Below are 72089 nucleotides of genomic sequence, written 5' to 3' on the forward strand. Positions count from 1 at the left end.
GGCGCAAAATAAATTCTGAAAGAATGGGCTAACCAGGACTCACTGTTTATGAGACAGTTGATATGAGACAACCTCTGATCGAATGCATGCATATTATTTACTGCACCCCAGAAAGCTTTACTTTTTTTGGTCTGGGCAGTGGGCCTATGTCTCCCATTGCTATGTTAAAATGTCATTACACCTATGACTTAATGCCAACTTGTACCATTCCTGCAAAGTGATAATCAAAACCCTGTCTCTAGGCTTCCTAAATAAGGCGTTACTTAGTGGACGATTTGCTCTAGAACATTCCTTATTAAACCAACGTGGGTCTGGGGTGTTTTCTCAAGAGGCTTATAGAGCAGATTTCCAATGGCATTACACATGGCCTCATATGAACCAACCACATGCCCTTCATCAGCCTCAACAGATAAACAAGTGAGGGCTAAATCCATGTTCTCCTTAATCACTGATCCATGAATGATGTAGGATCCGCCACCTTCTAGCAGCATCTTAGATTATCACTAGATGGGTATAGATCTTTAAGGGTGGTCACAATCTTGAACCCTTTCCGGGAAGGAACAGCCAGCTCCAATTCAACCGAGTGTGATCCCTAAAATTAGTATTAATCATTTTGCTGTGCGATAGGAATTGTATAAGGTAATGGGAAACAAAAATATAATCAATTACAGAATAACACTCCCTACCGCTAAAAGTAGGGAAAGCAACATGATTATTCCGTACCCAATCCATTATATTTGGCATATCGGCTGCAGCTAAAAAAAACTTGCAATTCCCTACCCCTTATATCCCCGGAGTCTGCCCCTTCTGCTATTGTGCAGATCTGTGCTCTGGCAATTTAGTACTAAAATATCCTCCAATGCAAATATATATGTAACGCCCCTTTTTGATGCGTTCTCCAAGAATAGCATCTGTTACCACTTATGCCAAAACTACACGTGGCTTAACAACGCAGTCAATACCACAACTGTATCATTACCATGAGTTCCATTAGAACGCAAGTCATTACAACGACTTGCTTTAGGGAAGTGCTGGTCTTTGGAATAGATTAAATTACTATTCCAACTCCAGTCGCTGTATCAGTAGGGAGGATGTTGGACTTAAAATCCAACACCAGTCCAACACCGCAGTCTCTAAAGCAAGTCGTTATAATGACTTTGTTTGTAATGGAACTCGTGGTAACGTTGCAGTCGTGGTACTGACTGTGTTGTAAAGGCTCTACGATGTAATCCCTGGGTTGTAATAGATGTCTCCCGTTCTCCACAAGGGAAGCAATTTAATCAAAAAGCCATGGGAATCTTTGGTTCAGGATGTTCAGAAATCATTATTATAAAAGTTTATTATATGGAAGGGAGAGTCAACCCTGAATAAAATGTCCTGAAAATCATTCCCTGGGACATGAAGGGCCTCTGTATTACCATCCAATAACTTGTTGATCCAAATGGATAGACCTCTTGATGCTCTACCAGCACAAAAAGGAGTAGTTGGTAAGTTAAAACAGAGAAAACACTCATAGTCTATAGAATCTATTGCCCAGGTCTCCTACAACAATACTATATCATAGGAACTAATTAGCAGTTGCCATTCTGGTACCACCAGCTTATTTCGAAGCCCTGCAACATTCCAGCTCATTATCCTCAGAGGTTGCGGAGCATCTAATATTTTATTTTTTGTAGTTGTAACATTTACTGGTCTTGAAATTCCTATGCTAATAGAAAAAGTCTCCATTACTAGAGGGGCCATGACTATTTAAGAGCCAATTAGCTGCACATCAGTTTCCAAATTCCCATGGTGACTTACAATTGGGGACCCAAAATCATTTGATCTATCTTATCCAGTACGCCCCAATAATCCCTTCTGTCAATCAACATCATTACAATCCTGCAAGGGAGCATATCTGTTGGAACATATAATCCCCAGAAGTGGCTGGTTAAGAGGAGTATGCGAAACAAAATGATTCCTCACATTGGCATGTTTATAAAAAACGCAATTGTATAAGAATTTAACATTGCATCCCCTAGATCAACATTTAGCAGTCTCCGCACAACACAGGGGTGCCTGAAATTTTCAATCATGCGGTAACCTGGGATATTCTTATGGCCATGCCCCAACCAACCCACCTGCCAGGCCATTATAATGTCTTGACCCTCAATGTCAGTTAAGCGCTTGCTCACCTTTATCCAATGTGTGACCTTATTCTGGGCCTGTTCCCAAGATTCAGTTTGAGACTTCTTCAAGGGAGGTAGGCCCGCCAGTATCACAACATTCGGGCACCACTCAGGGGGTACTATTAGAATGGTAGTGTTATTGTTTACAGTTTCCATACTGGACTTCTCTCGTATGATAGATCCATCACAAAGAGAGGGAAGCTCAGGAGGAGGGGGTCGATGGAACGAACATAAGATATCACAACCCCTGTCATGCCAATTTACAGAAATAGTCCACACCCTCTCCCTGATTACCATGTCAGGCCACTGAACAGCTCGGCTAACAGGATTTGCGGACATAACTGTGTTGGGCTGACCTTGATTCCCTTCAGTGGGTTTATATAACACGGTGGTTCAGGTATTCCCTGGCAGGGTACATCCATGTTTGAAACAAGTTGAACAGGGAAGCAGTTTTGCTTTTAAAAGCCCCTCAATTACTGTCAGCTGCTCTGATATAGGTGCCAAACTCTGATCCAATACCGCCTTCGTTAAAGCATGCATAATGTCAGCATTAAGAGGGTCTGCTACACCCTTCCATTTCCTACTATTGTCTTCCCAGGTTGCATTTTACCAGGCGGGGCACAAGAAGCTGCCTTTTTAGGTCGAGCGTAAGCGTACAACCTCTTGTATACTTTAGTATACATATATCTCTGTGGGCCAGATGCCATTCCTTGCTTTTCATTTGTTTATTTCAAGGTCCTTTGAAAATCCTTGCTTACTAGTGGACAGTCCTGCCTCTTTGTCCCTCCTTTTTCCTCCAAGGAGCAAGGACTTAATACAATATCATTATGCTTTGTTCTGTTGATCTGCGGGTGGGGGAACTATTTTATTATGTGTTCTACGTAGTGTTACACTGTGGCTGCTCAGACCCGTAGCTGCTTACCTTTTATTGTAGCAATCACTAACCCTGGGCGTAGTTCGCGGAGCCGCACTCCGCGGAGCTACGCGAAGACGCACTTGCACTCCGCGACCTTCGCGTAGCTCCGCGGACATGCGTAGTTGGTTGCTAGACCCGTTCGCGCGCCGTTTTTCGTCTTCGGGAGCGCGGTGCGTGTGTTCGGGGCGCTGCCTGCATGCTCGAGATAGCTAGCGCGCTAAGTTACCCAAGAGGTTTGTCCCGCCCGCTTGCGTTCCCTTATTTCCTGTTCCGGGTCACAAGTAACGTGTTCGCGTTGTGTAAGACATGTTCGGGAACTCATCTTCTCGTTCGCACTACAAAAGTGCGTGATCGCGTCAAATATCGCGCGAACCTACCCAGGCGGTCGCGACGGGCGGAGCCATCTTGGATTTCACACTCTGGCTATGGTTTTGGGCCTACTTTAGCATCTACCTCCTATCTGTTCAATCCTGGTCTTTTCACCCACTTTTTCAAACTTTCTTTAGTTATTACCTATCTCTCTCTGTGCCTAGGTTTATATTTTTCATTTTATTTCTACTTTTACAACTTTTTTGCAACTTTTCTCTTGTTCTATATTACTTCCTTCTTTTACCTTGCTTCTTCCTTCCCCTACCTTTTTGTCTTCAACTTTTCTTCTCCCCTCCACCCAGAACCATGGTGAAGGGTGCCAGCAGCATCGGCGGCTCAAAGGGCAAGGCGGCTGTGCCCAAAAAAACCCGGCTGCCTTGCGGCAGAATGCGCCCCGCAGGAGTGACGGCCCGCCAACTTTTTGGGGAGGAGGAGGTGGCTGCCCTGGTCTTTTTTATCCAGCGCCACCTCCCCTTGACCTTGGCAGCAGGCGGCAGGCCCGGCTCCGGCTACCGGCGTATTGAAGAGCGTCTCCGGCGGTGGGCGAAGGTGCGCCGGGCAGTCTTACGCTGTTCCGGTATCCGGCGTACCCACCATCAGCTGTCCCACCGCTGGGCCGACATTTTGGACCGGGAGCAGGACCTGTTGGACCTGCTTGGTGTCGAGGTTGTGGGTCTTGGTGAGTGGCTACCCAAAAAAAAAGTGTGTGTGTATATATATATATATATATATATATATATATATATATATATATATATATATATATATATATATATATATATTTATATTTATATATATATATATATAGTAGTATAAATATTGTTATTGTATCTTTGTAAATATTGGCTGAATAAGTAACGCGATGACTGTTGCTCCTAGTTACATTTCCGATGTATTCCGGTATATCTACTGTAATTGTATGACACTGTTCTTCTTCACTGACTCTTGCGTGTTGTTTCAACTTGGCGCTAGCTGTTGCTGTTTATTGATGTGAGATTTTCTTTATTGTAGAGAACTGAAGTTAGTTAATGCTATTAATAGTGTCTTGTCCTTCCTTTGTCCGTCAGTGAAATAGCGGTGGATGGATAATTGTACGTAGTTTGCATATTGTAGCATTTTTTTCACGGCCTTCTCTTCTGCATGAATCCTCCTCTGGCAATGAATGCTAAAGTTACTTTGTTCTTCTTACCTCAGCCAGGGCCGGCTTTAGGCATGTGCAAGCTGTGCAACTGCACAGGGCCACCAAACTTCAGGGGCCACCGCACCAATATATATCCTTAGTTGAATAATCCTCTGAGGATGGATACATATTTGGGTGGCGGCCCCTGGCAGGGATTTGTTGCCTCCGGCTCTGTTCCACTTCCAAACACCCTGACTCCCCCTCTTCACTGTCCTCCGTCCTCCGCCCGACCTCCTCTTCCGGGGCCCCTACCTACGCTCCCTGCCCAGGAGGACCACCATGAGCCTAGAGCCACCCCTGCCTCAGCCCTCCATAGAACTGATGTAGTTTGTTTAATGAGTGGTAGGCTTGGCAGCAGTAGCATTCAGTCAGTAGCAGAACAAAATATGATGCAACGAACGTACAATTTCGTGTATGCACAAAATTTCTGCATGTCTCCTCCTTGTGATCTATGCATTTTGCTGGCAAAAATGAAAAAGAAATGACTACTCACAGATAATTGATTACCCCATTCTTGAATCTCTTCAATCGGTGGTGTTGTTCAGGTGTTACTGCCTCTGTGTTACTTAGTAATCTGCAATCAGAATGTTTATGGAACATGTGATTTGTTTTCTACAAGTATACAGTCAGTGAATCCTGCAAGGCAGTAGTCATTTGGTAGATCAATGTTTGTTTCTTTTAATGTTCTAGCAGTGGTTTTTGAAATGATGTCTATGTTTCACAGCACTCAATGTTTTTCTCTTTGTTTATTATTTCTTACATGAACCACAGAACCCAGGGGCAAGCAGAATGCTGGGACCGAGTCGGCGGGTGAACCACCACAGGCACAGAGCTCCTCTACTGAGGATCCTGCTGCTGTCCCCAGTAAGTCCAACAGTGCTTTCTTTTGGAACAATGATATTTCCCTAACTTTGTAACAGAGCTTTTTTTTTCAACCGATTAATTACATTTACTTCCTAAAGAAATTTTGACTCTTTAGTAAAGGTATTAATCTTTTCCATAAATATGTGATAAAAAAAATTAGAATAGCTGTAGGCACAGGGTCCACTCCTGTTTTATGTTTTTTCCTCTGTAATGTCTCTGCTTTGGCAATTGACACCAACCAAGTATGCATCCAGATGTTTGTCTAGTATTTTGTAAACGTTAGTATACCACTACTAGTCTTGTGGGTATTCTATCTTCTATGGAGTCATATACATATTACTTAACTGTGTATGCACCAGAAAATTGGATGTTGGTGCTGATAGGCAGGTTGGACCTTACTTACACCTCAGTCACAGAACTCTGAGGAACCCACAATTCACTGAACGACAACCTATATGGGCTCAGTCATTGGTCAATTATTCAATTATCACACTCCTGAACCCCAATACCAAGATGCCCAATGCTTTTATTACACAAACCATAACCTAAGAAACCCCCTTTTGCTCACTCACTCGTGTGAGTCTACAAGACAACAGACACTGAAAATAAACTTCAGAGTCAAAGTGGTACTTCAAAAGCTTTATTTTGTTAGAAGTAAGTAAGTAACATCAATGTTTTTAAGTTGTTCCATAAAATACGTCGAGGGGCCCACCAGAAAAAATCCAGAGTTAAAAAAGGCAGAATAAAGTAATCAACATTTGTACAGCTACTAGTGCACGATAGGGAAATGTGGGAAATGTCGGAGACCCCTCACCATGGAACGTATACTGGTTACATATGCCTCTTTTTGGTAAGCTCTGGAAATGTCTGCTTCGTAGAAGGAAATCTTCTCATCTGCAGAAAATTAATGATTAAAGTGGTGCACGTTAGACAGTGTGAAATACATTTAGGCCAGTTTTATGCAGCCATGCTAAAAAGAAGTTGTAACCTGTAAGCAAACTCTATTCCACAATCCATAGAGAAAACTTAAATACGGGCCCTTTTATTTTCCAACCTCTTCAGGTGTATGCATTGAACAATCATGTTGCCTCAAAGGCGTCTTCTCGTACTGCGCAACAAGCTGCGAGGTAGCATGCGCAGAACTGGATACATTGAAGTACAAATGTTACATAGTTCACTTCAAATTTCCAAGGACTAGAGTAGCAGTACAGATGAGATGAGCTTGGGTACCATACCATAACAATGAATGCTAATATGTGTAGTGACTCTGCTGTACTATGCAATGTGGACTCCCACTGATTACGTACGTTGTACTTAACTGTTTTGAAGAACTCCATTCTTGGTGAACAAGTACAATGGGGGCTGTGCATCCATCTAAAAAGGTGTACTTATTTTTATAGGTGCAGAACCCGTACCATCCACCAGTGCCGACGGGGACAGCGGCGCAGCGTCAGCGATCCCGGCGGGGACAGGAGGACCAGAGGCACCTACACCAGCACCAGCAGCAGTGGGGGGGGAGGCAACAGCGGTGGGCGATGGTAAGTTACATTCAATAGTGATCCGCATTACTTGGTGGGAGGGGAAAACTTCCTCACTGTACTCTACTGGACAATATATGATGTTACCTTTACTTGTCATTACCATGCTTAGCATTACCACTACAGTAATGCAGGTGGCTGATAGCAGTCGGATGCATGGGTTGTTGTTGAAGCATGGAAAGGGGAAAACACAGCTGCCAGCGTGGTTGGGAGACACACCCAATATCGGTGGTTAGTGGATAGTCTCAGCAGCAGCGGTGTTTTGGTCAAACCCAAAGGCAAGGGAAGGAGGGGACGACTGGATGCATGGGTCGTTGCTGGTGAAACACAAACCAAATAAGGTTTGTTGCGCGATATAACGAATGATAGTCTCTACTAGACATGTACTACTAGCTGCCCCCTGTTAATTAATGTGAGTTTGAGACTGTTCACGCCTTCCCGGAATCAGAGTATATAATATAAAACGAGATATGAAAAAGACAGGTGTTCGTTCTAATGTGTGTGACCGTTGAAGTACACCCATGCTACTAGGGCAGGCATAATGCCGTGCCAAAAAGTCCAACAAATTAATTATATAGGCCGTAGAATGTTCAAGATAGATGCAACACAATTTTTTGTACTCAGCTTGCTTGCTAGTGCTACTGTGCCACTATGTGTTGAATCAATGTTGTGTTCTTGATTTGCGGGGATTTTGGATTACAACAATTCTGTTTCTTTCTTTATAGTTACTCCTTCAAAAGCAACAAGGAAGGAGTTGGCAGTCCGGGCCCGGCAGCGGAAACTGCAGGCCATCGTAGAGGCCTACCGCCGGCTGGTGGATCAGGCCGAGGAGGAGGAGGAGGAGGCGGCGGCAGCAGCTGCTGCCTCTTCCAATGCCCCGGCCCCCAAGCCTGCAGGACTACGTCGCCGTGGTCAGGCAGCCGCCCGCCGCCGAATTGTTACATCATCGGCGGCCCCCCCACAACATGCGTGCAAATGTAGGTGCCGGGAATTTCAAGAAAAGGTTCTCCGCCGGGTAGCGAGGCTTGAGGAGGAGCAGAAGAAGCTTGAGGAAGGAATAGAGGAGCGTGTCAAGGTCATGGTGGACAAACACCTGAAAGCCCGCCGGCTTTGAGATGGACCCTGTTGTTTGCCCCTTTTTAAATCCTTTTGTTGGTGGGTGGGATTTGGGTGTTGGGGTTTACATTTAACTTTGAAATTTGGTTGGGGTTAGGGGAGGGTAGGGACAGCTGTGGGGTAAGATTTGATATATATTTGATTTTTCTATCATCATTCTTTATGTTATGTTAAAATAAAAATGAGACAAAGTTATTTTCAAAAGAAAACATTTGAAGTTCATTTGTGTTTGTTGGGGGAGTGGAGGGGGGGCTGTTTCACCAAATAATGTACGTTGTGCAACATCACAACGTTTAATTGGCCATGCAGGTCAGGGGACAGTGCTTTCGAATTAAAAAATATATTGGCCACATCTTTAACATGCAGACAGATAGATGCGGTAAACCCTCACCGAGTTATATTTGTAGTATTAGAAGAACTACCAGTCTGTCTTGCGTTATACCTCACAGCAAACTTATCTTACCTGTGATTGCTGATGATGAAGTGGGCTGCATTTGTTTCCCAAGACAATGGATAAGAATCTGTTGTTCTGAACTTCTGTGATAGTAGTAGTAGACAGACCCTGCCAGTAGCATTTTGAGACAAAAAGAAAGAGGCAGTCATTTTCGTGATAGACAATGTGGGGGTAGTATAAATATTAAGTACAGTACATTACACGACTGACCCAATACAATTTTGCAACTGCTAAACTGAAACAAAACAATGGTTTTGGGGACTGGAAAGTAAGTGCAAGAGAAGATAAGAAGTTCAACTGTAGTTGTAGTACTCAAGTCAACGTCAAACTTTTCTAAATCATAATGCTGTAAACTTAAACACAAACAATGACGCCAATTCATTACGTATTCGTTGTTTGATGGTAATGGTAAATTAATTGGCATTATACACAGAGCTTGAGTTGGGAAGCAGAAGAAGATCCCGGCCATGCCTTGTTGAAATGACACTATTGTTGCTTTCACCACATCTGCCCCAGCAAGCGCGTGATCAAATTGTTGGTGTATATTTAATGTAACAAACATCGCACCTCAATGAAACCACGCAGCCCGGGGGAAGAGGGTTAGGGTTTGTTGAATGGATGGGTACGGGGGTTTTCGGAAAGGTTTGAGAAATAAAAACAGTACGCATGTAGACAACAAAAGCAAAACAATGAAGACGATGATTTATGATGTTGAATTTGATCCACTAGCCAATGAATGTAAGGAATAAACGTAGAAACAGGATACGCTGAATATCATTCTTTGTTTCCCGCCATCCAATTGCTTGATGATGATGATTAGTGGTAATGGTGAGTAGACGCTCATAGTATAATAGCAGTGGGTGAAAAACGTCCAGCCTGTGTGGATTGAAAAAGAAAAGGCAAATACAAAAGAATGTGAATGACCTAAACAAAGTGGATTTGAAATACAGTGAAGATCAAAAAAATAATACAAGCGGAGTAGTCGTAAATAGAGAGGACTTTCAGACTGAGGCGGCTTCGATACAATATGTTATGTATAAGTCTACTAGTTGCACATCATTATTAATCTAGAAGTACAAGAAAAGATAGGAGCCAGCACAGAACAGACCCACGACACAGGGTCGCCAGTAACACAAACTGCATTTACCTAACAATTTGACTGAGCCAGAGAAAGGGGCATAAAAATTAAAAAAGCAACCTAGCGTTTTCAAAATTAATCAACAAAATCAATGCGTCATTCTCAGTCACCAATCATACCACTATTGTACTGTACCACTGCACAGTGCACACACATGAAGTAGCCTGGGTCTACTGTGCTGTGCCTCTTATTTGTATTTACCTTGTATTCCACTCCAAGAAACATCGTACATCAATCAGCGCAGATCCAACTGCCTGACAGCGTGCAATGATATGTGTGGTGTCACCATCATTATCAGGTCTGGCACGTCTAGTCCAACAGCACCAGCAACTCAGTCTACTCTGTAGTGAGTGACTACGAACGATAAATTAAGTCCTGACTGCACCTGTAGTAGTAGGATCACAAGTGCGTAAATAATTTATATTATTAAATAACATGGAAAAATTGCCCATCACGTGAGTCTGAACTTACTAGTATACTTCAATTCCATGCACATTTGCTCAGAGTCAGCTAAACATCCTATGCAATGCATTGCATCATTCATTTAATATACCTGTCTTGCTCTTGTCTTTCACTATCAGATGATTGATCACAGATGCTGCCGGGCCTTTTAAAAATAATGACGAGTCACAACAAGTTGACTTCAGTTGTGGATGCCTGCTCAAGTATTGACACTGAAGAGTCGTCTATGAATGCCTGCAGACAGAGGTGGTAGCCTTAAGAGTAAGACAGTGATGAGTTGCAGATTTCAAATGATATAGAGGATGGCTGTAGTCACGACTGAACGGTTCACTTGTTATGGAGGGACTGTTAGAGGCTACATTATTGTACTATACTCCATCTACATACAACATCCAATGTATGGCTGGCAAAATGGAATTGTATTGACTTGAGTGGGAGGCAAGAAGATGTAGCAAGACTCTGAGGAGTGCTGCAGTCAACAAATGCACAGGCGTGCAACTCCAGTAGGTACATAAAAAGAATCAGTGGTGGGGATGGATTTGGTTGTGGTTTTTGTTTGCAGTTTAGCACCAGAAAGCCATTGTTAATAAGAAAATAACACAAATAAAGGAAGGGAGAAAGTAAAAATTTAAAAGCCTAGTTGTCAGGGAAGAGGAGCTCGTCCTCAAACTCTGTGCGTTCGGACAGAAGTAGGTCATGTAACCCAGTAGTGAGGAGGACTTCGGACTCGCTTTCTTCATCCTGCTCTGATTCACGTACTTTATAGTCTGGTGGTATGAAGCGTTGATTCATTTTTATCATTGTCAGCCTCTCCACGCTTTTGGGGGAGAGACTAGTCCTTTTCGATGTCACAATGGCACCAGCAGCACTGAAAACCCGCTCAGAAGAGACACTGGCTACAGGACAAGCCAGATACTTTATCGCCAGCCTGCTCAGCACTGGCCACTGTCTCCTTCTTTCATACCAATAGACCAATGGGCTTTGCTCCATGAACACCTCTGTTGTGTCATCCAGATAGGCCTGAACCATCCGCTCAGTGTTCATTGGGGCTCGGCTTTGCTGGTCCTCTTTCCCCTTTGCAACAGCAACGGACTTACCCATCCCTTTCTGTAGAAAAAAAGCAGTTATGCTTTTGGTTGTGTCTGCTGAATCAGATCGTGTAGGTGCTGCTTTTGGTACTGTTGGTGCCTGCTGGAAAGCAGACGCACTGCTCTCATGCTGTGAAGAGCTTGCGTCAGGAGTACTTGGACTGGCCTGGGCTGGCACTGGCAGGCCTTTAAGTAACAGCCGTTCACTTTCAAAATCATTAGCTTCCGCAGCTATGGAAGTTTTGTACTTGGCAACATCCTCATCTGAAAAAGGAATTACTGCGCTACTGCTGACAAATAATTTGTACCGTGGATCCAACATTGTTGCAGTTATGTAATGTACACCTGACGCAATCATTTGAAGCCTTGCGTTTAGAGATAAGCGGTTGGCTAAGCCCTTGGCCAAGGTATATGCATCAACTTTTTGTTCATCACCTTCGTATGTTTGAGAGACCTCCTTCACCTGTTGCTCAAGCATGTACAACAATGGGATGGCTTGGCCCATAGTACAGTCCTCCCTGCTAACTGCACGTGTGAAGACCTCAAAGGGTAGTAGCATCTCTGTGATGCATTTAATGAGGTCCCACTGCCACATCTCAATGGTCAGGGCTTTAAGATTAACAGTAGGATCCCCTAATCTTCTTGACATGACACAAGCATTCAGTGGTATGTACTGCTCAAAGAGACGCTCAAGCATGAAATAAGTTGAGTTCCAACGTGTTGGGACCTCCTGGATCAGTGCTTTGACTGGCAATTTATGCTCACGCTGAATGACCCGTAGCAGCTTCCGTCCTTTAAAAGAATGGTTAAAGTGCGTGCATATTCTTCTGCAGATGATCAGTATGTTGCTGACTTTCAGAAAGTCTTGCACGACTAAGTTAATGCAGTGTGCCAAACAGGGTACCCTGAAATAATGTCCTTCTCTCATTGCCTTCACTACATTACTGCCATTGTCGGTGGCAACAAAACCAATCTTAAGGCATCTTGGTTTCAGCCATTCAAAGACCTTGGTGTTAAACTCAGACAAAATGTTTTCAGCAGTATGACTTTTCTCCATAGCAAACATGGCTATAGTTGCATGTCTGCGCGCATCATTAAAAATCCCAGCAACGTCAAGGAGGCCTGAAGTTAACTTGTCTTTAACACCTGCAAAAGAGATCCAGTGTGCGGTGATGCACATGAAATCTGTAGCATCGCAACTGTTCCACATGTCTGTTGTCAGGTGGATACAATGGACAACACTCTGTTGTAAGGCTTTCCCAATCAATTCCAGCACGTCGTGGTGTAGTGCTGGAACAGCAACTCGGGCAAAATAGTAGCAACTGGGAACGTTCCATTTTGGGCAGAGGGTTGCCACTAATTCCAGAAATCCAACAGCCTCAACAAATGAAAATGGGAGAAGGTCCAGTGCCAACATTTTTGCAAGTTTCGCATTGTACAAACGTGCTATTGGGTGGTTCTGCTCGTACTTTCCCTCCTGCCTAAAAATGCTTGGAATGGTACGCTGCTTTGTATTTCTTTCAGTTATGCTAGACGGACCACCTTGCATCGCAGACTTTGCACTCCTTGGTGTCTCCAGCTGACTCTGGTGCCACTGAGAAGTTGCTGATGCGGAGGATGTGGACTTTACCACTCCAGTGCTGGCGACAGGGCTCATTTGTGTACCACTCCTAGATAGAAGGTCATCGTCTCCCTCTTCTTCTACCTCCTGGTCAACCATGAGTGGACCTTGTAGCACTGTATCCCCACCAACACCAGTGCTCACATTTTTTAAGCTTGCAAGGTGGTTCTCCCACCTGATTAAGTGTGTTTTTTTCAAATGGGTCGTTTGGCCTCCAGTACCATAGTTTGTACCAATCTTACCACGACTAACATTGACATGACAAATGGTGCATACAGCAATGTTCTCCTGAACTGGGTGAACCGTAAAGAAGTCCCACACTGGGGAGGTAAACTTTTGTCTCCTGCCATAGGAAGAGGAGGACCCACTCCCAATGCCGGATGGACTGGAGGATTGTTAAATTTCACTATGTGACAGCTCAGTCCTAGTACTGCCACTACCTCCTTCTGTTGAAGTGGCGCTTCTGCTGGATGTCGGATGCTGCCGGGCCTTCGCTGATGAAAAAATGGGAGCTGGTGTTACTTTGGGTGTTGAGTGTGTAGGAGTTATGCGTGCTACCTGCTCATCACTAATCGCAGCATTTCTGGATAGGGTGAAAATGTTGGTCTCTACATCCTCTGCACCAGGAATAACGCTCGTGATGATGACAGTGTCAGACCCGTCTTTATCACCAGCAGTATCCTGCTCACCTACATCGGCCTCCATAAGTTCAAGCCTTGCTGGAAACTTCCTTTTTCCTAGCCTGGTCTTCTTGGGATGTCTCTCCTTTGAATGCTCAGATAGTTGTGGCTGCCAATCCGTATCAAGGTCATCGGAAGGGATGCTTGGCAAAGAACTCGATGCACTAACCCTCCTTTCCCTTGGTTAATTCAAATACAATAGATCACCTCCAGAAGTGGCTTCCTCTTCTTCTTGCTCGGAATGAGGCTCTACTTCCTGAACTGCCCCGACTTCGGGAGGAACAACTACTACTATTGCGTGCGGAGATGGTGGTTGTTGTTCTTGAGGAAGTACTATTGCGGGCTGTGGTTCTTCAACAACTCCAATTGCGGGCGGTGGTTGTGGGTGTTCAACAACTGTTGCGGGCGGTGGTTGTGGTTTTTCAACAACTGTTGCGGGCGGTGGTTGTGGTTGTTCATCAACTGTTGCGGGAAGTGGTTGTGGGTGAACAACTCCTATTGCGGGCGGTGGTTGTGGTTGTTGAACATCTACTGCTGGCGGTGGTTGTTGACACTTCCATCTTGTGTGGATTGTGTACTACTTTGAGACAGCGATAAGTTTAGTTCAGGCTCAGTATCACTGCTCGCAAACATTAGGCTGGCTGCCTCTTCGACCCTCATCATGTGCTTGGCCCTGGGTTGGTGGCTTGCCCCCACTAATGCGGATGTGCTGGTCCCAGCTTGCACCCCAGACACCGCTGCTGCAGGCGTACCTTTTGGGGTCCCAAAAAAGGTTTTGGGGTCCATACCAGACTTAAGTGACACTTCCTTCTTCTGTTCCTTCTTCTCAGCAACTTTCTTCGTGGTGGAGGACCTGGTAGCTTTCTTAGGGCCCATCTTCTTCTGATGTCAGCTCACAGCAGCACAAATTGCAGAGATGTCTGGTCAGATGAGTCACACACCACACGTGGCGTACAACTGAAGGACGTCCGTCTGGCAGTAGAACGGGCGATGGATGAAAAAACAACCAGCACCTCCTCAGTCTTTTTTTGTGCACCTACAAGTAAAGAAGGCAGAACAACATCAGTCAAACAAGCAATAAGGCAACATGAACAATTGAAAGACACACATGCCAATGTATAAAAGACAAAACAGAAGACTAATACTACCAGTCCAGCACCACAGCTCCAAGCCACATGAAGTCCAGAAAGAACCAATAAAGTCAAGCAGGCCTATATATACCAATATGGACAGAAAAAGGAGGATGCCTGCTGCACATGACAGGTTAATGCAAGGAATAAAAATACCCCATGGCTAAGACAGAGGTTGTAAACCTAACACCGCAAAAACACATAAAAACCCCTGCCCAGACAACACATTTTGGAATGCAATGCCATACACACATGCCCTAATGATGTTAATTGCATACACCGAATTAAAACAGCTACATAAAGGCAGCACCCCCGCTAACTACTACCTCTGGGACTCTGGCCTACTGTCAGATCAGACCAAAAGCTGGGAGACCAATGATAAATGCACAAAGGAAGTACCTACAAAATGTCCGCCACCACATGGCCTGATCACCCCCAGCAACATGAAAAGAAAGAGAAAAGAGAAGACAGACAATAAATGCCTATGGGAAAGGGACACAGCTTTGTTTTGCTTCACAAAGTAGCCGCACCGCTGCCCACGTGGTCAGCCCACCCACAAACCAGAAGACAGACACAGGAATTGTTCCAGGCTCCAAAAACTACAACCAAATGACAACTTCAGTTTTTTTGGGTGCACAAGAAACACATGCAACATTTTCGAGAAACTTTTATGCAACTCGGGACATATTGTTCGCGAGAATGCAAAATCGGCGTGTTCGGCAGCGCGAATGGAATAAAAACGTCGTTTTCGCGTTCCCGAGCAAGTACATTGAGCGCGCGAACAAGACAAAAAATGTAATGTCGCGTGTCAAGAGTTGATTAACTTTAATGCACCTATGGCTATGAGTAGTAGTAACTCTGCCCTACTGCCAGAATAGTCAAAAACCTTGGATGCCTATGGCAAAAGCACAAAGGAAGGACACACAAAATGGCCGCCACCATAGGGCCTGGCCACCCACAACAACATGGAAAATTCACAAAGGAAGCATACACAAAATGGCCGCCACCAGAGGGCCTGGCCACCAACAACAACATGGAAAATGTTAATGTATACACAAAATGGCCTCCACCACATGGCCTGGCCACCAACAACAACATGGCAAAATCACAAAGGAAGCATACACAAAATGGCCGCCACCACATGGCCTGGCCACCAACAACAACATGAAAAGAAAGAAAAGACAGACAATAATGCCTATGGCAAAGGGACAATGCTTTGCTTCACAAAATGGACACACCACCACCGCCCAAATTGGTCACCCCACCCATAAACAAGAAATCATTACATAGAGAACAGAAAATGGAAGTGGTCCATGCTCCAAAAAGAGAAAACTACAACCAAATGACAACATAAATGAGGACTTTTTAGCACAAGAAACACATTAAACATTTTCGGCGTGTTCGGCAGCGCGAATGGAAGAAAATGTCGTTTTCGCGTTCCCGAGCAAGTACATTGAGTGCGCGAACAAGACAAAAAATGTAAGGTCACGTTCTCACCCTGTGCGAAGTTACCAAAACTACCCAAGCTGTATTCCTAGGGTTACCTAATGTCAGAAATTGACAGAGTATTTAAACACACCCAAACCCCACACATAAAAATAAGATTTTCTACATCAATCCAAGCCATCCATGATTTTCAAATTAAGGGTACACCACAAAAACAGTTGATTAACTTTCATGACCCTATGAGTAGTACCTCTGGCCTACTGGCAGAGTAGGCCACAAGGTTGGAGGCCTATGGCAAGAGCAAAGTGGCTGGAAACATAAAATGGCCGCCAACACATGGCCAGGCCAACCACAGAAAGTTAATACAATGAACTCAAGCATGCCTACACACTAACTACATGGAGTACTAGGGTCAGCTATTGGCTTAAAAAATAAAAACATTTCAAATTCCACAAACAGAAATTCCACAACAGACATTGCTATTGCATAATGAACATAATCCAATGCCATCCATGATGTTTGTTTACAAACTGGAATAAAAATTTAAACACAGACCACAGAAACATGATTGGACCCATGGGTACCTCTCTATGTAGCCTGGATGAAATGTAAAAAAAAAAATACAAGTTGGGACCTCATAAAAGTACAGGCCTCCATCAATAATTTAGTTCCAGGATTGAATACTGTAGTTAAAAAAAACTCAAATCAAACAAACACAATACTACATCATACTCACTCATACATTACACAAACTTACTTGAAAAAGAGAATTCCAAATCCAAAAGTCCTCAATAAATCCAAGAAAAATCAGTAATGCAGCCAACACACACAGAAAGTGATCCTTCCAGCTCAAAATCCAAAGGAAAGTGAGCACCACGTGGACAAAGCACTGGGAGGAGCCTGGTGGACAGGAACAGGAAGTTGTAAACTCAAGGGCCCTTCCTCCTTCCTCCTTACTCTTCAAAACAAGAGTAGAAACAAAAAGAGGGCTCCTTCCCCCCAAAAAATACAGCCAAAGGTACAACTTTAAGATTTTTTTTCATTTTTTTGCTAACCAAAATGGTAATTCAAGTCACGACTGAAGAAGTGGAAAACACGTTAACATCTATAAAAAGCGGCTCTCCTAAGGATCCCGCCCCACTCTGAATTCTTAAAAAGGTTGCCCCCACGATCATCCCCCCCGTGACCCACCTGATTAACACCTCACTCCAACAGGGAGTTGTACCCCTAAGCTGGAAGGCGGCGGTCGTGAAAGCTCTGTTAAAAAAAACCTCCCTTGACCCCGAAAACCTGGCGAACTATAGGCCCATCTCCCTACTCCCAGGAATCAGCAAGATTGCTGAAAAACTGGTTAATAGAAAACTTTCCCAGTTCCTGGAAGTCAATAACATACTAAAAAGCTCCCAGACGGGCTTTCGCCCAGGGCAGGGCACAGACATCGCCCTCCTAGCAGCGGTTGAGGAGGCCAGAACGCTACTGGACGGAGGAGGATCAGTGGCAGTGATCCTCCTCGACCTAAGCGCGGCCTTCGATACCGTCGACCACCGACTTCTTATTAAAAGACTCAAGGGAGCCGGTGTAGAGGGCCCCGCCTTAGCCTGGCTCACATCTTTCCTGGCTCAACGGACCTACCAAATCTGGGAGAACAACGCCCGCTCCTCCGAAATTCCCCTCCAATGTGGCGTGCCTCAGGGCTCCTCCCTGAGCCCCACATTATTTAATATCTATATGTCCACATTGGAGGAGGTCATCATTCCATTCCGAGTGAGTGTCGTCAGTTACGCTGACGACACACAATTGGTTGTGTCATTATCCCACCCCAAACAACAACCAGCAGACCTATTCAATTGCCTTGCGCAGGTCCATCACTGGATGAACACCTCTGCCCTAAAACTAAATGGGTCAAAAACGGAGGTTCTGCTCCTTGGCCCACCAGGATTCACACTGTCCCCGAACATCTGGCCAGCCTGTCTGGGCCCTCTTCCCGAACCCAGAGAGGAAGTAAAGAGTCTGGGAGTGTGGCTTGATACCGACCTCTCGTTCACTGTGCAGGCAAAGAAAGTGGCCGGGACCTGCTTTGGACTTCTGAAATCATTGAGCAAAGTCCTGCCCCTCCTGCCCACCGACTCCCAAAAGTTGCTTATTCAAGGCCTAATAATCTCGAGGCTTGATTATAGCAACGTGATATACCTAGGCGCCCCAGAGGTGACTCTGAACAAACTTCAGAGAATTCAGAATACCGCGGCCCGGATTCTCACAAATACCCCTGCCAGAGCATCGGCCAAACCGGCCTTAAAACTCCTCCACTGGCTTCCCATAAGAGAGCGGGTCAAATTCAAGGCCCTGTGTCTGGCCTACAAACTACGACGAAATCAAGGCCCCCCTGTTCTCAAGAAATTCATCAAACCTTACAAATCCTCAAGACCCCTCCGCTCTGACACAGAAAATCTCATTGTTGCCCACAAATTCAAGAGAGCCCGGTCTGGAGGAAGGCGTTTCTCAGTCCAGACTGCACGACTTTGGAACACACTTCCCCGAGTCCTCCGCCTCGAACCTCAATACCTCCGCTTTAGGAAACAGCTCAAAACCCACCTCTTTCCACAGTGAATCACTCTTGGCCCTTATCTTGTTCTTTCGTTCCACCCTCCCTGTCCTTTTTCCCTTTTCCCCTTCCCTTGTCCCACTGTACTCAGGAGATAGTATTTTCTAGCGCTGGGATACCTCCGGGTGACTACGCGCTCTACAAAAATAAATAATAATAATAATAATTTATTATGGTTTTAACATGCTCGCGAGTTATTCTGTGCAAGAATGCAGTTTCTGCGTGTTCGGCAACTCGATCTTACCAACAAGCATCCTCCCGCATCCTTATGACGCTATCGCGCATCCAAATGACGTTATCGCGTTCGCACAGTCGCACGGGATTGTGCGAGAGTGTGTAATGGTTCTCAGGCAGGTTCCACAGGAGCGCCAAGGATCCGATGAATATTCCACAGCCTTCCCCTACGGCCTTCCGACTCTATCAAGCACTAGAGTACCGAGAGGCTCGCCAGGGGAAAACAGGGAGACAAAACAAGGAAAGGCGGGGAAAAAATATTCTTTTTGGTTGTAGACTTCTGAGTGGATGGACATGCACCTGGCCTGGACCTCTGATGGGTGTAGGGGCTAAAACCAAAACAGGAATTACTAAACTTCAATATCATACACAAAATAACAACAGTAACCTCTACAAGCTATGTGTACTACATACCAAGAGTAATTATACTGTGCTGGCATATAACTGTGGATACTTGACAGGGGTTTGGTTGAGCTAAGGTGGAGGTACAAACAAGAAACACAATAGTGATTACTCAAGGTGTACTGTGCAATTGTATAACACTGTTCAAGATTATGTTAGTCTTACTTGATGACATGTAGAAGACTCTTAAACCAACATCTGTATCGCAGTAGAGCACCCCAGAATCAGAACATTCACGTAGAACTAACTGTTTGAGATGCAAAACAAACATACATTAAATTCAAGAATGGCCTTAGAGATAATAACATAAGAATAGCGCACTGCGCTGTTACCGTGCTTCTGAGAGATGTGGAGATGTATCTTTAGCGAGTCCACGCAAGTGCAGTACCCACACACAGAGTATGGCCAGGAACTCAGGAGGTAAGGGAAGATGATAGGACCAAGAAGAAAACAAATGGCGGGTAAAGGGAACCACCGGATGGCGGAGACTAAGCCCGGCCGCCGGGTGGAGGGATGAATTAATACGGCTAAATACCTAAAGCATCCACTGCAAGGCAGCGGGGAAAGCAAGCCCGGCTGTAATGCGGAGCAGGTAATGGAAATGAAGGGGAAGCAGCAGCCCGGCCAGACGGCGGAGTATAAACCCGGCCGTCGGGCGGAGCCAAGGGAAAAGAGGAGAGGTCAGCACACTGCCCGGCCAGACGACGGAGCAAGACCCGGCCGTCGGGCGGAGCCAGCAAGACCAAGGGGGACACTGACACTCTGCCCGGCCAGACGACGGAGGAAAACCCGGCCGTCGGGCGGAGCAGTCTGTAAACAAACGAGGCTCAAGGAATAAGTTCCAGAATACGGAACCACAGCCGGAACAAGGAGAACGCCTCAATGCAGAGGAACCGAGGCGAGCCAGTTCACGACAAGAATAACCGGAAATCAGGAAACAGGACAGGAAACGCAGAAACGGGAGCTTGACGCAAGGACGTAAAGCGTCGCTCCAAGGGCTCTAACTGCTTATGTAGGGGTTTCTTAAAGGGACCGCCCGTCTGCGGACCTCGAGGCATGACAGTGTGTTTCCAAACATGGTGGCACACGCGACCAGGAAAAAGCGAACGCAGAGCCAAGGTAAGCCATTGCCGCGCACGCGATAATGTTATTCAGCGCGCGAGAACTACGCTACGCACCGGATCGCGGAGTAATCGACAGCTTCGCGTTCTCCGTAGAACGCGGAGTTGCCGAAACTCCGCAAGCTCCGCGAACGGAGCGTAGTTCTTCGCCCAGGGTTAGCAATCACTCCCAGTTCCTTCCATGTGGCTAGCATCCTTTTGTTTTCTCTCCAAAGGCAGCTCCCAGGCTAGGTTGGAATGCAAGTAATTAAGTATTTTGTGTTTGCTTATTGTTACCATCGGGGCACACGAGCTTTAGCTGTAAACATCGCAAGCTATACTGCGGGTACCGCGATTGCTTAAAAAGTAAAGAAATAGAAAAAATATGTTTTTTTATTTCTTTACTTTTTAAGCAATCTCGGCACCCGCGCTTTAGCTTGCGATGTTTACAGATAAAGCTCAAGTTCCACAAAGGCTTGTGGTGTTTTATTGTAATTTCCAAAAATGTCATGTTACTTGTTTGTGTGACGTTTGCAGTATATGCAGTTCGAAATAAATAGGTGAATAAATAAACAAAAACATATCTCTACAAGGGCAATGGAAATATTTTAAACCTGAAAATATTATGCAGGTGTATGTTTGAAAAAGAGTTCACGCTAAGCAAATCATGTAAGAAACGCATCCATGAACCAATCTTTTACAATGAATAACAAAAATAGATATAATTACTTTTATCCTTTTTATCTAGTAAAAAACAGTGTAATGGTGTGGATTCGATATGGTCTCTTTTTTTCTGCTTTGTTAACGTTTAGTAATTACACCTCGTTGACTAATGCATGCCTGCAACGCTAGTTACTTTGCAATGAGGGCCTAAAAAGAGAGTATTTGATGGAGTCACTGGTGCAGACTAAGGGCCACAATATCAAGCCTGGGCGATAAAATTATCGCCGCTTTATCGGCAGGAAACTGCCGCTAAAGTGGCGATAATGGGCTTGATAATAGGCTCTATGGAATTCCAACCGAAGCTCATGTTAGATGTCCTTCACATCTAACATGGGCTTCGATTGGAATTCCATCGAGTCTATTATCAAGCCCATCATCGCCACTTTAGCGGCAGTTTCCTGCCGATAAAGCGGCGATAATTTTATCGCCCAGGTTTGATAATATGGCCCTGAATTTTCTTGCACATCTGAGCCAATAAGGCGATGTACGTCTTGCTGTGTAGCAATCAAGGCCTGCAAGAGGGCAGTGCACCTCAACAAGGACAACGATTAACTTTCATAAATGTCCACTTCATTGCAGACCTAAAACCACAACTGACCTGGTCAGTGCGTGATTGGGTGTAGACGTGTCCACTGGCGATGTCTGGTTGACCTCTGGGTTGAACCTGCATGTGCTGCCCCTAAAACGGAGGGGGTGGGATGGGAGAGTTGCGGAGCGTGATGCGATAAATCACTGGGAAAAAAGAGTGCAGTGGGACATCGGTCAAAAAGCAGATGAAAAGGTGTTTGCCAGGAGGAGAGCAGCGGAGGCAGAAGTGGACTCGGTCCAGGGAAAGCCAGACAAATCTGTCTAACAGCAGTTTTGCTGAAGTGGAGAATGGTTGTTTTATTGGCATCTTCTGGGAGGGTCCATCGAAATGTCCAATGTATAGAGATTACATCACTCTTGCAGATCTGCGGCTATTCTCCCAGGACTGACCAATCGTCCTCAACTGGCGTAGTTTCACTAAATTATAGCCCATTTCTTCACTAACGTGCCTCTGTATAGTCGACTTTGCCAAGTGGTTCGTCTGCTGTGTACCTTGGCACATGACTGGTCCTCCTGACTGGCTGACATTTAGCGCTATTCGAGTGAGCACTGTTTTTGTTTCGTGCCCCTTTGGGTAATGCAGGAGGTTAGACTGGCAGACTTTGTTTATAGGGTTATAGTACAAAGCCCCTTTAGCATCAGTGGTGTAAGGGCTATATGCCAGCAGACATTTATTTCTTCATCGTTCCAATAACATTAAATAATAAATATATTCCTGTTGTAGACAGTGCTTTAAATAGGCCGGTACTGTTAGTTACTGTGTACTGGCACTTTTTTTTATTTATTTTGAGAGGAAGAGTACTTGCACTTCTCAGGAGAAACGTAATACTTTTAATTGGAGAGTACCAACACTTATCAGAAACAAGCAAGTACTCTGATAAAGAGTGCCTACACTTCTATTTTTCAATTTTAAGCACTGGCTTTAGAGGAATAAAACACATGGACAAGATACCAATAATAATAATAATGCTTTAGTCGGAGGGGGGTGCTAGAAGTACTCTACTATATTGATATCAGTATTTAGAGAGGAGTTGGTGTTTACCTCTCTCTGGGACACAGAGCCATAACAACAAACCTCTTTGGGAGGCAGCAAGAGTGTTAGATGGACGGGTCATGGCGGCCTCGCACCTTTCTTTAGACGCGGGTCGTCTAAAGAAAGGGCGTGGCCACCATTAAAGTGAAAACGCGGCATGTGGCGCTTTTAAACAACATTGGAAACTGTATATTATTTACATTTAATACGTTTGTTTAATGAGCATTGTCTATAACCAATGTTTGAAATATAATTTTACTTTGGTCAAAGAACGTGATATTGTATGATTTTTCGTGATAATTAAAAACAGTAGAGCTGGTCTAACACATTAATTTAGCCAAAAATTAGGAATTGAAACCTTAGGGACTCGGCAGAGCGCCTCACAGACCTGGGTGTTCCCAGGCCTCGACAGTGCTTTCAAAAAACAACCATTTGCAATGCAATAGGTCTTGCATTTGCGAGAGTTTAAGCTATTGGCATTATAAATGACAATGCCTTTTATTTACGTTTTAACCCCTTCGCTGCGGCGGCAATTCCGCCGCAGCACTAGGGGGGAGGGGGACCGCGCGGCGTTCGCATGCTCGTGATGGAATCGCTCCGTCACGAGCCTCGGGTGAGCTGTGCTTGTGATGGAGCGGTTCTGTCACGGCCCCGCCCACTCAATAGAACGCGCCGCGCAGGCGCGTAATCAGCGCCACGCTGGCGCGGCGGCCGGGCAGTGACGGAACCGCTCCGTCACCAGCACAGCCCACCCGAGGCTCGTGATGGAGCGGTTCTGTCACGAGCATGCAAGAGGTTAAAAACCAAACACATAAATAAAAGGCATTTTGTCATTTACAATCCCAATAGCTGAAACTCTCGCAAATGTGAGACCTATTGCATTGCAAATGCTTATTACTTTTTGCCATTGTTCCGGGGAGGAATAATAACTGGAGATACCCTTAGAAGCCATACGTTTGCAGGTGCTTATGCTCAGTTTCCTCTACTGTTCATATCTAGAGGGCTCTTACTTCTGAAATCCTCTCCTGGAGTTGCATCTGAATCCCTGTAAGGAGTGCCAGGTGTATCATTGTTGCTGAATTCTGAAAAATCTATTGACTCAACCAAGCGCAACCCTTGGCCGAGGGAAATCCATCGCTCACTTAGGGCGATTTCCGTACTTACTACTCCAATCACCTTCTCAAGCATGGTATCAATGCTTGCCTGCTTATGGGGCTGCAGGGGGTGCTCGCTTGCTCTACTCTTTCCTTGGGTTTTCTTGAGACACCCCCGTCTCTCAACACCTAAGAAGTGCTGTTAGGGTGCACTGATTGTTTTCCAATTCATATATAGCACATAGTCCGCATGCCTCCTGACCATATGTTTGCCACTGCACCTATGGTATGACTCAGATGCAGGTGAGACTAACTTCTGTTCCAGAAAAGTACTGCATATTCTGGTCAATTGGGAGCACATGCACTCTCAGGTTTAATACCAATTAAGTATGGGGTCAATGTACCTTCAGGATTGGGGTACACATTTTACAGGACGTTTCTCTTTTACCCAATATTTCAGCCCTTATCTGCTGGTGAGCAAGGGCTTCCTCATCCCACCATGGTATGTAATATTTATGTTGCTAACCTATTTTTTCATCAGAACGCATTTAGGGGGGACCATGGTCCTTTTGACTTGGGTCCAAGCATCCATCATAAACCCTTAAGGATCGCTGATCATGCTCAATGTAAAGCTAATGCCTGCAAAAAAAGGTCTTTGTGGGATACAGCCTTGGCGAAGTTTTAATTATGCAGCAGATTCTAAAATGTTGTATAATGTAAAATGTAAAACATTTTCAGAAATTGCATATTACCTAGTTTCATGTTATTTTTTGCTGTGAGACATTGGTTAGCACAGAAAATGTATTGCTCAAGAGAAATTGTCTTTGTCACACCCAAGTTCCTGTGTGTAATTTGCCCTTAAAATAGATGCAAACCATATTTAAGTTAATTTCCCAGGATTGCCTGAAATTTCAAAAAGGAATTAAACAATTTTGCACATCCCCAGGATATTGCAGTTCACATATTCAGAACCCTACCACCTCTCTTGTAAGGATGAGTACCACTGAGTTAATTAATAAGCATTGAATTTTTAAACAGTGCGAAATGTGCTACACTTAGAGTGTAGAGACCAGTTAAAGTGAGTTATTCATTGTCTTTTCCCAAAATGATGTGCACGACATGCTCAGGTGAGTAACCTCGTGTCCCTGGGCATCGCCTTGTCCATTCCTCAGCCGCCTGGCAGGGATTAATCTTAATGCAATGGGATGATTGCTGGTGAAAACTCCAGAACCCCAGGAAGACCCTTCTGGGACTCACATAGCCTGATGAATAGTAAACATACGGAGGCTTGTGCCCCAGGAGAGCCATTTCAATTGCAGATGAGGAGACGGCCAACATTAGCAATGTCAATAGGTACTTAGGGACTGTGGAGAGCAGGCAGCAGGAGGCATTCATCACACTCTGCTCTTCATCAGGAAGTTAAGTAGAGATGAACAGGGCAGAGCAACAGTGCTGGCAGCTGGAGCCCTTCGTGCGTTACCAGGGCGGGCAGTCACTGCGCATGCGCCTTTACTCTGCAGCATGGACAGCATCACTCCACGTTTCCCTCACACTCTAAACTGGAACAACACTAGCAGCAGTGCAAGGAGAGAAGTGCAGGCTACACATGACAAACACACACACCTGCATCCATGCACAGCACACCAGGGGTAGCAGCAGTGCAGGCTCCCATCACAAATTAATGGATACAGCACTGGCAGCAGCAGGAAGATATCCATGCCACTGAAACACACAGCATTGGAGCAGCTGTGAAAACAAGCATTTGCAATGCAATAGGTCTCGCATTAATTACGTTTTAGCTATTGGCATTGCTAAATATTGCAACACCAATTGCAACAAAAGTCTAAAAATTGTAAGCCAATTTTTTTTAAATTTATTTATGATGCAATGGTGGCATGCTGCGCTTTAGATGAATATGTTTAAAAGTAAAGTGCGCCATACTGCGATTGCTACAATAGTTAATTGTGGATGCGTTAACAATTGATGTGTGCACTGATGGCTGGTGGTGTGTGTGCCTGTAGAAATTGTGCACTGATGGCTGGTGGTGTGTGTGCCTGGTGGAAGTGTGCACTGCCGGCTGGTGGTGTGTGTGCCTGGTGGAAGCGTGCACTGATGACTGATGGTGTGTGTGCCTGATGAAAGCGTGCTCTGACTGCTGGTGGTGTGTGCCTGGTGAAAGCGTGCACTGATGGCTGGTGGTGTGTGTGTGCTGGGTGAAAACGTGCACTGACGGCTGGTGGTGTGTGTGTGTGCCTGCTGAAAGCGTGCACTGATGGCTGGTAGTGTGTGGGTGCCTGGTGAAAGCGTGCACTGATGTCTGTTGGTGTGTGCCTGGTGGAAACGTGCATTGACGGCTGGTGGTGTGTGTGTGCCTGGTGAAAGCGTGCACTGATGGCTGGTGAAGTGTGAGTGCCTGGGGAAAGCGTGCACTGACGTCTGTTGGTGTGTGCCTGGTGGAAGTGTGCACTGACGGCTGGTGGTGTCAGTGTCTGGTGAAAGTGTTCACTGACGGTGTGGTTGTGTGTGTGTGTGTGTGGTTGTGTGTGTGGTTGTGTGTGTGTGGTTGTGTGTGTGTGATTGTGAGTCTGTGGTTGTGTGTGTGGTTGTGTGTGTGGTTGTGTGTGGTTGTGTGTGTGGTTGTGTGTGTGTGGTTGTGTGTGTGGTTGTGTGTGGTTGTGTGTGTGGTTGTGTGTGTGTGGTTTTGGTTGTGTGTGTGGTTGTGTGGTTGTGTGTGTTGTGTTTGTGGTTATTTGTGTGGTTGTGTGTGTGTGGTTGTGAGTGTGCTTATATGTGTGCTTGTGGTTGTGTGTGTGTGGTTGGGTGTGGTTGTGTGTGTATGTGGATGTTTGTGTGTGGTTTTGTGTGTGTTTGGTTGTGTGTGTGTGGTTGTGTGTGTTTGTGTGTGTGTGGTTGTGTGTGTGGTTGTGCTTGTGTGTGTGGTTGTGTGTGGTTGTTTGTGTGTGGTTGTATGTGTGGTTGGGTGTGTGGTTGTGTCTGTGGTTGTGTGTGTGTGGTTGTGTGTGTATGTGTGTGTGTATGTGTGTGTGGTTGTGTGTGTGGTTGTGTGTATGTGTGGGTGGGTGTGGTTGTGTGTGTGGTTGTGTATGTGTGGTTGTGTGTGTGTGTGTGGTTGTGTGTGTTTGTGTGTGTGTGGTTGGGTGTGTTTGTGTGTGTGGTTGGATGTGCTTGTGTGTGTGGTTGTAGTTTTGTGTGGTTGGGTGTGTTTGTGTGTGTGGTTGGGTGTGGTTGTGTGTGTGGTTGTGGTTTAATTATGTTTGCGCGCCCCTGCGCCCAACCCCCTCCCCGTAGATGCAAGCCGCCGCAGAGCATGCAGGGCAGTGCAAAATACAAACACACATATGCAGGCACATGAACACAAACATATAAACAAATACAAACACACACCATACAAACACACCTACAACCCCCTCACACACACCGCACCAACCAGCACACACACACACACACCACACCAACCATGGCAGGTGCATAGGCTTCCCTCACAAACAGAGCAGGGACAGCATTGGCAGAAGCAGTGCAATCATCCATGACCCCGATGTCGACAGCTCGGTAAACAGAACCGCTTGCAAATCAGTGTGAGTTACGCACACACACACACTCAGACACACACAGGTTTGTCAGGAGGATGACAAGTTTATCTGGAAAGTATGAAGCATGATGATCAGGACAAGATATGCATATCTACTGCCACACAAAAATACATACATGCACAGGCAATGACTCACATACACACACACTGTGCAGCGCAGGCCGAATCATTGCAGCTTCCCACACACCACATATTTTCAGGGAAAGTTGGTTCTTCCAACACCACAGCAAGATGTTGAGTAATATATATGAAATGCCAGTCCTTTCTTACCATGCACCACCTTGTTTTATCCAGGATTTTACAACAGTACATATCACCCACATTTGCACGTTATTTCCAGAGTATTGGCTGGTAACTTTGATGTTGTCTGTGAACCACTGTGTTGACAAGCTAACTTACATGAACTACAGACAGCAGTGCCAGAGATGCAGGGTAGTGGACACTGCAGCTGATCATGGCATCCTTTTGGCCAGGGTTATCTCTGGTAGGAGGCAGGCATTTGGACATCAATTACAGGGTGCCAGGGATAGCAGCAGCTAGTCCTAGGTAGCTCTTTGGTATTCCTAGCAGGGACATCTTAAAGAATTTGGAGGGGCCCTTTTTGGAACAGCTTTGAATTTATGATCCAATTTCATCTTTATTCATGCTCTCTTAGGCCAGGTCTCTGACACTGCACAGGCACACTGGTCCAAATTCTAAATGTGTGTCCTTCTAATATTCAGGGATGTTGATGTGTGTTTTCAATATTGTAACAAAGCAGCCGCTCAATAATATTTTTGGAAATAATCTCTCTGACCGACTGCCAATTCTCATATATGAGATACTGTTTTGATCTAAATGAACTTTTTTTATGGATGTTGCATGATGTTGAAAAACAAACAACATTTCTCTGCAACGCCGAGGCTTCTGGGACCATTCTTGCGCCACTGATTGTGATTTCTGATGTTATTGTTTTTATATTCATATTGATCGTACGGCTGCAAACAATGAACATTTTTAATGAAGGAATATATATTTTTTTAAAGTCATTGACACAGTGCCAGCCCATTAAAGAGCTCATCAGGCCAGTTGCTGTTTCTCATTTGAACTATACAAATGCAGAGTTTCCGACATTTCCAAAAACATATCTAACTAAACTTGGAAGGAGTAGAAATTATGAGTTCCAGTTGGCAAGGGGACCTAGTAGAAAACATGATTCTGTAGCCAGAAAATGTTTTCAGCAGCTTTTTGTTAGAGAAGCCAGGATCTAATTCATGTAAAGGGGCTGCAAAATATTGCAAGAAAGGCAAGTCCTAGCAATGCTGGATGATGCTTAGGGTTCTTCAAATCTTAAAACGTATAGGATACTATATGGATTAGACATAGGGCATAAGGCTCAATTATGCATCAAAGATGCTAAGCTACAAAAGTTGACAGTGGATTTGCTTGAAGAATTGGTGCTTCTTTCTCCTGAGATAGAGCTAGCACATCCAGGAACTACATCAGCATTACAGTGCAGAAGTGGCAATTCTATTTGAACTTCAACGGTGCACGGAGCGTGGAGGGCTACAGAAACCGCGGTTATCAATCGTGGTGCCTTCACGTAAAGAGAAACTGAAGAAACTCCAGCTCATCAGGGCACCAGAGAGAGAAGGAACACAGAAAGATTGAATCTAGCTCCATCTGTTGCAGACACAAGATTTCAGCTTCTTTGACACAAAAGTGGAACTTATTGCTCCTATAGAAATGCATGGATCAACGTTAACCTGAGCATTGTGAGATACCTCTTTGCTATATATTATATGTGTGATTCTCAGAGTCTGACCAGTATATAAAAAGGAATGGCCTCGGTTTATCCTATGAGACTCTATTAGTCTATCAGTGGCAGGGGCCATCCACAGAGCCATGTTATACTATGTTATCAGAAGGACACTCTGTAACAAAGGTTTCTCTGGAGCCTTCATTGACTCTGAAATACTTTACACTAAGAGAATGTGGGGTAGCTAAAATGTACCTTATATAGGGTAGGTAGGGTCATGACTCTTGTGAACTAGTCCCTGGTGGTGTAACTGTTTTTACTTGCACAATTTCCTGGTTAGTGAAAAGAGCTAGCGTCTATAGAAAACCTTTGATAATATTTTGATAACACCATATTCCAATAACATTATTGTTGGAGCTTTGGGTACTGTTGGTATAGTTGACACTGGAACTCAAAGCATGCCCTCTGTAGTAGCCCTGATTTCCTGTTGCTCCTGGGCTATCATCTTGCAGGTAGCATTACTGGGTACCAACTAGCTAATGGGCCAGTTCTTGTCTAGGTGCTTCCTAGTGTGTCTTGGCACTCTGGCACTCCATTGATAGGTTTAAGTGGCACCAGAGTACAAAACAATACTGGTTACTTACAGTCTTAATAGAAATGTTTCCATTCCCGAGACAACCCTGAGCTTTAGTCAGTTCTAGTTAATCACCTTTATGGGGCTATATCTTGAGTTTGGTTGTTCAATGCTGTTTTCTTCTGTCTGGGGTCCCTCTCTGTTTCTGAAGCTGTGCAGTCCCATTTGGGCTGCCACAGAGATACATGCATTGATGGTTTATCTTGCTAAACAGTCAGCTGTTTATGAACAGTGATTGAGGGCATGGGAACCTGCTATGGACCTCAACGACATCTAGTAGAGTTTAGTTATAGAATCCATTTACCATGGGTCACTACTGCACTGCAGAGGTAGGGGGCAGGTGTTCTGTAGTTCCTGCTAGATTTCAAAGTAAGTGCAGTGCGTGTTGCAGAAAAGGACCCACAGTGGCGTCCTCTCAGTGGAAGTGTTCAAAGTACCACTTCTGACCTGGGACTTCAGATGCAAGGGCAGTGCTTTTACAAGGACTGCCCCTGGCAGGCTGGATTGCAACCTGGCAATGAGAGTTCTTTGTCACTTAACAAGTAGAGTATGAGTCTGCATGGGTCATCTACTAATTGTTGGCTGGTCCAGCTGTCCAGTCCCCTTCATAAAAGAACATCCTTTCAGAAAGGGAAGATACTTGGATCTTGGGAAATAGGTAAGGATAGTTCTCTTACGGTGATGGGCTTGTCAGTCAAGCAGGTAGGCAGAAGCAGACCAGGGCACATGAATGATTGCCTTACGGCTTATTGCCTTGGATGCTGCACTCACATTCAATACTCTGTCTAAGAGGAACATTGTTTGAATTTCAAATACTCTGGCTTTTCCGGAACAAGAACATAATCACACACTTCTTTCCAGGCAAAATCGAGGATGCAGAACGTAGTGGGAAGTTTGGTCTCTTAAGCCAACTATCAGAGGACGAAATGTATGTCATTATATCATCACATATGATTCCAGAAGTGGCACTGGACTGTTCTTCTGCCTCTTGAGGTAGAAATTCTGCTGGCAAATGCACTCCAGCACAGTTTTGAGACATATGGCTGTAGGCATCTCAGCACAAAATAAATGCTGTTGACTGCACAAACCGTGCTACAGGGAATTACATGCATTTAGTACAGGCAGCGGGAGATGTGTATTCTGCACACTTCCAGTAAACTGACTCCAACCAGGAAGCCTTCCGATAAACATTTGAGGGATGTCACTAAAGGATACAAAAAAGAAACTGGCTGAGGGATGGGACAACCCAACTAATTTGTATGGCCCGCACCCTAGCTCTCTCCTACTGCAGTGGCGTCTTGCGTGGATAAGAAACAAAAAAAGTAAAGACAGTAGGTGTAGGCGAGTTTTTACTAATTAGAAATAATTCCTAATTTAGACATGGTTTAATTAGCCTGACTAGGCCTCGGTTGGTTTGCATTGACAGATGTTTGCATTTGCAGACTAATAGTGGAAGTATGAATTATATAGAGCAAAGCCTTTCTATCTCTGTATGCTTGTGTTTTTCCAGTTCAGGAAAAATATTGACAAAGAAGACTCAACTGTAGTAATTGTAATGTAATATTTTGTGCTTTATCAAGGAAGTAATATTTAGGATGTTCCTTTACTCTGTAACATTTGAAGTTTTCCTACTGATGGTTTTGTGTGTGCGATTCATAAGTAGAAAAGACTACTGTATTATGTAACGGAAACAGGACAATTAATTTCCTACATTAGTCATACACTGTCTAACCAATAAGATACAATAGAAAGTAGGTGTCTCTGGAAGTACCTTTTTTAAAGTAGAATATTGATTAACCCATATCTTGCAACACTGCTAGGTCAACCTTGTCCTGCCATATTCAGACCATGACTGTGTGTGGCTTCTGTACAATGAAACCTTACAAAAACTGCTATATTTTGGAGATGAGCCATTCTTCTTAGAAGTTTTCTAAGAAGGCATATTCAATGTAAGTCTGTCTGTTTTCTTTATACGCCTTTTGGATTTTTTCAGAAACTGACCATATTTTAGTCTTCTCACAGAATATGAATTTGACTATTTTTATTGGATTAATTAAATTATTAACTAAGTACTTTTTGTTTTCTGTATTTATTTATTTGTTTAGTGTTTTATAGAGCGCGAACCAGACCCATGAGGGTATCAGAGTGCTTAAAGGTAGTGACAGGTGGGATACAATGACATGGGGGGGAGAGAGCCAAAGGGATCGGGACAGGTAGATACAATATATTGGTAAAACAAACAATCATAATACCCGGATACAAGTCGATACATTAAGCTAGAGAAAGCAGTCTCAACACCTGGGAGGTTTGTTCGGAAGTGCCGGGTGGGTATCATAAGGAGAAAAGGCCCCAGGATAGTGCCGTAGAGATAGGTGAAGCCAGGTTGCAGAGGTGATTGTAACGTGAGTTTTAGGAGAGTAATTTGCATATTAGGAAAGTTTTGGCCTCCTTTTTGAAGTGTGCTAGAGACAATATTCTTCTGATGGCGGGTGGGAGTGAGTTCCATACTCTTGGGGCAGCCACAGAGAAGGCCCGATTGCATGTTATTTTTTTCCTGAAGCATACGGTTTGTAGCAAAATGTCTCTGGTGGACCAGAAGTTTCTGGCTCCTCCGGATATCACGAGTTTCTGGGTGAGAAATGCAGGGGACTTGGAGTAAAGAGCCTTGTGGGTGATGCAAGCCAACTTAAATTAGATTCTGGCCTCAAGAGGAAGCCAGTTCAGAGCTTTAAGGTGGGGCGAGATATGGTCGAACTTCTAAGAGCAAGTTAGAAGTCTGGCGGCAGCATTGAGGCAGGCTTTCAAGGGTTCCGAGAGCTCTTGTGTAGGCCTACGAGTGTGGAGCAACCATATTCTAGCCTGGAGATGACTAGAACCTGAATTGCCGATTTTAGATCTGGGGTGTCGAGGAATGGTTACAGGTTTCTTAGGTAGTTCAAATGAAATTTGACAGTTTTGGCCATCGAGTCGATATGGCCATGCATGATCAGGTTGCCGTCTAAGGTAATTCCAAGGGATTTAGCAGAGTCTACAATGGTAGGAGAGCAGTTTAGCGCTGTGATAGCCTTGATCCATTCTTGAATGTCTGTATTGTCATTAGGTGGTGAAATTAAGAGGAACTCTGTTTTTTTAGCGTTGAGTTTAAACTGGTTAGATGTGAGCCAGTGAACAGTCAACTTCAGGGCTTCATTCAGGGAGAGAATGTCCTCTGGAGAAGAGATTTTGATGTAGAGCTGTGCGTCATCAGCATACATGTGGTAGGAGATATTGGTGGTGCGCAGCACCCCTGAGAGTGGTTCAAGGTAAAGATTGAAGAGGGTAGGGGACAGTGTTGATCCTTGAGAGACTCCAACTGTGATCGTAGAGGGAGCGGACAGGTTGCCGTTTATCAGGACTTTCTGTGAGCGATTCTGGAGGAAGTACCTATACCATGCAAGAACAGTGACATCTAGGCCCATCCTAAGTATGAGGCGACTAAGGAGAATTTCGTGGTTAACCATATCGAAGGCTGAGGATAGATCCAGGAGGATTAGGAGACAGGTTTTGCCTTGGTCAAGGGCTTCAAGGGCATCATCCACGATGTGGAAGAGTGTGGTTTCCGTGCTGTGCCCAGGTCTGAAGTCGGATTGAAAGTCGTCTAGTAGATGGAAGTTGGTTATGTGATGGCTCAACTGCTGTTGTACACATTTTTTCAGCACTTTAGCTAGGAGTGGGATGTTAGAGATAGGTCTGTAGTTGTCAGGTGAAGCCGGATCTAGCGTAGGTTTTTTTAAGATGGGGACGAGCTGGCCGGCTTTTAGAGAGGCCGGTATCGAGCCCTGTAAGAGAGAGGAGTTGATTATTGCAGTCCAAGAGGGGATGATAGCCTGAGAGGCAGCGGCTAAGCAGTTTGAAGGGAGAGGGTCATTGAAGTGATTGTGGGGTTTAAAGAGGATAGAATTTTTGAGACAGATTGTTCATCATAGATTTTAAAGGTGGACCAGCGCGCTTGTTTTTTGAGGGAAGTCTGGGAGGGTGGCGTGGAGTGAGGAGGTAGAGCCGGCGGAGTTTGGGAATAGGTAGCAGACATGAGTCCCTTTCCTAGGGCAGAGATTTTATCGCAGAAGAAGGAGCATCATTTTAAATAAGCCCATTAAATTTAACCTGGAAACTTGTCTCTCACAGGATTATGTTCAATTGCCTTAGACTAAGTCTTATGAAGACTCTCAAAGTCTTATGAAGACTCAGACAATCCTAATCCTGTGCATTTACCCTCTTAATTAGTTAATTAGAGCATCGACATAGGAACAGAAAGGTAAAACACGCCTAACAAGAAACATCAACGTCAGGAGCAGCCAAAGAAGCAAAAACCCAGGAACACTCCACAGTCGATGACAGAGTAGTATGTGACCAGTTTGTGGATGATGACAAGAATGAAAACGGAGGAAGAGAGGAGACCTGATGTGAAGACTGATATAGTTCAACATCCTGCTGCAGTCCAGGATGGCTTTGGCATGTGAGATGTGTGATTTTAACAGCAAGTAGGAACACACTTGGAATAAAGTAGGGGGACAGTTGATAAGTTCATGATAAAGTTAGTTATTATGATTTCTTAAGCACTTTCTTCTTTTCAGGCCCAAAGGTTTATCATCCCCACTGTACAGCACCCAGAAATAATAAAGGCTGTTCAAGATTCTGTAAAATACACTGATTTAGTATCAGACCTGACAATCATGAGCTTATCTTTGAGTTCCTACAGAAGTCACACACACCTAGAGAACAACTGAAGGAAAGACAAAAGGAAACAGAATATCAGATGAAAGTACAGAGGCAACTCCTCCATTGAGTGTCTCCCACTGGCTCAGAGCCAGCAGCTGAAAAATAAAACGATATTTTAATATCATTTTATTTTTCAGCTGCTGGCCCAGCCAGCCTGTGTAGAGTGGGACGGGCTGGGGTCACAGGGAGAAGTGATTTTACCCTTCTAAGAGTGCATGTCTGTTTGGGCGGCCGTCTTGGGCCAGCCCAACAGACATGCGCAGTTAGCTTTCTCTAATCCTGGTGTATTCTACAGTCGGGTGGAGGAACGTGCCAAACTCCCTGTGCCTGAGTGGAACTTCTAAGCAGCTGCCTCAGGTTGGGGAGTCTGTCCCAGGGACTGTCTGGAGCATCAGGAGAAGCGCGAGGCAGCCTCAGGATCGTGTACGTTTACTTTAATTAATTTATTTAGTTCAACCCTCCCCTCTTCCCCAGCCACTGTTGCTGCTGCCCTGCCACCCCCTCTGCATATTGGCAGCAGCCGTGACTGTGAAAGTAACAAGAAAAAAAAGAGCTTATATAAAACTTACTAGCAGCCCGTCCTGACCTTGTCCGGGAGCAATCAGGCATACCGGCCCCCCGCCCGCCCCGACATTGTGCAGCAGCAGACCGGCCCCCCGCCCGCCCCGACATTGTCAAGCAGCCCGGGCCCTCGCCCGCCCCGTCCTGTCCCCCGCCCGCCCCGTCCCCTGCCTGCCCCGACATTGTCAAGCAGCCTGGGCCCCCGCCCGCCCCGTCCCGTCCCCCGCCCGCCCCCCGCCTGCCCCGGCCCCCCGCCTGCCCCGAACCCCGCCTGCCCGGAGCCTTACCTCACCCGCCGCTCCTCCCCCACGCTCCTCATTTCACCGCTCCGCCACTCCTCGCCGCTTACCGCTCCTCCCGCCTGTCCGCCGGTCCTCACCGCCATTCCACCATTCGTCACCGGTCCTCTCCCGTGCCATGTCCGCCGCTCCTCCTCGCGTTCCTGGACGCCGCTCCTCCCCGCGCTCCTGACGTCAGTACGCAGGTCGCGGCCGGCGCTACTTCGAAGGGACTACTTTTTTTTATGTTAATTTTTTAAATAACGCATATTTTTATACTTTATATAGCCTATGTCCATCTGCACACCCTGACAATTACAATGATGTATCGGGTGTGTGGATTGGCACTGTGGTTCCCGAGTTTACCCGCCTCAAAGTTGCAAAGTTTTTCCTTTATAATAGTAGTATAGATAATATAGAAACTGTTAGGAAAGGAGAGAGGGAAAGTTATTCATCTCTAACGGATATAGAGAATTACATATAGACATCAGATAAAGTTTTTCTTTTCATCTTCCTGTGTTTGTTAGTTTTTTCCCACTACATTAAACCATACCAAGGTCTACTTCTGAGGGACACTGACTGGCCAGAGATGAGGAGACTTTGGACCTTTCATTTGCAGGACAGAAGAAAGAAAAAGGCTTGATAGTAAACAATTCTATCCTAAAAGACCGAGAAAGACTTTAGAACTTTCATTTGCTTTTTTAAACATAAAACACACCCTCTAAACTCTTTTAATAAATTGTGCCTGATTGTTGTGTTTAATCCCACCATCAGAAGGGCAGAACGACACAACCCCTCTTCCGAACCCAGCTAAAGCAGAGGGTCCCACTGGTGAACACTAGAGTTGAAACCCTAGAGGACTGTATAAAACAGAACTAAGGAATTCTAAGGAAATAAACAAAAAAGTGGCATAGGGGGTTCTTGTGGCCTCATTACAAGTGTCATAGTGCTGGATGTGTTAGTTCTGCACTCCCGGAGAATGGGTTTGTGTTAACTCTGTAGCTGCAGAATTAACACGGATTAAGAGTCTAACCCTCAGACTTTCCTGAATAATGAGGAATTATTGGGAAATCATTAATTCTGGGTCTGATTCACTCTGGAAATTCTTCATTCTCCTCCCACAGCAACCTTCATACATTTTATCTGCTTTCATGACAGATCCATAGTAGATCCATGGACCTCATGATTACAGATGGTGATGGTAAAAGGGTTATCACCGTTGACTCCTTGGGGAATTATAGGCCTTCTATAATATACCTGAACTCTGGTGGATACACTATGTTCACTATTAAGTCTGTATGTTTGAACTAAGTTGAGTTCACTGGGATTATAAACTTTTCACAGATATGCTTTGGCATCATTACAGTATGCCATCCAAGACAAGTTTTATCCTTTGATGACTTAGGGCCTGATAACGAGTTTGATGGTCTGATGAACTGCGAAACCCAAAGCGGAGTTGTCCAACCACTGCACCGCCAGTCCGACTGCCATATTATGACTTTGGCTTTTGATCCTCCACTTAACAGCTGCTACAGCCAGGGATCCATGATCCCTGGCGGTTGTGTAGCAGTCTGAGGCCTGCAATATGCTGGCAGTGCAGCTGCGGCACCGCCAAGCATAGTATGAGTTTCCTCCCTGCCACAGCTTTCATGGCGGTGAGCCCACAATGAAAAGTATGGCATGAAGAAATAAGGGGGCCCTACAGGGACACCGGTTGTGTCATAGCCAGAGTATGCATGCAGGGGGACACATCTTGTGCCTCGCTGTCTTTCTGCACCCCCAGTTCCTGCACGGCATGGATTTCATAGTCCATGCTCTGCAGGAAGGCACTTTGGCAGTCCCACAGCGGTGCCTTTCTATGGCTCTGCTATGAGCCTTACAAAGGCACCTCCATGGGACCACCACAGGAGAAATAATTGCTGGATTTTAACTCGTAATCAGGTAGGTGGTGTGCGTAAGGTTGTGACAGTCTTGGAGTGGCCACTTGAAGTGGTAGCGGAGCTCTGGCGCTGCAGCCCACTCTAAGACCGCTAAAGTCATAATCAGGCCCTTAGTAGCCAGTGCATTTATGTTTCATTGTGTGATAAGTTTGAGGAGAATGTGGTGATGGTGGCAAAACTGGCAATTAAAATTCTGACATCAGTGGAAACATTTGTTTGCAAGCATTTTTGAACGAATCCAGCATTATGCCAACAGTTGGATTTTTCGTCCAATGCATTTCTCTAGGTGAATCCTGTTAAATTTACAGCGTGAATAATAATGGGACATTTGAAAAATGGTGGAGTGAGCAACAAAGTCTGCATGTCAGCCCTAATTTTGAGGGCAAAATTCAGAAATGCAGTAATTTATTATGTCCGATTAATAATCAAACCCCTATATATACTTATTCATCTGATATAATAACTAACAATGTGATGATGCAGAAATTATAATTGAACCCTAAGTCATATAAAAAAATGCTCTACTGCATTCACTGATTGCCAAGGTTGTACTAAACTATACAGCCTCTCTATCCTTTTATATTTTGCTAAACCCTATATATTTATTTACCTGTGGCCTTATGTACTCGTGTGATGCAATAATACCATTGACATATACGGCTAGATTCATCAAAGACCCGTTTTGCGAGTCTTTAATAGCGATTCATAAGGAATCGCTATTAAGGTCTTGCAAAACGGGATTCATGTAGGAATCGCAAAATAAATTGCGATTCCTACAGCTTCTTTATTTGCGAATAGCAATTTGCTAATCGCAAATAAGGATGCGATTTCAAGGGTGCAGGGGTGTCCAAAGGACACCCTGTAGCACCCCTGAAATGTGAATTTACACTGATGTTGTGCACACACATGTCCAAAGTACATGTGTGTGTGTGTAACATGCAACTTAGAAAAATGCATTAAAATGCATTTTTCTACGTTTTCGCTATTTACCACGAGGTTTGACTTCATGGTAAATAGCGGTCCTAAATTGCGAAATCGCAATTTTTCAATGTTTCATGAATGGCATTTAAGGAATCTCTAATAGAGATTCCTTATATGCTAATCCTCGCAAATTTGCAAATTCTTTATTAGCGATTTTTGCATTTGGGATGATGAATCCCAAATGCAAAAATTGCACTCGCAAAGGGCCAGATTCTCAGAATCTGGCCCTTTGCGAGCGCAAATTCCTTTAATGAATCTAGCTGATAGTGCACTAAGGGTATAGAAGGCGCGTTTATTTTGTGTTCGAGAAAAATCTGTGTGTGCATATTAATGTTTTTCCTTTTCAGAAACATCTGGATTGTTGATATTAATCTTCTATAGGTTTAGATTGTAAGGTGGTGCACTAAAACGCATTTAATGCAGTGCATTCGCCAGAGATTAGTGAGAAGGAATCATATGTGTGATCAAGGCTATTTTTAATAAATTGCGACCAGTTGTCATTTAAACATTTTTTTTATTAGATTACTCTGCCACATTTATTAGAACAGTATAAAATAGCTTGATTCCTTTATAAAAAATTTAATTTATTGGATTAGATGTAGGTTGTAGAAGTAATATCTATTTAAAAAAAACTGTTAAGACAGCATGATTGTGGGCCTTAAGCTTACAGTCGAGACATTTAAGGCTAACGTCAAAGTTGTGTTTCTGCATGTTTTCTCTTCTGCAGTTGAGGATCAAAGTCATTCATTAGTCAGTAAAAAGTACAATGTATTTAAGAGATATTGAGGTGAGGAAGAACTGGCAAGGTCAAATCATTTTAATGAAGAACAAAGAGGGGCATATTCTCAAGGACTCATCGCCAATTTAGCTGCACTTTTCTGCCACGAAATTGCCGATAGATTTATTGCCCTATTTACAAGCCTGTGCTAACAGCAGACATCGTCAGCTTACCTGCGATAGCTGGCGTTAAAAACATCGCCAAGGCTGACAGCGACAACTAACGCTAATCATATGCAGAGTAGGCGTTCCTGGAAAAAAACTCACAATAACACCACTTTGCGATATTCTCAACGACCAGCCATATCGGCAATGCAGTCCAAAAACAGGCGATAATGCACGCTAGCAGCAGGGACTTAAGACCTGATGTTTTCTGGTCTTAAGTAGGACGAAAATCTGCAGTATAAAGGGAGCCGAGCCCAGCGCCACATCTGAAGACCAATAGATGCCATGGAGCTACTAATCATGCAGCTTGGAGGCCCAAGAGGCTCACAACACCCACCACCACCACCCCTAGGACCATTCTCACCCCCCAGGACCACCCCCTCGGATACCACCGAGGCAGCGCAGAACAAGACTGCGGACCTTCTGAAAATGCACCAGCCTCAGAGACTTAACGTCAGAGGATGTCATTGCCCACTACAGGCTGAAAAGGACAACCATCCTCCGCATTTTGACCCATATTGCCCAACAGGCTGGCGGTACCAATACAGCAGACAACCAAAATCCCTCCACAGACAAAGCTGCTGGCTGTGCTGCACTTGTAGGCCTCTGGTACCTTCCAACCAACAACTGCCAGAGTCAGAAGAGTCTCACAGGCAGCTCCATCAAAGTTCCTCACACCTGTCTTGGATGCCTTCATCAGCTTGATACCCCAGCACCTTTACTTCCCCCACATGGCATAGGAACAGCTGGAGACCAAGCAAGGCTTCTACGCCATAGCTGTCTTCCCGCATGTGTTGGGGGCAATTGACTGCACACATATTCTACTTGTGCCCTCTGCCGACACGGCACACAATTACAACAAAAAGCACACGCATTCCATCAATGTGCAGGCAATAGTGGACCACCGGGGACTGTTCACCAATGTCGTTCTCAACTTCCCAGGCAGTGTGCATGATTCCTACATCTTCCGACAGTCCATCATCAACCATCGCTTTCAGGATGGCACCTATGGAAAAGCACTGCTCTTTGGTAAGTACAAACGGAACACACCACACACCTCAACTCCACAATCATACAACTCACAACTGTGGGAATGCACATGTAACAAAATCACATAGAACATGCCAACTAACATGCCCACCTACCAGACATGACAACACAAGTAACTGTGGTAATAGGGGCCATAAATGTCCAAAAACCATCCACAAAGGCATAGCCCCTCTGCCACACAATTGCAGACTGTGGGGAGAGGTGGGAACCAAGAATGTGCGAAGGAAGCAAGTGACCCATGAATAAGAATGTACACAATGGCAAGTGTGGCGGTGATGTGCTGGAGAGTCTTGAGTATGCAGAGCACAGACATGTCCATGTGGACATATACTGCTGGTGTTTGTAGTGTTGTGGACAGTGGACACAACCATGTTACCTCAGGCAGTGGGGAAGACCGTGGACATCTAGCTGTTGTTGCCCCCCCTGTAAGCGTAAGCGTAGTGGGCTGGACCGGCATACGCCAGTCCAGCATAGGAGTGTGAATAAATAGCTCGGTGCTCTGGGTCTCGTTCACTTCCGGGATGGCCACCAAAGTAACTACTTTGTGTGTCTCTGTGTCTGCCATATCCTGACCATAGTCCTACACACACATGGCCGACCACATTCAATTTACCACCAATTTACACTAATCTCACTTATCTCTCACAGGTGATCAAGGATATGCGCTCTGCCCACGGATGATGACACCCCTCCGAACCCCGAACACCCCAGCCCAGAGGCAGTACAATGCGGCCCACAAACGCACCAAGGGCATTTTTGAGCGCACATTTGGCGTGTTAAAGTCACATTTCAAGTGCCTGGACATCACAGGTGGAAGATTCCTGTACAGCCCAGAAATAGTGTGCAAGATGATCATTGCATGTTGTGTATTGCACAACATATGTGTACGCAGCAATGCCCCATGGATCCAAGTGCCAGGTGCACCAGATGATGATGAGGAAGATGAGGCAGGTGGAAAACACCCCACTGCAGCTGCAGCAGGAATAGCCAGAAGGAACACAATTACTAACAATTTCTTCGCATGAGCACGTCACATTGTGCCTGTCCTTAGCAATCATGGAACAGTACAAAATGACCACATGAACAGCATGTGCAAATAAATTAATTGCAACACACATTCCCTGTGCATGTCAGTCCTCTGCATTAGCACATCACTCTGACAAGTGTAAGTGCAACATTAATTGCTATCAATCTCCCAAATAGCAAATAGATGGTGGGTATGTCACCTCTGTACAGAGAGGCTGTTTATGGTGTCACTTATTCGAAATGCCATTTCAGGGTGTCATATGGAATTGCATGCACCCGGCACCTTCTGAGAGATACCATAGCAGCTGATGACTACTCCCACACTACCCACAGTGCTAACCAAAAACCAAAGTATACACACCCCACACAGAAGTCCTTGCTTGCAGTTCTCTTGCATGGAATGACCTTCACGGTAGGCAGACAAAATATCGAAATTAAAATATCGATATGCAATAATATCGATGTTTAAATATCGATGGTATAGTATATCGATGTGCCATAATATCGACAGACAGAATATCGAGATTAAGGTATGTATGTTAGTAATACCGAAATTTTGTTGTTTAGTGTTATGTATTTTATTTTGTTGTTTATATGTTTGCTAAATATGTTTAGAAATGTATGTTTGAAAATTAGTAATTTTGTTAACATTTTGCGTTTTAGTATTAGAGCGGGTTGTGGGTTTATAGGGGAATAGGGTGGGAAGTAATTTAATAATAATTAATTAATTAATATATGTTTGTAAATATTTTTAATTAATAATTAATTGGTAATTAATTAATATTAATTAGTTAATTAATTAATATAATGTTGTACATATTTTTAATTAATAATTAATTGGTAATTAATTAATATTAATTAGTTAATTAATTAATATAATTTTGTACATATTTTTAATTAATAATTAATTGGTAATTAATTAATATTAATTAGTTAATTACATGAATTAGAGTAATTTTTTAATATATAATTTTTTTATTGTTAATTAATTATTTGGGAAAAATTAATATTAATTAGTAAATTAAATTAATTATAGCTAATGTGCTAATATATTTACTTTATTGTTATTGTTAATTAATAATTAATTGGTAATTAAATAATGTTAATTAATTTTGGGTAAAGGAGTATTTTTAGGGTTCAGGGTCAGTTTTCAGTTTTTGGGTAAAGGGGTATTTTTAGGGTTCAGGGTCAGTTTTCAGTTCTTGGGTAAAAGGGTATTTTTAGGGTTCAGGGTCAGTTTTCAGTTCTTGGGTAAAGGGGTATTTTTAGGGTTCAGGGTCAGTTTTCAGTTTTTGGGTAAAGGGGTATTTTTAGGGTTCAGGGTCAGTTTTGGGTTTTTGGTGTACAGGGGTATTTTTAGGGTTCAGGGTCAGTTTTCAGTTCTTGGGTAAAGGGGTATTTTTTGGGTTCAGGGTCAGTTTTCAGTTCTTGGGTAAAGGGGTATTTTTAGGGTTCAGGGTCAGTTTTCAGTTCTTGGGTAAAAGGGTATTTTTAGGGTTCAGGGTCAGTTTTCAGTTCTTGGGTAAAGGGGTATTTTTAGGGTTCAGGGTCAGTTTTCAGTTTTTGGGTAAAGGGGTATTTTTAGGGTTCAGGGTCAGTTTTGGGTTTTTGGGGTACAGGGGTATTTTTAGGGTTCAGGGTCAGTTTTGGGTTTTTGGGTACAGGCGTACAGGGTAAAAATAAAATAAATTTAAATTTATTTTAAATCAATTAAATGAAATTAAAAAAAAAAATTACATTAAATTATTAAGTTTTTAATTTATTTTAAATGTATATGTATTACTTTTAATTTTTTAATTATGTTTTAATGTTTTTATTTAATATTTGTTAAATTATATGTATTTTAAAATTATTTTTACATTATTATTAATACATTTAAAAAAACAATATTTTTTAAATTTTGATATTTTTGTACTACGATATTATTTGTTCGATATTTTTGTACTTACCATTATGTAGATATAATTTCGATATTTTTGACTTCGATATTTTTGTCTCGATATTTCTGTAGGTCGATTTTCTGTCTGTCGATATTTTGTCAGACATTCGACCTTCACACTTACACACAGACCATCCAAGGAGTCCAACCACTGCACACTCAAACAAATCATTGCTCCGAGCTGTGGCATCCACATAACTTTGACTTTGACTTTTTTACACACAGCCCTATTTCCTACATTGACGTGGGGCTAAGGTGGGAAATTGTGATATTGCTGTTTAGGAGCAATGAGACCACAGCTAGTTCACACATTCCCAGTCATCTCACTGCCTATCTGGGTCACGGTCAAACATGCGCATTGATATCAGTTCCCAGGGAGTACTTTTTCTGGGAATCACTGCCCCTACATTCATCCATACTTTGATACTTGCTTGATCATAGACATGACACATTTGTGTGAATTAGAATGTTTTAATCACATTCGGTGTAGTGTTGAAGCTGGACCAATACATGGCCTTGCAAACCTCACTTTACATTGTTGCCCTGTGGAGGGCCAGCCAGAGTCCTTTAGGGATTGACAAGTTCATTGGAAGAGGAAGATTTCAGACCGCAGTCTGATTGCTGTGTCATTGTAATCCAAACTAAATATGGCAGTCCATGTCGAGGGCCAAGGTAAGTGTTGCAGAGTGTATCAGGGGACAGTGGAAGGTGTTATTCCAGGGCATGATGCAGAGGGCAGAACCAAGCTGAAACAGGCCATATGGTGGAGAGGAATGCTACCGCTTTCTTCTTACCACCAAGGCAGAATCATCCACATCATCGTCCTCTGATGTGTGATGTACCTCACATGTGGGTGGTGGTGTTATGTCTGCAGCACTGTGTGGCAGTGACACATCAGGGGCTGGAGGTGGATTGTCTGCTGCACTTTGAGGCACTGACACATCAGGGGGGCGGGCGGAGATGTGGATGGAGTAGGTGCAACAGCATTCATCTGCACCAGGCCTTGTGGCAGCAATGCCACGATGAGGATCTGCAGGGCATGGAAGAAACCAGCTACATCTCACTGATGGGCAGCCGTGGCAGCCATTCTTTCCGTCTGCATCCACTCCATGTGCTCCATGATACTCCACATGTGTCCCAACTCCCGGCTGACATTGCAGAGCCACTCTGACTAGACAGTTCTTGTCTCAGAATCATGACTCCAGCGATGTCAGCCATGGCTTGTTGGAGAGCATGGAGAGGACTGTGGGTGTCTGTTAGGGACTGTAAGTGGTCCCTGATGGGACTTAGACACCCATGTATGGCATCTAGTTTGGCTGCCATGAGGTTGAACCCCACCCGCACCTGATCAGCCATCTCCTTCTGGCTCTCTAACACACAGTGTTGGAATGCCATGTGTTGGTCATGGGGGTCCTGGGAGACAGCCGTGGTGGTGGGTGCTTCCTGCTGTGTGGTCTATGCAGGGGGTGGGGTCTCCTCTATGCAGCTGGGATGCCCTGCTCCTTGGGGTGGGGTGCCGAGGGTATCCATGAGCTGTTGGAGGGCATCGGGGTTGATGGTGTGGAGGTCCTCTTCCTCATCAGTGAAGAGATGTACGGTCTGCTCTGCAGGAGGTGTTGATTCTCCTGCTGCAATGTAAATGGGAAATGCAGTTTAACAGTGTGTTCCATGTATGTTCACGTATTGGACAAGTTTACAAACAGACTGCATGACAATGTACATTGTGATTGTTTGGGAGGAGATGCCTATTTGATGGGCGACAGTGGACATTTCTACACCATCAGGGATGTGAGGTTGTACTTGTACATTATCAACTCACAGTTTCCTGCTATGCCAAATGTGATTGGCCAGAGTCTTCACACAAGCGGCAGCAGTTGTGTCCTCTGTTCTGTTGTGAAAGTGTTGCAGTTTGTACCACATTGTTGTCAATGTTGATGTGCTCTGATTCTTATGTGTGTGTGCTGCATTGTGGAGAGTCACCCCTGAAGCTCTAATTTTGCTGGCCCTTATCCCTTTCAGGCGGTGTGCCTATTACTTCAGTGCTGAGATGTTGCAGACTTGGGTATATTGGGCTCTTGGTGGAAGTTGGGACTCTTGGGCATGGTTTGTCCGCAGATGGCTTGCTGATGACAGGGGTTGTTTGTGCACATGAATGTGTCAGAGTGTGTCCTGCTCCTTTACAGATGTGGTCCACACTCAGCCACCTCAGTGTCGTGGTGTGCACCATGTCATGATAATTGGACTGCAGCCATGCTAATCGTCATGCAGTGTCACTTGCGTTGTCAGTGTGGCTCATGGACCCGCAGGTTTGCTGGGTTTAGCACATGTGCATCGGTTTGTTGTGAGATTAGTGATGTGTGGGAAGGGCCCTCTGTGAGACTTTGTCGATGGGGCCTACTTGCTGTTTCTATGTGTGCTGCAGTATGTCAAGGAGGTCAGGGACATGATCCAGAGTCATTGTGGGTGTGCACTGTGCTATACTTAATTGTGTATGTGTGCTATTGTGCCCATCTCCACCTGTTTCCCCAGTCCCTGGTCGTTACTCACCCTGTTGCTGTTGGGTCAGGTCATGTTGAGCAGTGTCTGGTCCCCCAACTCCTGCCAATGTCTCCCCACTGATGACTATGGACACCATTTCCTCCATCTCAACCAGCTCCTGCTGTGGCGCTTGACTCCCACCACCAGTCTGCATTGCTGCTTTCCGGTTGTTAGCGAGTTTCAGCTCGGTTTTGCGCTTCACATCATTCCAGCGCTTCTTACAGTCGCCCATTTCCCTTCTCTTCACTCCGACTGCATTCACCTGGGCCAAGATGGACTCCCATATTGCATTTTTAGTTGCCAATGACACAGTGGAGGTGAAGAACAGTTGCTGGCGGTGTTCTATCACCTCCATAATCAGGATCTTGTTTTCCTGTGGACTAAATTGCCGGTGCCTCTCCTTCTTTTCCTTGCCCTTCTCCTTCCCCAAGGTCCCCGGTTGGTCCTCGGGGGGGGGGGTTTGTGGGGTTCTGGTTGGCATCTGTAGTTACTACAGCTTCCATGGTGCTTCTCAGTTGTTTGAGTTTTGTTTTTACTTTTTTTTGGCGTCTTTTATGGGGATTTTTCTTGCCTGACGTGGGAATTGCAAGCCTGGCGCTGCTTATCGTTGATATTTTTATCGCTGTTAGGCCCATCGCCACTTTTTTCACGTTCAGGTTTCCTTTTTTATTGGCGTCCTGGTAATTTTAACGCAGACATTTCACACGTTATTGGGAAACTATTGCTTGATGTCGGCGTGTTGAGAATACGCTGTTAACATGGCGTTAGTTTCCCGTGATAGATGGCGTTATGTAAAATTGCATTAACCTAGGTTGGCGATAATTATCGCCCGTTCTTGAGAATATCCCCCACAGAGTGGTACTAATTGGTACTATCATACAAAGGGAGGTATCAAAGGACACTTTGGAAGTGAAGACTGGAATATGGGAGTAGTGTTCAAAGTGCCAAGTTCTTTCTTGGGAACTGTAAAAGTACTATGATGGGTATGAGGTCATATTTCTCTAATGTTCTTTGTGCATGTTAATTAGTGAACCCACTTTGAGTTTGGTTAGTTTCCCTTTAGACTTATAGAAGTATAGACCTCTTGTCATTTCTCATTGTGTGGCTTCATGCTATGCATGACTCCTTGCCTAAAGAATTTCTACAGAGTTTCTGATGCTGGCACCTTTCTTGCTTCCTTGATTCAATATGGTTTCCCCTATCATTAGTTGATTGTATTATTTAGTAGATGTTGTGAATCTTTTCCATGCATGGGGAGAAGAATCAAAACCATTTGTCTAGTCATCAAATCCTGTTCCTTATTTTCTGCATACCTGCCACAGAAATTCTTATATGCACCTTGCTGTTGAGGACCAATATTGTACGCCGCTTTGGTCTTCCTTTGATAATCTTGTATTTTTATTGTATGTTCTTGAAATTGACTTATATTGTCTGGCTTTCAGTTTGTAATAAACTGGTTAATTTCAAGTTACTGACTCAGGCTTATATTGTGGGCTCCTAATAGTCATACTCTACCTTAAGATTTAAATTGTACCCATACACATACCGCCAAGACAAAGCACCAGGTGAAAAACTGACTCATGACTTCTGGAGCAAACAGTAGAAATGTAGGGTGAAGTAAAACACCTATGCGGTACACACTCCTGGGGTCGGCAGACTCCCAAATGCACCGTCTGCCACAAAAATGCCCCACCAGACAGCCCAGGCATACACCACATGCCAGAGTGCCTAGGACTTAGCCATCCTTCCACACCGGCAGCCAGGCACTCCAGAAACATCCAGGCATAGCCCCTGTGCCGCAAACCAGCGGCTGCAGTGCGTCTTCCATGAGCCCAGCCACCAGGAAGACATCCCCCGCAACCATAACCACCCAGGAGGGATGGCGCACCAGCCGCAAAGGGCTTGCTGTTAACATCTGCACTCTCCGGCAAGACCAGCAGGCTGGGAAGCACATGAAACCTCTGTTGAGGACAGCCCAGCAGCCAGACGCAGACCCCACAGAAAACCACCTCTCCGATCCAGCAGGTGCAGCTCCTAGGTCACTCATCCCATTCTGTCGGCAGACAGAAAAAAGAACAGGAAGAATGCTGGGTAAGTACTGGTTAAATACTCCCAGTGGGAGGGGGTGGGGTAGGGGCCCCAGCAATCCTCCGTTCTTTTTAGGTCTTGCCTAGCGAACGCAGCGCATTCGCTGCTTCGCTTGGCAAGACCCTATTGTTGTGGGTTGGTGAGCAAAGGTAGACAAACCATGTGTGCACACGGACAGGTGATGTGCGCACGCATGGCGTCTCCTCTGCCTCACACGCTCACACTACATGGCAGCGACGGTACAGACCTCGACCGTTCCTGTATATGTAGGTACCCACCTACACCCTGTTTATACACCAAACACAGCTCACCACATTTCTTAATGTTAGTTTTCATATTTTATTTTAGGCTCTCTTTCTGTCCTGACGAAGACCCCAACATGAGGCTATAAACAACCCTTCAGCGTACATGGGGGTCGAAAAGTAGACTACGCCAACCCCACACACCATAGGACTGAACTGAATAGACTTACCTAACCTATGTGTGATGTGACCTGGGAACACATATATTACCTTGATTGTAAAGGCGTATAGATTTCATTGTGATGTTAGTAATGTCACGCCACCTTTACCCAGTCCCTCACAAACCTCCTCACAGCCCTCCCCTTCCTCACTGAGAGCACTATTGATGTAATGTTTGTATAATTACAAGCACGCAATTTGATGATTACAAACAATTTGTATGGTGATGAACGCACCGTAGTACACGATTGCAAATATAAATGCAATTAGATTTTGAACGTTAAATCTCCATTTTCCATTTAGTTCAGTTATAACTTATTGAAGCTCCACTGTGGTGAATGACTGTATGGAGTAAATACAGAACATTTATGGAATAAGTGTGTCAAACTCGGACCACCCCTTCTTTGTATCTATTTAGTGACCCAGGTCCAGGAGTTTTCAGGGCCCACCCCGTTAAAACTCAATACACACTACATGGCAGATACGCGCTTGTTGCTTCCTGAAAACCATGACTTGAAGAAACGGTTCACAACCTCTCTGTCCTTCTTTAATTTATTTGCTTCCCTGTGAATTGGATCCGAAAAAGAAAAACACTATTGCGGGAAATGCCCTTTTTCTGAAATTTTCTATTCCAAAGTGCAACCTCAGGATAGAGAGAAATAAAAGGTTTTAAATATGAAAAATAAATACATAACTAAATAAAGCAAGACAGAGTGGTTGCAAAGTGGCCAGATTGGTTTTATTCAGATCCAAACACATCAGCCTCACTCTACAGACTTTACAGGGAAGCGCTCCTTTTGTTTTCTCGTCTTTCTTTGAACAGCATTGTTGTCCCCAGGTGGGGAAGTGTACCATTCCTGGATGTATTGCAATACCTGGTGTATGGGTGGATTGGAAAACAAAATGTGTACCATGGCTCTGTGTTTATGGATATGGTCTTTTTAAACAATACTGCTTACGTTTTGTAAGGATATAAGCAATGGACATTGAAACAGTTCCCTTCAGGGCCCAGTAGTCATGTCTTTAACTTTTCAGGTAAAACCACTAGCTGATTTCTGAATGGTGAGTGAGAGATTGTTAAGGTAGCCATGTTGTTTCTGCTTACATTTCACATGCTTTACTTAATCTTGCACTCCCTACGAGTGTTTGCTTTACTTTTTTTTAGGCAGGATATTACTCTTATCAAGTGCATAGTTTGAATTGAGCCACAGCCAAGTGTTTATAGTGGGCACAATTTGGTTGTAGCTGAAGGCAGTGTGAGTTTCTCTCAGTAGGGCAGTATAGTGTTCAGTGGGGGAGAGGATGTGGCCCTATGTCCAGAGCTATCGAATTTGGAACTGGGGAACCGAGTTCAATCCACCAGACCACTCTACTGAGGGAGCATATTCCCATGCTTGACCTTTGACGGCCCGAAAGACCTTAGAAAGCCTGATGTCCTAGCACAAGCAGGCGTACCCTAGTGGTGTCAATTGTGGGTTAACCTTGAAGGCCTGTCCACCACAATCCATACTGAAGTTCATCTCCAGTCTTGCAGGCAGGCCTACGAAGCAGCACACCGTAGAGCAACAGTGATCCAGTCTCTGTGACCCTGTCATTGAGGTCACATGAACCTTGAGCAGGTTAGGGCAGTGCGAACGGAGTGACCGCACTGGGTACCTATTTCGGGTGGGTGCTTAGTGTTTGCAAGTATATTATGGTTAAAAAAAAAACTTGCTGCTTCCTTCCTGGCCTCCAGCAATTTTCAGCAACAATAAAAATGTCATCATAACTTCGGTGATTAATATTCTTCCTTGAGAGAGATCAGAGTTTTGTCTAGTGGAAAGGTTGACTCCTGGAAAGGTAGCACAGACGGTAATTGTGCCTGCTGCAAATAACATGTACCATGCAAATCACAAAGTGCTCAAAATGTTAGCTAGGTTAGTAGGTTACTGCTTTTGTCAGAGAGATCCTTTTGTTATTTGCAGTCTATAAGTTAAAATCCTAACATAGAACAGTGAGCTATTAAACTATACTGCCTACTAGTATGGTTGTCATGTGGCTTCTACACCGTGTAGTCCTTTGTCTTTTGTAACATTTCCTATACAGTGATTTACACACATATAAATGATTGTCTCTGTGTAATGTGTGAGATGTAAAGTGCTCTGACACCGTATGCTGGTATGAGTGGCGCTGTAAATCAAATTTAATGCATCTGAGAAAGAGTGTGGTTATGGAGACTTGAGGGAGACTGTTAAAGGGTGGTAGTGAGGGAGTCCGAGGTGTAGGTGATCATTGGGGGCACCAACAAACATTGTTGCACACGGCGCCACCAGTACTAAAGCCGGCCCTGCTATCACCCATTGGTACCTTCATTGGTCTTGTTTCAGCAGTAGTAGCTGCAACTCACCAAGGATCAGCAAAGCAGGATTTGCACGCACCCCAAACTAAGTTTGCAAACTTCACAGTCTCTCTGCTTCATGCACAAGCACTTTTAACATTTGCTACCTGCTCTGGAGCCACTGGAATTATGCGGCAATGGGGGACAAAATGATGCTGCAGTGTTGAATAAATTATGCAACAAAAAAAAGGTTCCAGCGTAATGCAATATGTTTTCTTATACTTTATTATTTAGATATTTTTACACATGTTAAGTCTCTGCAAAGATTCTGCCTCATCAGAATCAGTATAACATACAAATGCAGCAGTGAGAAAGGTGATCAGTCAACCTTTGCGAAGGGCCGTCCACTTTGCAGCAACTCAAGTCACGTTTTTTAGTAACTTTTTATCCGTTTGAGCTACAAAAATGATTAGTTAAAACTATAAGATTATGCAGTGGATGGTGTATTATGTGGCAAATATGGCAGAGCCATAATTATATATAAAACATTTGCAAATTAGGATATTTTGCCATTCATGTTTCAACTGCTCTTGTGGAAGAAGGGAGGAGAAGTGCTAATGAGTGAAACTGCATTGCTTGGAGACAAATGGCTTGTGATTCCACTTTTAAGCGTATTTGGGACATTGTGTGATTGGAAATATATCCCACTTTGTGAATGTATTTAAATGCCAATAACTCCCAATAAATCTTAAATAATCAAGTGTATCCATTGGTTGAATTAAATAACAAAATAAGCTGTAACTGAACTGTGAAATGCCAAACAAATACTAAAAATTGGGATGTTTGGCACATTCTGGCAACATCTCTGACTCCGCCCACTGATCCAGTCCTTGGGTTATCCCCGCCCTCTGAGTCTCCGCCCAGAGTTCCCCTTCTTTTTTCCCCCCACTTCGACCACTGCATACATGTAGTGACCCACATCAACACTAGAACTCCCCATGTCCTTCCGCAGGACCAGGGCGGAACATGGACCCCATTCTTTGGACGGTTTCACCCCGCGGTGTAACAGTGCCCACCATGGGTGGTAACGAAGTGCGAACCGCGCTCTTCGAACGGAAATAAGGTCCCTATGCAAGGCGGTATTTACTTTGCTTTTGTTCTCTTAACACACAACAGTGCCATCTTCTGTAGTATTTGCTGCTCTGCCCAACCTCCTCTCTCCGCTCCTGGGGGTCTCCCCGCTCCACCATGCAATAAATGTACCGCCTGCACTTGGTAAGCGGCATGCTTTATTAAGCCCATTTGAAGGTGCTTGCGACTGTGTAATTCGTAAGCTATTGTGGCACACAATTACGCAGTAGTAAAAGCATTTATGCCTGCTACGTAGTCTTTTGTTGAAAACTGAATGCCAAAAACACAGTAATTGTGGGCTGTAAAAGTATGCTTACCAACGAAAATGCCTTTGTAAATTGGTCCCCAAGTAGTTTTAGACCCCCGTACCCCAGAAAGTGAACATTCAACATTTGCACCACTTATGACTTTATTATGCCCATTTGAAGGTGTTTGCGACTGTAATTCGTAAGCTATTGTGGCACACAATTACGCAGTAATAAAAGCATTTATGCCTGCTACGTAGTCTTTTGTTAAAAACTGAATGCCAAAAACACAGTAATTGTGAGCTGTAAAAGTATGCTTACCAACGAAAATGCCTTTGTAAATTGGTCCCCAAGTTGTTTTAGTCCCCTGTACCCCAGAAAGTGAACATTCAGCATTTGCACTACTTAGGATCTTTGCCAGAGTGCAAAGATGGCGCTGTAATCGGAGCAGGTTGGCGCTGAAGCGCAGCTCCCAGGAATGTGTGCAGTCTGTGTGGGCCAGGTAATTTCAGGCTACCTCTTGTCCATGCATCTGAGCACAGATCTCTTCTTCTGCTTTCATGCTCTGGAAAACAAAGATTCTTAGACTACCTGCGTGTTATTAAAGCTTTGGTGCTCAATTGTTACCGCTCTCACATTTTTAATTAAATGATTGATGACTCAAAGTAAAGTCACAACATCGTTTTTTTGTCCTGGCTTAACCTGGGCAGCCTACCACCCTATGCATACTTAGTTTGCTGACCTACATCCGGTTCGAACTTTAGTTTGGAAGAGGGTAGGGGATGGGGGGTTGAGAGGTCATGCACTTCCTGGTGTAATGTGTATATTATCTGCAAGTAAAAAGAAAAGGGAGGTCTCCTTTTTAGTCTAGTGAGGGACAAGGAGAAAAGGAATGAAGAACTTAACAATATTCAACTCTTGAAGAAACCTCTTATATATTGCCCTCATAACTCAAAGTGCCAATTGCATAGAAAAGTACAGAATATTAAACATACAGTGGAAACAAAAGAATTATAAAAAAAATTATAAAAAATTAATAAAACATTGTTTGTTTGTTAAAAAATTGAACATTTTATTACAGATCCATAAAATAGATGTTGAATAACAACAGTAAAGTCCCATACAATAAAATGTAAATGTTTTTAAAAGTGCCAATATACATATGCAATGATTAAAACCATAAAGTTCAGAGTTATCAAAATTGTCAAAACCACAAAGTTTCAGAGTTGTCAAAGTTGTCGACGGAGCGTTTCGGTGTATTGCGATATCACCTTCATCAGGACAAACAATTCTATACAGAAAAAGTGTACAATTAGATACATCCATAGATCTTATCAAAAAAGCACATTATTTTTACATTTTCATGGCACTGTCATGTTTTCACAGCTTCTTGTACTTTATTTTCTACACCAATATCCATTCCTATTATTTATTAATCTGGCATTTGAGTTACAACGGGCTATATAGTTAGGGTCCTGACTGTGTGACCTAAAGTCACTGTTAGGTAGCTTTAAAAGGATAAATCATTGTGCATACCTGCGGAAAATAATTATCCCTCTCGTTTTAATTGGAGGTTGTCTGTTCGTTGTAGATCAAGGGGAAGACGCTCTGGTCTAACAAGTCAAATGTAAAATTCCTTTCTGAGAAGGCATAAGATAATAGAGAAACAACTATCAATTGAGTATCCCATTATCATTTATCAATTTGTGCCCATAGTTTATAAATGACTCTATCATATGGTATTACCTGTTAATTTCAGGAACTCAGTGGTGAGGGTAAGGCCGGAGGGGGGCCACCGTTTTTTTTAAAAGTATATCACTATAAGAAAGCATATGTATACATATTAAGATATCTTGTGCATTAGTTGATACTATACATAGTATGGTTACATGCAAACTACTATGAAGCAGGTCATGATTCAGGTATTATGACAGTTATTAGCTGCACTTCGAGAATCTTTATCTCACGAACCTAATGTGGTCTTCTAGGGCCAGATGTAGGTAATTCATATTTACCGACTCTTAAATACCGAATTTTACCGATTCGGTATTTAAGAGTCGGTAAATATGAAGGGGGAAGATGTAGGTATTACAGAATCTGTACAATACTGAATCTTTAAGATTCGGTATTTACCGATTCTGTAAATACTGATTTGGTATTGCCCATTGATTCCTATGGGCCTTGAAGCCGATAGGAATCAATGGGCAATACCGAATTTGTAATTACAGAATCGGTAAATACCGATTTTAGCAAGGGTGCAGGGGGTGTCACTTTGACACCATCTAGCACCCCAAAGACGGGCATGTTTGCCATGTGGCAGACAGACATGCCCTAAGGATTCCAATTGGATTGGGTGGTAAAATACTGAATCTGTAAGGCCATAGGGACTCTGAAGAGTCCCACCTACATGCCGAAGTTACCGAATCGGTAAAATTACCGATTCGGTATTTTACCGATTCGGTAAATTTACAGATTCGGTAAATTTACCGAATCGGTAAATGAAGCCCCCTACATACCGAAAACCCATTTACCGGTCGGTAACGGCCGAAATCGTCCGTTACCGGTCGGTACATGGCTCCTACATCTGGCCCCTAGTTGTTAACTATTTTGAGCATTGTACTCACCCTTTCAGCAGGGTTATGAGGCCCACCAAGCAGCGTAACTGGATTCTTTTAACTTCTGCCAGTGCTGGGTTTTTTCTTGCATTTACAGTGTCTCTTTCAATTTGACCAGCAAAGGGTTACATTATTTGTATTTTATTACTATATCTTAACAGCCTAGCTGGTTCTCGCTGTTCGTTGTACATTATTACTGCACACTAGTAAATTCAATATTACGGCTCTCTGTTTAATTAAATTGTTAAAAGCTTTTTAACAAACAAACAATGTTTTATGAATTTTTTATAATTTTTTTATAATTCTTTTGTTTTCACTGTATGTTTAATATTGTGTACTTTTCTATGCAATTGGCACTTTGAGTTATGAGGGCAATATATAAGAGGTTTCTTCAAGAGTTGAATATTGGGACTTGTTAAGTTCTTCATATATTATCTGCAAGTCACTCGCTCCAATCTATGGGGCCTATTACGATGGAGGATTTTCCGCATCCTCCGGGCCGGCGGAAGCCACCGCCGGCCCGGAGGATGCGGAAAATCCTCTGCGGACCCACCAAAGACCCACCGCCACATTAGGATGGCTGGTGGGTCCTGGTTTCCGTCCGCAGCTTTTCCGCCGCGGTTGGCTTACAACCGCGGCGGTAAAGCACTAATATGGTGACGGTGTCTCTCAGACACCGTCAGCCAGATTAGGATGGGCTCTGAAACATGCTTTTCCGCGGCGGCTTTTCCGCCGTGGAAAAGCATGTGTAACTTCACTGCGGGGGCCCGTTGCGGGCCCCCTAGGTGAAGGGGGGGGTGGGGGTGCACATGGGGGTACCTATGGTACCCCCCTGCATTTGTATGCAGAAAGCGGCAGGCACCGCGCGGTGCCTGCCACTTTCTACATACTAATGCAATGCATGCAATTTTAACATTGCTGCGGGTGCAGCTTGAAGCCGCACCCGCCGCAATGTTAAAAATAGAGGATGTGACCGCCAGGGTGGCGGTCACATCCTAATTGCACAGGAGGGAACTCCGCAGCCCATGCGGAGGTTCCCTCCTACACTATGGTGGCGGACGGACTCAGGTCCGTCCGCCATCATAATGTGCCCCTAAGTGTCTGATTAGTCATTTATTGCCTTTCATTTTATAGCACTTAATGCCGTGGCGTGGGCTTCTAAGAACTTTGAATAGTAACATTAGTTATTACCTATCGACACCGGCACCCTTTTTACTGGCCTTGATAAGATGAGAGGTGGTGATGTGAGTCCAGCTTGGTTTTTTGAAGGGCAGGTCTCCCCCAACCCCATCCTCATTCGTTAAATCCATGGGAGCTTCCCCCCGCTTTAATGTGATAGATTAGTGAGCTGTTGTATCTGTGTGCCACAAGTTGCAGTTCAAGCTGGACAGCCTTTCATCTTTTAGCTGTCAAGACATTGCGTACCATTCATTTGGTAATATTGCTTTTCATCAAACGTTTTCTGAGACAATTCATCCTGTGATAACTGATATGAATGTTCAAAAATGTCAAGGCCCTTGTGAACATAGCAGAGAGGCAGACCCTCTTTTTAGGTTGAGCCTGGGCAGCGCATGCGCTGCTCTGGGAGGCATGCTGTATTTAAGTAAGGACCTGAAGCTCCGCCCACTCTCCGCCCATATTTTTCATTGGCATGTGTCATTGTCCACTGTGAACTGTGGCTTTTCATTGGTCAATGGGCTTAGTAGTCCCTCCTTAGTACCGCTTTGTCTTCTTTTGTCACCTCCCATAAGGACACCCCTGTTACGTTTGTTGTTACATGGTAGGCTTTATTTATAGCCTCCAAGCACTATTTTCTTAAATCACTTTGTCCACGCTCTGTCATATCTCTCCTACCACTTCAAAAAAGAAATCTTTATAGTATGGGTGCCGAACGCATTGGCAATGCTAAAGGTCTTGAATTTGCGAGAGAATTGAGCTATTGGCATTGTAAATGAGAATGCCCTTTATTTATCTGTTTTAAAAATAACATATAAATAAAAGGCTTTGACATTTACACTGCCAACAGCTCAAACTCTCGTATATGCGAGACCTATTGCATTGCAAATGCTTGTTTCTATCTGGGAGAAGGTTATCTCCATAAGCCATGAACGGGACGAGGACTGGGGGGACCTGGGGGTAATCACAGTCTGCCCATCTGGTAAAAAAGCAACCTAATTCCTTACTTTCAACATGTAATTTCGTTATAATTTTTTTCTCTCTTAGGTACAACGATTGAATTTCTTTCTCAGGTGAAACGGTGTTCTTTCACATTAGAAGGAAAACACAACCTTCCTATCTCGCTCTAACAATTCAAGAGGAAGCGGTTTCCCTCTCAGTTAATAAACCTTCCCTCACAACGCAGGTTGTACAAGGTGTGCCCCAGTCAATGGAACTGTGCAATGTAGACTTGTAATTTCATGATTAATCTTGTGCTTTCTCTTTAGTGCCATGGTGTTCCCTCAGACCGCAATTCAACTAATATCCGCCTTACTCTAACAGCAGAATTATAAAGTGTAATTTTTAACCAATAGTTTTTTCCTCACATAACACTGGTATCTCCTTCTTAATGCATGTTGTGCTTGCCCTGTCCGTTTTACTTAGACAGCTGAGTGTAACTTTAAGTTGGTGTACCTCAAATTAAAGGTTTTTCACTGCCTGACTATTTCACTCAAATCATTCAGTGGCAACATGTAATTTCAAGTTCAAAAGATTTGATACATTTGCATTATATGTTTTTAAGAATGAAAATCCAGAGTGTAGGCACTGCCACGGCTAGTCCACCCGGCTTCAAAATTACTTACTCTTTCACTAGTGCCTAGCAACTCATTCTTTCACTATTGTGTCTTATTTTTATTATAGTGAAAAAATATAAAGTGAACGCAAAGCAACCAGTGATATAAGAAAGTGAGATGTGTTTTCGTGGTAGAGACATTTAGCACACTTGGGGGCATATTTACAAGGGTTTTATCTCCGCTTTTTTTGGCTTACAAAGCCTGAAAAGCGTAGATAAAACCAGGCCCTATTTACAAGAGGGTGCTAACATGCATAATCGCATGTTAGCACCCTTTTTCCCCACGCCTCCTTTTGCATCTCCAATGAGATGCAAAGTGGGCGTTACTGGGCGTACCCCAGATGGACTACCTTGTAAATATCGCTGATGTTTACATCGCTATATTTACAAGGCAGCCCACATGATTTTAGCACACATTAGATTTTGGCAAAAACTGCCATTTTCGCCAATATCTAATGTCTCCTAAAATCCTGACTCAGCCATACCTAACATAGGGGGTGGATTATGCTGATACGACCCTATGGGTTGTATCAGCAAGGTTATTGCCCTTTTGCAGGGAACATCGCTGGAAAACCAGCGATGTTTCCTGCAAAAGGGTGATAACCTCTCTATCTCTGGAATTTGTATCGCCCTGGAGTAACGCGTTGTTAATTACGCGCTACCAGGGTGATAAATACCGCTGGCCGTTGTTAATATGCCCCCGAGGGATCAGACTGAGGTACGAAGTTACAGCCACTTATTTGATATAACCCACTATTACTTTAGAGGAAGAAAGTATTCATGTTATGGTGTGTAAATGGTCATACATAACATCGAAGGTTGGAGTAATTCCTGCGCAAAAAGCTAAGCATGGAATTTTGGCTTTTTTTTGTCCCACCCTTGGAGTGGAATTTGCCCTGATCCGCTGCTCTGGAGTGGGGAAGTAAGCACTGCTGCCTGTCTAAGCACTAAAAGGGCCTGGCAGGAAATATTGTGTGCACTGTGTACTTGCCAGGCTCTTCTGCTAGGCAGGCACCTCACTCAAGGTTCTTAGATAGGAAGTTCCATTAAAGAGCACTGTCAAAGGACTACCATTGAAATTAACTTGATATAATTACAATGAAGGTAATTATAATGGCCGACCCCTGACTGAGCCTCACTGGCACAAGAATTCCTCATTCCTATCATTTTTCAAACGGTGTAGAAAAGTGGTCCAAGACCTCTATATTTGATGCCTGAATTAATAAGTGATTTTTTGTTACTTGTGAAGATATATGGATCACCACAAGTGCAATTTGCGTGAATAGGACTGTGCCTACCTCTTCACGGAATAATACACCTCTCCTGAATTTTTAGGTTAGAAGAACACCTTTTGGGATGTGGAATCAAGCACCACCCCCTGGAAGGGTTCATCTATTACCCTTGGTTGCCTCCCTATTTTCTGTCCTGATGAAGACTCGCCTAGCCCAGGCTTAAACGACCGACAGGCCACAAAGACGAGTCGAAACGTCGACACTTTTAGAAATAACCTGGACCAATTTGTTCCTACATATTATTGTGCAAAAATTTTGGACACTGATCAATTATGAATAGTTAAAAAAGTCTGTTTCAAATTTTTGGTTGGCCAGGTTGAACAGTACGATTAATTGATTCTTTGTCTGTTATGGATGTAAAATAGTTTTGAATATTTTATGTCACAAATATTCTCTGTGAATTCCTTTCCTTCTTAATCCCACACACTTTATCACTATACTTTTTCTATCTGCACGCTCTAATTGGGGCAACCGTTGTTATTTATTTATTCTATAATGCTTGGAAAATGATTAAGTTGTTGTCCTTGAGGTATTAACCCTAGGCTTGTATATTGTTTTGCTGTTGCTTGCTTTAAAATCTTAATATGGTATACAATGAGATACAATAATAGAACATAGCTGATCCCTTGTGACAAGCTTTCAATTTTGTTGAAACAAAAAATCACTGATTAATTCAGGCATCAAATATAGAGGTCTTGGACCACTTTTCTATACCGTATGTAACCCAGGTCCAGTACCTTTTTGGGTCACCCCATTACTTTAATGGTTATCATTTTTCAAAGGCCACAGCTAAATTTTGTTTTGCAGGGCATTTCACCTGCATTCCTACGTTTTATCAATCAAGGGGATGTGGATGCAGAAATAATGTACTTGCCTACAGCTTCGTATCCGTTTACCACGCATTGAGAAAATGGCAATTTAGGGAGCCACTACTTATAATATAGGGGGGATATGTTCTACTAAACGTTTAGGGTCTGATAATGAGGTCCTGCCATGATCGCAGTGGGAGTGGGCCAACCTGACTAGTAAATTTTACTTTATTTGATTTGGTTTAAATCATAAAAAGAGCGGATTAACCGCTAAAACACTTAAACAGTTGTGACTTCATGGATAAATACAAATTAATTAGTAAACTTTCCATTTAAAACATTTTGATCAATAAAACAAAAGGAAACAGTACAATTGGTGCCTTTAGTCTTATAGAAGTTATTCTAGCTTGAGGTATTTGATTCTTATTCTTATATTTGCTATGAGGTGATTGTCTAAGCTTTTTCAAGATCAAGTTCTATGTCTTTCTTTTCTAGTGCTTTTGCAGCTATACTTAAAAACTTTAATGATTTACATGCCAATTGCACTGTTGACCCTCCTAAACATTTTATTACTGCGGATCTGCAGGTCCTTATCTGCTCTTTTTTCATTAACGGCCGCAGCAGTTTTTTCCGTTTAGATGATAATGCCGGACATATACAAAGTAAGTGGAGCACTGATTCGTCGCCTTGTCCGCAAAGGCGGCAGTCCGTTGAAAGCCAGGTGCGTTTCCATTTTGGGGTTAGATCTTTAGTTGGGTACACTCCTAGTCTCAATAAAATTAATTGCTGTTTCATTCAGTTTGCAAAGTGTTCCAAGAGATATGGTGGGGGCTTTATCTTTTTATATGTCGGCAGCACCGTCCATGCATTTGTTTTCGTGGACAACGCAGCTTTATCCTGATCTTGAGACATTTGGTTAACTGTTTTGTTGACCAATTATTTGAACTCCGGGTAGGACGGTGTAGTCTGCCATGCTTCCTCTAACTTTAAAGCCTCAATCGATTTTTTTAAGAATGAATAAACTGAATTAGTCAGTTTTGATTGCTTTTCGACCTCCAGCCAACAATAATGTACCAAAGAGTCATCCTCTGCTGCCCGCATTCTCCAATAGTATTTGACCAGCGCTCCTTGTCTTGACATGATCTGGTTTTTTAGCCCAAATTCAAGTCTAATCCGGTCTTGAGAGATATAGCGCGGGATGTTAAACAATTTTTTGAAGAGACTAGTTTGGACGATATTCAAGGATGTTGCATCCTTTGTATTTAAGAGTTCGGAACCGTATGTAATTGCGGGTAGACATTTTGATGCCACGACCTTTAATAAGTGGGTAGTGGAACTGTCACAAAGTTTTTTTTGCAAGGTTTTAAATGCAAATAATAGTTGTTTAGCTTTTGTTTTCCGGTGTTCTTGGTGTTGCTTGTAATTAAGGTGGCAATCCAAAGTTAACCCCAAATACTTGTATGTCCCCTCGCAGTCCAAGCTGTTGCTGTTGATCGTCCAGGTGAATTTTGGTATTTTTTTCTGTGGACTAGAAAAGCACATGACCTTTGTTTTTTTAAAGTTTATCTGTAGTTGGTTTATGTCTGTATATTGTACCAATTTGTTTATCAGTCGGTGTAGGCCGCGAGGCGTTTGGGAGAGCAGCACAATATCATCTGCATATTGCAAACTTGCTGTTCTCACATTCCCCAGTTTTGGTAGATCACCTAATGTTGAACGTAGGTGATAGTCTAGATCAGCTGTATATATATTAAATAGACAGGGGGCCAAAACGCACCCCTGTTTTAGACCATTGGTGGTAGTGATTTTGTTTGTTAGACTTCGACCATCTCCCATTTTTATTTGAACCCATGTTTTTGAGTAAAGGTTGATTATTGCATTCAATAGGTTTGTGGGTGCACCCCAGGATTCCATTTTTGCCCACAAGGCTTGTCAAGGGACCTTATCAAAGGCCGCCTTGAGATCCACGAAGCACGCATACAATACTTTAGAATTTGTGATAGATTGATTAGCCAGGAGTGTAACGGCGGATATGTTTGCTAAAGTGCCCATGCCGGCTCGAAAGCCTGTCTGTGTGTTGGGGATGAGTTTGATGTTATTTACCCAGTCTTCTAGATCTTTAAGCAGGTTTGCAGCGTACATTTTTTCCTTGACATCTATGAGGGCTATTAACCAGTAATTTAAGGGATTTGCACGAGCCCTTGATTTGAATATTGGATGCAAGATGCTTCCTCGCCAGGAATCGGGGATAGTACGGGACTCCAAAATATTGTCATACAGTATGGCTAAATGATTGGACCAAAATGGTAAGTCTTTTTTTAATAGGGCGTCCCTTCTGATCTCTGTTTTTTTATAATATTCATTACTTGTTTTTGTGTGATCTGTCTGTCGGCTACTAATTGATCTGACCCTGGTGTTTCTGGATGGTCTTGCTGCAATTTTCCTTCCATTTGTTTTTCTTGTGAATTACTGTGATATTTCAGGTACGGCTTGCTAGTCGTGTGGTTTAGGGCCTGCAAAGTTGGTTTCAGTGTCTCTGCCTTCCTCTGCTCTCTTGTTGGAATCTCACTAAGGGTGCTGTGGTTTGGTAGTTTCACCTTCCGTATATCGTTTTCAGTGGTAGCTCTGGAGGCTGTCTATGGATTATATGTAGCTTCTATGTGAGCTCGCCATACATGCTCGGTTATATCAGAGTTGAAATGCCGATTTTTTCCATTGGATAAAACATTAAATTGGGCCCAAAACTGCTTAGAATTTTGTTGTCGACTTACATAGAGCATTTTTGTCCAGAACTGCTCATTATATATACGTTTAGCTCCCTGAGTCTCTTTTTTTAGGTCACTTTTCATTTGTTTAATTGTTGTCAGGACCTCCCGGTAGGTTGTTGACCACGAGTTCGCATTTGTCTCAATACTTTGTTTAATTTTTGGTTTTTTATCCTTAGGGCTTTAGTATACCATTCTGAGACGCTGATCCGGGCCGCTTTTTGGTTATTAGAGCTGTATGTGACCTTTCTGTTCAAGCTGTTAATTGAGGACTCCCAAGCCTCTATCCCCAGTGGTTATGCGCCTGTAGTGGTCAGGAAAGCTGTGCAGGACTCCATGATTTTGTCTACAGTGTTTTCATTCCATATTAACCGATTTCAACCTGACTAGTAGTTGGAGGTCCCTCCTGCCAGATTAGATGCGACCGCCGTGTAGGTGGTTAGAAACATCCCTTTTTCGAGTGCAGCTTGTGCTGTGGCCTGAAAAAGGGCAGTAGCACAAGCCGTATTAGAAAAAGGGATGTTTTTAAATGTCCATGCACCATGTGCCAGGCACCATGTGGTGCCTGGAACACAGTGCATGGAGGTTTTGGGGGGCACAGGCCTCACCACGGTGGTCTACGGGGGACGGGGCCCTGCTAGGGGTCCCCAAAGTCCTTTGCCAACACCCTTTCCATGGCATTTGCAGGCACCGCCTCCATTGTAAGAATTAGGCTCCGACTGGCACCTGGGCGGGCTCCTTGAGCCTGTCGAAGGTGGCCGTCTTTCCCCCCGCATGCTATGCTCCAACTGCTGGTATCATAATCCAGCGGTCGGACCGCTATCCCAGATGTCTGGCGGACCGACATCAATGGCCTGTCGCTGGCAGTCCACCTGACATCGTAATAGGGCCCATAGTGTGTAGGTGGGATGGGCTCACTATTTCAACTTGAGAAGTAAGAAAGCTGGAATGTCAAATTTCAAAACCCCCCACAGAGACCAAAATGTAGAAATTGGTGTATGTTTGAATTGAAATATTGGAAGCAATCTACAGGAGGTGTCACCACCAGGTATTGCACTCTGGTCCACCATCAAACTCAAGGCCCATTACGAGTTGGGGGGAGCAGAACTCTTGTGTGGAATAGTGCTCCACACAATTATGATAAGGCCAATGTTCCCACATTTCAATACCAGAAAGTATTTTACCAGCTGAACCCTTGACCAACACTGGAGCAAAGCAGAGTAGGAGCAATAAATGCTACCCCCCTGCTAGAGGATATTACATCCTCTCAATCCCCCCTGCCTGGCACAGGTCTCCTGCTGACATTTACGACATGGTCACAATAGGTGGTAAATGTCTGCATTAAACCACATGGAATAAGGAATTCCATGCAGAATTGCTGCTGGTAAATGTAGGTCTACGTAGTTATTCCCCATTCTGTGGGATGTCATTCCTACTTGAATTGCTACAGGTACAATGCTACCTGCTACCACACAGTACTGGTCTTCAGAGTTTTCACAGTCTTTACCATGCAACTCATAATTGGGGCCTTCCTCACATCACTCGAGGCTGTTACACCAGTGTGGCTGAGGTTAGAACAGAGGTCACCCGAAAAGCTTTTTTGTGTTCTTAACCGCTTTGCCGCGGTGGATATTCTGCCGGGGTGTAGGCGAATTTGATGCGTGCGCAGATCAGACGGCTCCCGCCATATGACTCACACGCCCCCGTCCGACGCATGGAAATGGTTAATAAGTTTAGCACCATTCAATGAATCTGCACAACACTTCCCCAAACCAAGGACATACACTTTGGGTTCTTCATGGCAAGTTTTGTTCAGATCCATCAAGTAGGAGACAAGAAAAAAAGGGAGCCCCAAAGGCAAAATTTCCCATAGAATTCCGTGCACTGGAATACAACAAAAGGCTGAACAGAATTACATCAAATTTGGCATGAAGGTAGAACTTTTGGTTTGGTGTAAATTTAGAGAAATTATTGTTTAAATATGAGCTCGAGTTGGGCAGGATGAGTTTACATTTTAAAGTTATGTAGACCATTCATATGCACATTTTCCATGGATTTGCCAATGCACAGAGGATTGGTGACTCCATTTAAAAAACTAAAGGCACCTCATTGAACTAAGGAGCTTTTTCCGCCTTTGTGCATTGCAGATTCACAAATCTGCTTTCTGATTGGCTGGCCTTTACAGAAATATTTCTCTTGTGGCCAGAAATATCAATCATGGTGCACAGAGCACCATGTTAGTCAAAATAAAGAGAAAACGGTAAACGAGGGCAGGGCTAGCCTACCCTTACCTCCAAGCCCATGTGTGCAGCCCCTAAATGGGGCCGGGGTAGTCAATTAAACATTTAAAAAAATGCTTTTAACACTGGAATCGTATTTGCTATGAGGGATAAACTCCCTAGCCTCAGGGTTTGCAAATCCAGCATAGGTTCTACAAAACATGCAAAAACAATGGAACAAAACTTAGGGGCCCATTAGGATGGCGGGCGGATTGTCCCCACCAGGCTGGCGGTAGCCACCGCCGGCCTGGCAGGGGCAATCCGCCCCTATCCTAACCAGAATGACCCCCTGCCATATTAGCATGACTGGGGGGCCCGCGGCAGACGGAAAGACCGTCCGCTGCTTTTCCACCCCGGTCGCCTTGCGACCGGGGCGGAAAAGGTTCAATATGGTGGCGGTGTCTATCAGACACCGCCACATTAGTATGGGCTGCAACAGATGCCTTTCCGAAAGGCAGGCGATCTTCACTTCGGGTGCCCCCTGTGGGGGCCCCGGAGTGAAGGCGAGGTGGGGGGTGCACATGGGGGGTACCTGTAGTACCCCCCAGCATTTGCATACACAAAGAGGCAGGCACCGCGCGGTGCCTGCCGCTTTGTGTATGCAAATGCATACATGCATTTTTAGCATTGTGGCGGCCGGTGCTGAGAGCACCGCCCGCCACAATGTTAAAAATGCAGGATGCGCCCTCCACTGAGGCGGGTGCATCGTAATACCCCCCATGGGACCCCCGCCCTTATGGCGGGCGGTCCCAAGTACCGTGAGGATGGTGGGCGGGCAAAGTCCACCCGCCATCCTAATGGCCCCCAAAGTATTTAGTGTACTAAGACTATGCCTTGCCAAAGGGGGCATATAGGAGTTGGCCACACACAGTGGAGCTTGAGCAGGGCTCAAACCAGGTATTATGGCCAATGCAACATAGTTCATGGCTGAAGACCATGCAGCGCAGGAGTTGGCTGCCTATTGTATGGTAGAGTGTACAACCAGACCCTATGATCAATCCTGCTGTGTATGGTCGAAAGCCATGTGCAGCAGCAGTTGGTCGCCTATGTTGAGTATAGGGCTGGCTGGAGGCCAGACTCTGCAGCCAATCCCCTGCTATGCATGCCCAAAGGTCATGCACTGTGGTACTTTGCTGCCCATTGAGAGTTGGGTGCACAGGGTTCTGGAGGCCAGGCCCTGAGGTCATGTCATAAGCAGATGGCCAAAGGTTGTGTGCAACAGGGGTTTAGTGCATGAGGAAGGGTCAGTGCTTGATCTTTCCCAACAGCCATGCAAACCACAACTTATACACCACATACAATGCTTATGACATTACAATATTGATATCATTAATACCAACACCTAAAAGCTAAATATAGTTAAAGAACAAATTGAACCAATGGATGATACTACATTAATAGTCAACTCTATTAAAGTGGTGAGTGTAACATGATATGTAGTTGATTTACAACATTTACAATTGCACCTGCTTCATTAAAGGTGAGGTCATGAGTCTTGCATTTTGTGTACGAGTTAAGGTTTAAAAAATAATGCCCTTTCAGGTTTAGGGGTCAATTATGATGGTGTTAGGAAAGCATTCCGAACGACTCGGATTGGGGGAGTCTGACCGAGCAATTTTGATGCATCCGGATGCTTCCAGATATCATTCGGTCAGACTTTCATTGACTTCAATGAGAGCCTTTATTCCGAACAAGAACACTGGCTCCCATTGACAAAAGAGGTGGTTGGGGAAAACCTTGCACCCTGTGGCAGGCACCCCATGGTGCCTGCCATACTGTACCTGCATGGGTAGGGCGGACCCATGGGTACAACCACAGGCCTGATTTGGAGGGCCCAGGGTGAAGGGGGGCCTGTTACAGGCCCCCAAAGTCAGATTCCAATAGATGATCTGTTTCAGAACAACAGATTCGGAAAGGCTGTCCGAATCTGAAATCCTAATCGCCCAGCTGGAAATGCGCTCCATGGACCGCTATGATTCGGATCTATCCGACTCGGTTACTTCGAATGCCATTCGGAAACGAGTCGGACAGTTCAAACGCTTCCCAGCACTCATAATCGCTCATTGGGAAATGTGTCCGAGTTGGTTGGAAAGGCGCGTTACGAATCAGATTCGGGCGAATTGAAAGCCACTCGGAGCCTTTCTTAACGACATTGTAATGGACCCCTTAGTGTGCTGCATAAGTTAAGCAAAAAAAGATGCAGGGAACCCTTGGTAGTTCCCAGGTTTTAAGTGGAGAGCAGCTCCTTTATGAGAAAACTCTACAACACAAGCAACATTCTAAACCTGCTGACCTCAAATGTTTGTTTTCCTAGTACTGCTTTTAAGCAAAGGATTAGCACAGTAACATCTACGCTGAGTTAAAAAAAATGAAAAAGATTTTTGGCATTCTTTTAGCAAACTCTTCACACATAGGATTAGTGAGTGCCTTCCACAGCGAGCTGAAAAATGTCAAAAGTCTTTTAACATTCCAGGCACATTATTGCAGCTTTTGCTTGGTGATCAGCGATGTCATTTGGAATATCACCAGTGATCCCATCGATGATCTAATTTAACGTGTCTGAGTAATGTAGTATGAGAGGTCGTAAGTGATGCATAGCAGTCGGAAATTATAGTTAGGCCAGTAAAATATAAGTGGTGAATTTGAGCATTTTCTTTGGTTTAACCTTTTTTTTTTCTAGTTTTTTTTAAATGTAAGCCGAAACCTTACCAAACTATGGGGCTATGATTACAGTGCCGGTCAGATTCTCTTCTGACTGGCACCCTAGTGGAAACAGGACCGCCTGACTAGAATTTGACAGTCCCTCTGCCCGGATTACAATGCGACCGCCATGTGAATATTTTCTTTAGTGGCGTGTGCTGCGGGCTGCAGCACAAGCCCCAAAAGAAAATAAATACTCTAAAAATATCCCTGCACCGTGTGGCAGTTCCCATAGTGGAGGGCCAGGGGAGAAGCAGGTCCCCCAAAGTAACTTTCCGCCTGCCCGTTCATGGCGGGAGAACCGCCATGAAAGGGCAGGCGGAAAGGGACATTGTAATTCCTACTGCACCGCCCTTATTGTAGGGATTACTGACCCTCTGGCGGGCTCCTTGATCATGTCGTAAGCACGGCAGACGGTCCCTCCACCTGCCACATTGTAATGCGGCAAGCAGACTGTAGGGGCAGATGTCGGTGAGTCCGACACCGACAAGCTGTCAGTGTCAGAGCCACCAACATCGTAATGAGCCCCTTTAACCTTTGTTTTTTTCAGTAAATTTCTTTTAAACATAAATCAAAATCTTATTACGATAGTCACTATAACATGACATCTATCTATCTATCTATCTATCTATCTATATATCTGTTATACGTATAGACAAGGTGTAATATGTTATTTATTGACCATTATTGAGTGTGGAGAGGGGCTATGGCTCACTGGAGGCGAAGCCTTGAGTTAGTTACGATGCCCCTCCCACCTTTAAATGAATCTGTGCAAATATAGTTTATGCCATGACATTTTTTCATATGCAGTTGTTCTAATGGAAGGTATTTAATCAATACCAGGATCCAAGGGTTACATTTATGCAGCAAGGTAAAATTACCACTAGGAGAGTTGTTTACCTGTTACATGCAATCTGTGATTTTATCATGTCAATTTTACTGTACTGCGATTAATAATATACATTTTTGCCATTTCCACTGTACTAATAAATATAAGAATGCATATTTAATTTGTTGTGTGTGCGTGTGTGTGTGCTTTTCAGAGTAAAAGAACTACGAGAGGCATACTTCAAAACAGTTCATTTTAGTCGAAATATTTGTATATTTGTAGGTCCTCTGAAAAAGATTTGGATTTTACTGTTCAGTGCGTCATCAATCCCAGCCTTACCCTAGATGTACTCCTAATGAATTCTTGCAATGTCTCTACAATGCTCTTACGTCATACACTAAATAGTTTGGGCAAAGCTTGTTATTAGATGTATTGCGTGGGGCCCTAATTGAATGGTAACATTTTGGAGAATTCGTCAGCATTCAATTTTATGGTACATGAGTGATCATTTTTATTTTCAAGTAAAACTGAGGATATTTCGTTCCTGTCCTCTGACACACTTTTTTCGTTGGTCTGATGAATTCGCAATTCTTTATTGCAGTGAAAGACACTGGTGTTTGTCTTCTTCAACTACTTTTTTTCCCGCTATCCAATCAGATTAAGAACTCGTACAAAGTGACACCTTTTACATTTGTCAGGTTTAAAAAAATGATTCATACATATTTAATAAAAATCGTTTAGTGTGTGACCTGCACATTAATACCATACAAAGCATTTCCTCACCAAGATCAAAACTATTTTTTATATTTTTGTATGACACCGAAGTGAAGGATTTTTTTTAAAAACGATTGGTCCCACTTTACCAGGTTTTTCTTTCAGGCAGACAGAAGCCTTTAAGCCACGCACACCACAGATGTAATCGAAACATATAACACACCTTAAAACCTTGAACAAAATGTTCATCTTGTAAGAGAGGAGATGGGACACTGAAGTGGGTGGGGCCCAAGAGTGGGCGGGTCTTTGAGTTCCTCACTGGCACAACATTCATGGAAGGGCACTAGAGGGGAGAGGGCCATGTAGAGAAAGCAGCGCTTTGTGCTGGCTGCTACTTGGGCAGCCACAACTACCCTCCCAAAAACACAAACAAAGGCTTCTGACGTCCCCCCCATTTCCTGGGAATTGCCCCAAAAAACAATGAACCTCAACTGTGAAGAGCACCATACGCTAGATGGAAGCCAACTTGGTGTCGCTTTCCAATAGCCTTTCCGTGTCGGACAGGTCGACAAGGAAAGGTGGCTGGGAAACCGACATCGTAATCCCGATGGCGGAAACTCCGTCCTTAGGAGATTGCGGTGCGGTTCGGACAGCCGGAAGATTCCAAGAGCCGTTGGAATGCTTCGGAATGACTGACCGGTTCACGTCCTGACTGCCGACATCGTAATTCAGCGGTCGGTCCGCAAACCGACCATGTCAGTTAGAAAGCCTCCGACCGCGATCGGAAAGCTTCCGTCTAATGGTCGGGGACTTTCTGATCGACATCGTAATCGGCTCCATAGTATGTGAATTTGCAGACATCCTCCATGCTTACCCTGCTGGGACTATCAGCATTCTGACCATATGTAAAAGTAAAACAATGAAGGAAATTAATTGTAAATCCAGCATATTGAGAGGCAGTAATCTGGCATAGTATTAAGGGGTTCCTCACCAAAAATGTCAACTGTGGAAACTATAGGTAAATTGTGGACAAAGGTTAAAAAAATGTTCTCCTTTATACAGATAGCCTAGAGAAGATCCAATGGCTGGAAAAGACAGTTACCAACTGTGCTAAAAGTATACTTAATGCACTTAGGGCCCGATTGTGAGTTTGGCGCTGCAGGAGCGGGTGACCCCACCACCTTTCCACTCCCACTCCACTAAACATGTCCATGGGTGACCCACCAGATTACAAGTTTCCTCGTGGTCCAGCGAGTGGTTCTTTGGCATTGTCACGGCAGTGCCTTTCAAAAAGGCACCGCAATGGGAGTGTCAAAGGTCATTTCTGCATGGACCGAAATGCACAAAGTTGTGCATTTCATTCCGCGCAGGAACAGGAGGTGCACACATACAGGGATGCACAAAATGTGCCCCCCTGCATGTACCCCCCTGCACAGAAGCAAGAGTTTCCTCACAGCCACCGCACCTTCACCATGGGGTAGGCGGTCTGATGGACCGCCAAACTCGTAATCAGGCCCTAAATCTGTGGTGCTTTCAGAGACTAGTGGAAATTACACCAGCAAAGTATTGTCTAATATTCTTCCAGTTGAACCGCCCATTGTTTGGAATGAGCCAAGGAAAAACTCAACTATATAGGAAATCCTGCTAGTGCATTTACCACCATTCGGTTTGGTCGAATATTTTCTTCTAACCACATAGCAACAGTGTAAAATCCTCCAGGTAATGAATTTTGTGCACACCATTGAAACTTTTAATATGGCTATTCATACAGAAAGGATATATGACTTGCTGAGATTAAAAAAAAAGTCAAAATATTTTTATATACAATGACAAAGCAAACTTTGTAGAGAGGTGGTCCAAGGCCACGTCCCTTTTTACACCTCTATGCAACGCAGCTCTGTGAGACTTACTGGAGTACCTGGTGGGCTAGTTGGACCCCAGGGACCGTCAGGATTCAAGGTGAGTTAATCCCCCAATTTACAACGCGATAGAGGGCCCGTTTGCACAGTGGTGAAGGGTGGGGGCTGGACCTCATGTGACAAGTGTGCAAATGTGCTCTGCGGTGCGTTTTAAGTTGGGGGATTAAGTTCCCTTGAATCCGGAGCATCCCTGGGGGTCAACTAGCCCGCCAGGTACCTCCAGTACGCGCCACAGGGCTGCGTTGCAGAGAGGTGGTCCAAGGCCATACCCATTTTTACACCTCTCTGCAACGCAACTCTGGGACCCCATTTCCCAGGGCATCTGCAATTTTTTTTTAAAGCCTGCGTGGCCCCCCTCCTTAGGCCTCTATTGGCCCTGGGGACCACATTCCCTGGGGCTGTGCCTGTTTGTGTTTTTACAATCTTAATACTGAAGTAAAGTAAAGTAAAAAGTACTTTTACTTTTACTTTAATACTGAAGGGGGGCCATGTGGCCCCCTCCTGGGCCACTTCTTTCCCCCGGTGATCCCATCCTCCGGGCCGGCCCTTTCCGTTGGGGACTGTGGGGGGAGCCCCAGTACCCCCACAGTCCCACCTGCGGGAGCTGGCATTGCTTTCCACAAGGGGAGCTGCTGACATGCAGCTCTCCTTGAATGAATGAATGAATGAATGAATAAAATTTATAACGTGCAAACAGTAACCCTAAGGTATCAAGGCGCCTAACAAAACAGATCAAAAGTGAAATTGTCCTTGTGGAAAAGTAATCTGCTTTGGATTTCAGAAGCTTCCAAAATCCAATCCAGGGTTTTCTATGACAGGGCGGGAGCCGCATGGCTCCTGCCCCGCCATAGCAAACAGAATTTTCCTGGGGATGGGTACCCCGGGACACTGCAGGGGCCAGGGGGCCTGGGGGGTGGTAGTCGCCAGGGCCATCTAGGGCTCCTGGAGGGGGGCCAGGCAGCCCCCTCCCTTGAGGTTCAAAGTCCAGGGGAGGTGGTGGTCCCTGGGGCTTTGGGGGGCTCTCTAGACCCCCCCCTCATTATTTAAAGAAGCTCCAGGGAGGTGGGGATCCCCAAGGCTTGTGGGGGCCCGCAAGGCCCCCCTCGTTATTTATTGGAAGCCCAGGGGAGGTGGTGGTCCTCATGGCTGCCGGGGGCCGCAAGCCCCCTGCATCCAATTAATAATGCCCCGGG

Source organism: Lissotriton helveticus, chromosome 11 (genome assembly GCF_964261635.1).
Source record: "Lissotriton helveticus chromosome 11, aLisHel1.1, whole genome shotgun sequence".
Classification (NCBI taxonomy): Eukaryota; Metazoa; Chordata; class Amphibia; order Caudata; family Salamandridae; genus Lissotriton; species Lissotriton helveticus.